Below are 72,089 nucleotides of genomic sequence, written 5' to 3' on the forward strand. Positions count from 1 at the left end.
AACCGTGTGCGACATTGCTTAAAACTTCCACGCTGTGAATACCATTAGCATATAGAGATAAATTATGCACTGTGGGTTCAATTACAGCATATTATCATGTTTAGAGTCCATTCTACAATCCGTTAAAATTTTAAAACAAGATTAAAAAATTCAGTCCTTCCTATCCGTTAGCAGCGTGCAAAGTTGCTTATTTTATATTGTTTATTCTATTTGCACTACGGATCAAATTATGCAATTAGAGAGTTTAAAATCCCATGAAATTACTTTTAAAATTCTCATTCCAGTCCTTGAAACAATTCAGAATCCCAAACACGTCTATCAAAACTGTTTCGAAATTCGTCAAAACAAGGGAAAACAAGGGAGCCTGCTCTCTAACCAACAGAACAGGCTCTAAGCACCATGGAGCCGGCTCCCTAGCCCTTGGAGCTGGTTCTATGAAGGGGGGAGCCGGCTCCCAACCTCCTAGAGCCGACTCTCTCCTTCTTTGAGAGCACTAAACCTCTTTCAGCTCCGTTTCTGATCAATTACTCCGACTCCGGCCTTTTCCTACCCTTCTGTTCTTCCCTAAAACTGCTCTTAACAGTCCAACATATATCCAGTATCACCCCCAGTCCTTAGCTTACAACAGTAAGAACTAATACAACGATTAAAACAATACCAATTTGTTATGCCTTAAGAACATACGACGAACCTCTAAACTTGCAAGAATTATTTCAGACAAACATTAAACATATACAGATGATCACTTTGACATATAATAAGCATGCACAAACTCAATTAATATTTAATTAAAATCCTAGAGACCATCTAGGTATGCATAGAACACTGGCCAAGGGGAGAGAGACATAATAGAACTTGCCTCTTGGTTTCGAATTGAAACCTTAACCATCTTCTTCCTAGGTTCTTCCGGCGATCGTGACTACCGTCAAGGAATCCTCTGCTTTGGTTCTAACCCTCGAACAGCCCTCAACTTTCGTCCTTGGTCCAGCCTAATTCTTTGGCCAAAACCCACTATCCCCTTCTCTCAGTTTCTCTCTTAACACTCTCTGTTTGTGCATAAGGTTTTATTGATTTATAACCCTAAGCCGACGTCTAATGTAATATTTATATAGGCTTAAGGAAAACCTAATTTTTAATTCTTAGGGAAGACGGAAAAGAAATATAAAATAAATCTACACTAAGTCGGCTAACCCGTGAGCATATACAAAACCCTAGAATTATATTACACCATATATAATGAATAAAAATATAATTCAGTTGTTAATAATTATTATTAATCCACATATACATATATACCCATATATACATGTATACACATCCATAGGTATTAACCGTACCCATTTACTCCATACCATCCAATCCCATCCTTAATAAATTAAACATCTTAATTGAAACAATTTATTTAACCATTCAATTCAAGTCACCTATTTTATAATTTCAATTAAACAGACAATGCCAATTAAACAAACAAATTAATTTAACCCATTAATGAACATCCACATAAGCATATAATTCAATAACCACAAAGAAATCAATTACCAATTTAAAAAATTAACAATTAAACAAATAACATGAACTCACATAAACACATATCTATATAAACACCTAAAATACAATAATTAAATTCCATTTTAAGTCATTTTTAAAATTAGGAGTATTACACGTTTCTCCTCTCTTCTGCCGTATGGTGAAGAGACTAGAGATGGTTTTCTTCTGCTTCTTGTTTCCACAGTATTATACTAGGAACATAACGCACAAGGTTTCGTAGTTTGGGATGGATTTGTGTGGCCTATTCTTGAACCATTCTAATGGAGCTCTCATTAAGCTAGTCGGGAAAACCTTACACATGAACACATCGTTGTGATTGTCTAGTGCCATCTTCTGTGAGTACTGATCCAGATGACGGGAAGGATCTCTCGTGCCATCAAACTGAGTGAAGGAAGGCATAATGAATTTCTTTGGTCTGTCAGTGTGGTATATATCATCGGTGAACGGAGTCCTCACCAGAGAGTTCTTATGCTCTCTGGCCATCTCAGCAGGCGTCTAAACCCTTAGGAGTCTCTTCTCATCAATGGCCTCCTGTATGCTCGCACCATCTAGAATACCATTAGTCCATACCGTAAACTTACAGTTGGATTCAGCCGGTTCGTCCTGTGTGCGACGAGGATGATTGTCCGCAACGACCACCTCGATCCTGGTCCTCCACTCTTGCTGAACTTCGTTAGGTCGTGCCTCATTGGCCTGAGGTTCGTTGATTGGAGGAGCGTTCTGGTTGGGAAGAGGTGCTGCTGCATCACCTGGTGGTGCCTGCGGTGCTAACTGAGACATCGTCGTTTGAAGGGCATCGTTTCACTGTTGAAGCAATGCAATCTGAGCGACGCTGGTCTCGTTCACTTGACGAAGTGTTTCGAATTGGTGCAAGAACTCTTCTCACATTTTTTGCATCAACTCCATCTACTGATCAGCTGCTACTACGGATCCTCCGATTGACATTCCAGATCGTAGTAGCATAAAAGAATTGAATCAATTGCGGAAGTATATTTCTATACGTTTCCCACAGACGGCGCCAAAGTATAGGTGCAAAATTTCAATCAACTACAAATAGTTAAAAGAAAAATACAACTCACTCGAAGAAAATAACAGATAGCAATAATCATTCAGAGAAAAACGTATATTGCTCGATGATCTTTATTGGAGATCTAGGCCTCTATTTATATACAAAAAGGTGGTGGAATTATGGTAGGACTCGCCTTGCTTGTCCTCCAATTCATTCTATAAACATCATTATTTACTAATAGAGCTCTTTTATTTTCATAATTATTTCAATGTCAAACTTTCCTTGCACGGAGTTTTCCTTCTATGATGAATCCTTTGATTAACAGGAGTCATTCACTCTCAAATAGTTTAGACCGGATACATCTTGGGCAAGCTGAGCTTTGAGTAATGGGCTGGAAGATTAGTGCCAGCAACCTTAGTCTAAAGGGGACTTGATTTGGGCTCGATCCGGATTGGGCTTCTGCAATTTGGGCTCGACCCGAATTAGGCTGTCACAATATATCAAAGAACTGAAAATATAAATTTGTAATGTGATAATGTGGACAACTCTTACTGGAGGGGGATTTTTCCCTCCACAGGAGGTGAACATTTGAACACCCTTATTTTTAAAGTTTGTGATGTGTACACCACTGTATTTTCTTAAAATGCTTTTGTCGACTTTCGATTAAGTTTGTCATGATAATGACACAAATTTTGAGTCTCATTTTTTAAAAAATAATGTATGTGGAATCTTACTATTTCACCCGGGAAGCATTTTTTTTATTAAACTAAAAGAAAAAAAAAAATGATACTATATATATACTTAATACTTATTATATATAGGGCAAAGTACAAAAAAAACCTCCTCAATTTATAATTTTTTCCAGTAACCGTATCTATTTTTTTTTTTTTTTTTTATCAAAGAACCCTCCTCGACTTGTAACTTTTTCCAATAAACCCCCCTTGTTTATTTTTTTACCAAATAACCCCCCTCGACTTGTAGTCTTTTCCCAATAAATCCTCATTGTTTAATTTTTTACCAAATAACCACCCTCAACTATCTGAAGGAGGGTAAAAGAGTTAATATTTGGACCAAAATGCCCTTTTATTTAAATCTTAATTCTCTCGAATTTCAAAAATTCATATCTCACAAACCTTACATTTAAAAATTGTAAATAATATATGCACGGAAAGCTTATGAAATAAGAATTCCAGAAACATAAGATTTGTATAACAAACCTTCATAATCAGAGAGAAATAGGCAATCTAAAAATCTTCTCCAACAATCTTATTTTATTTTTTTAAAATAAAATACTGGAGAGAAAATTTTTAAAATTATTCATTTACATATGGAGCTGAATATATAAAAAATTTAACCCCAACAGAGATCGATTTCATGAGATATCATAATTTGCGTCAAAGTATTTTTATTCTTTTATCGACTCACCATTTAAAAAAAATAAAAATGAATTTTCGGTCTCTATTGGGGTAAAATTCTCTTATATGTTATGCTCCATATGAAAATGAATAATTCTAAAAATTTTCTTACAAATAACCCGAGTATTTTATAAAAAATAAAATAAAATAAGATTGTTATAGTAGATTTTTAGATTGTCTATTTCTTTCTGGTTATGAAGTCTTATTAAACAAATCTTATATTTCTGGAATCCTTGTTTTATAATCTTTTCGTGCATATATTATTTGCAATATTTGGATGTACGGTTTGTGAGATATGAATTTTTTAAGTTCGAAAAAATTAAGATTTAAATAAAAAAGGACATTTTGGTCCAAATATCAACTCTTTTACCCCCCTTAGATAGTTGAGGGGGGTTCTTTGGTAAAAAATTAGACGAAGGGTTTTACTGGAAAAGATTACAAGTTGAGGGGGGTTTTCTGTATTTTGCCCTTATTATATATTATATTCAATCAGTTTCTTAATTAAGGAGGGGAGGGACAGCTTATTATTTGGCTGTTTTTTTTTTTTGTTTTTTTTAAGGGAGTGTTAGGTTTTGTTTTGATTCGAAGTGTTAAATGGATAACCAAACTATCCTTGATTGCGATTGAATCAACAAATCGGCCTCTAGATGGAATCAAGCGATTGTTGGAAGGTAAGGATGACCCCTTCCTTCAGGTTCTTCAGTGACTCAATAAAGAGGACTTTCAACAAAACAAAATAAAATAAGGGCTGGAATTAGATGAAGGGAGCAATACTAACTGCACAAGCGTTCATCAATCTCAAAGATACTTATAAAATAATAATGGAGGGAACACTTAGGTAGTAGCATCCATCTTATTTCACAAATGAAATTCTTACACAAGTGATACGAGTACAAGAAGTGAATTCTAATAACACTATTTCTGAAGAAAAAAAAGTTCAATGCAAGAAAAAGACTAAACGTAAATGCTACATTGTAAGAAAAAAAATGCAGAATTTGTATTGGTCGGGACCTTTGCACATCCCAAATCGGTTTTGAATCCCAGCAAACTTATACATGCTTATCCTCTTCATCAACTTATCACACGTGCACAATCCCTCTTATTATTTCCTTTATGAACATGTATACAATAAGCCATCGCCACATGTCCAAAATTGATGCGTAGTGTGAACATATGCTTGAATATCACTGCTTTTATAATTTTCTTAAGTTATAAAATTACCACATTATATTTCTAGTACACCAAACATCTTCCAACACTATGTCATAAGTCAAAATTATGACTTTGGGGCAAACAATCAGCCACATGGACACATCCCATGTGGCTGATTCTAAATTTTAATTTATGGTGCAAACACTTATACCATCTCGACCAATTTCTAGCGGTGATATTTTGAAATTTCATGACCATTGCTGCACGGTTGTTGGGATAACGCGTTGCAAAATTACATATACTAGAGAGATGAGAAAATTTTTAGAAATGAGAGACAAAAAGCATATTAATCTACTTAAGGGATTGATGCTATTCTAATTTTCCTATTCTGAGTAGACCTAATAATTCGAATTCTCTCTCTCTCCTCAATTAATATATTTTGCACGCAATGGGGTATGTGGTTGTCGTGACCTCTGACCTAATCCCTTTTGAATGGCAGCTAAGGGAATGGAACTTTTATACTTTATCAAGGAGTTGAACTGTGGTATAAAGAAAAGCTATCACACACACACACATATATATATATATAGATAACACTGATCATTCGTTAGTATCATTACCCTTTTGTATCCTATAATTGAGTACTAATATCTACATATAGAGTATAGAGATCGATCATAGATAACTGTAAAGTCACCTATGGAAATAAGAAGTCTTTTCCTCTTCTGCTGGCTGACTCTGATGACTCACTTTCAGCAGCTGGGTCGTGCCAAAGTTGTAAAGTGCAGTCCTCCTCATCACTCAGCTCAACTCAATCGGAGCAGTTTTCCAGATGGATTTGTATTCGGAGCAGCGTCGTCGTCGTACCAGGTATGCAAGATCATTGCATTGTGCCAGGCAACCACCGATATAGACCATCTTATATGCATACATATATATGTATAGTCATAATACATATATGGAAGAATTCTAATGCATACCATCCCCTTAAAGTCCCAAAGTGAAACCATCACGATTAATTTATGCATTTTGAATGTTAAAGAGGGTGTATAACTTCAATATTCAAAACCGTTGTGATGATCTTGTGGGCGGGTGCGAGACACTTTCAGACTACTAGACATCTATCTAAGCTTATTGACGAAGGGTTCATTATTACAAACACAGTTTAAAACATATATGCAAGAATTCTAATGCATACCTGTTGGGAAACGAGCAAGCTTTAAAACTTTTTAAGTGATTTTGATTCATACATCTTGATTCATCACATAGAGACAAGTTTTATACAAAAATAAAATATGATGTATCATTCAATTAACAGATTGAATACTTACATCAAAAGTCTGAGTAAACCTTTAAAACTTTCCTCTAAAGTGAATGTTCTCACTTATTGTAGATCCCTTAACAAGATATCTTCTCCTTGGATCTCCATCGTCTTGATAATTGTTTTGCCTTTAGGAATCACCCATAAGCCTCCATGAATGACCTTGGAAAACTAGGCTTGTGGGAACCTACATTAGATGAGAACATAAACCCTAATATTCCAGAGAGAGAAAATAGTTTCCTTTTTCCTTCTACCAAAAATCACTCAAAAAATATACATAGACCATGTATATTTATAGGCAACATAAAGATAAAGAAAAGGAAACAACAAATCATTCTCAATTTCTAATTTACATGTCTCAAATCTAATATGATTCCAATATCAAGTTGGGCTATGAGTGAAAATTCATTGGGCCTATTATTTTATTAGCTACAATGAATTAATAATTGGCCCGGTCCATGGACCCAATTCAATTAATTCATAAATTAATTTCTACTCTACTAAAAGAAATTAATTGAACTCCAATTAAATAATAAATAACCTCTAAGTCAATATTGCACTTTGACCTCTTTATGCATAATTAGTTATCGGATAAATAAAGCCATCAATCCGACTACTTAATTAATATATTTATTTTGGTACCTTTGATTATTTCTGACTCGATCACAATAAAACACTTGTTCGACAAAAATAATAATTTAAATAAATAAATATATAATAAATCATTTTGTCTAAAAACACACGAAGGCTTTCGAATTTACTTTGTGATCAACCATATCAATACAAAATAAATACAAGTAGTAATGATGCAAATATTGAAAATATAACTCTCTAATTATTAATTACATAACTACCCAAGGTGTCGGTCTAAGGATCCCAAAGAATCCGCCAAACAAATCAAAGTAATTATTAATTAATAAAAGAGTTTATACTTTTCTCATACTTAAGAGTCAAATGCCATGACGGTGATAGGGAGTAATTGCATACGACGGCTTTCGCAATATATCTCAACCTAATGCGGATCCAGTTCAAGTCTTAATTAATTATGATTCCATCCATAATTACCGACTATGAACAATTTATGATTACTATTTATAATCATGTATTGATCGCCATAACATATATATATAAATATCTCTAGTAATCAAGTTGACACTTTCAATTCTGTAATGAATCGAAACATAATACATTGAATTCACCAATTGTATAAAGCATAAATATTTCAGAAACGTCAGGAACATATGTCATTATAATCCAGATAGGAATTTGCTATGCCAGGGCATATAAATCCCAACAGCTCCCACTTGCCTTCATTGCCAATTCAAATTGCATCTAACTCCAATGTTATCCAGATGACGATCAAAATTATTGATTAATGACACCCTTGTTAATGGATCAACAAAGTTGTGTTCCAATGCAATGTTCTAGCCACGAGTACATTTTCTTGCCGGACAATATCATGTAGAATATGATACTTCCTCTCAGTGTATTTTGTTCCTCTATGGAACTTTAGGTCATTGGTTTGGACTATTTCTGCACTATTGTCGTAATATAGCTCAATAGGTAGGGTAGTATGCTCCACAACATCTAAATCAGTGAGATCAAACCAAAAAATGCTTCCATTGCCGCCTTTAAGGCTGCAATGTACTCCACCTGCAGATTTAAGTCAGCAGTTGAAATCTGCTTAACAACTGGTCTATTGTGAAAAATATCATTAAGTACCTAAGGAGAACCAATGATATCATACTCATTTATGGATGTGATGATATGGTCCTAGTCAGGTATAGACTATGGCATTTATAAGACTCCCATATGTCAAAGCATATAGTTCCAGTCTCATTTGCTCAATCTCCTCTGCTAGTCTTGGAAAACTACTTACTAGAGAGAGCAATACATATCAATAAAGTAAGAACTCATTCTTTGAGTTATGCATACCAAACCTGGTCAAAACTTTATCAATGTAGGATTATTAAGGTAAGCCTATTTTCCTTTTAACCTGATCTTGCAAAAGCTTGATCCTAAGAATATAGCTTACATCTTGAAAATCCTTTATTTAAAAGTAATTAAACAACTACCTCTTTATTGATGACAAAACTTTCACTTCATTCTAAATGAGTAGGATGTCATCAATATATATAGAATCAGAAAAATAGTGACATTCCCATGTACACTCATGATTTATTCACTAAGAAATCTTCTAGTATCTTTTTGTAGATTAACTTGCCTTCTGTAGGTATCACCCTACTAGAAAGTTCTACAAGATCCCAGAATTTATTAGAATACATAGATTCCAACTCTGATTTCATAGTAACTCGCCAAAACGAACTGTATCCATATCGGTTCACGCTTCCGTATAGCTTACTGGGTCCAACTCATGTTTAACAGGGATGTCCATAACGGTCTCACCTAAAAACATGATTCTGTCGGATTGGATGATAATCCTCCCATTACATCAATGTACCGATGAAGGAATCTGTGTACTCGATGATGCTTACGCATCAATAGGGAATTCATATATTATTCTCAATCTCTATAATAAGTGTGTTCACATGTGATAAATCTGGTACTCATACCATATTCTCTAACATTATGCTACTAGGTATGTGATTCATAATATGATTCTCCTATAGATAAACAGTGAGTGTAAACAATCAACTTTTATCTTTGAGATCATAAAATAATCCATCCTAGTGACTTTTAGAGTAGCTATCAAATCTATTATGCGTATGATCTGTTTCCAACTTACTTGTCCATATCAAGCGCACATGTGCAAGACTACCCCATATGTGCATGTGATTTAAACTAAAATTTAGTAAAAAAACACAGCTCAAAAGATATCTTTGAGACAGACTAAGATGGAATGCAGTTCATAATGCACATCGATATCATTAACGCTAAACTCTTAAATGAAAGAGATAATGTAGTATAATTGTTCATAGATTTAATCATGTTAAATAGAAATTCTGTTATTCCTATTTGACACCTCATCCATTGAGCGTCAATTGTAGAAAACTGGTACACAATACCTCATTGACTATATAGTTTTTGCACTATCCCAAGAAATACTCATATCCACGATCAGATCGAAGTGTTTTGATAAATTTACCTAATCTGTGCTCCACGTCAGTCTTGACACTTTCGGAATATACTAAAAATTTAAGACTTGTGTCTCATCAGATAAATTTATCCAAAACGTGAGAAATCTTGCTTGGATGTTCATAAGACCACACGTGTTTATGTGTACTGACTCCAATTGTCCTTTATGTCTATTTCATCTGGCTGATTAAGCCCTTAGAGTTATCTATCCTTCAAAACAGGATTCAAAAGTTTGGATTAGGCTCCTCTGCCTCACTAGATAATAAACCTTCTTTGACCAATCTTTGAATCTCATTTTGATTGATTACAACCCAAAAATAGACACTAAAAATACAATGAGTCCCGAATAACAAATTTTCTCTTAACATTCAATCTAGAAGATGCAACATTAGTTTCTACATCCTGCAAATCTTAAGAGATTATGATTATAGTATATTAACCATCTTTTAATGCACCAAAAGCAATCGCATATCTATTCAATTTTATAAAACCAGTTTTACAAAATAACAATACAGTTTTATAAACCACAAGTGAAACAAGAATTAGATAGCGTCCAACTTCTGTGCATAAAGATAATTCTTTAATACTAATATCCTCATACTCTCTAATTTTAGATGTAATACTCCCACTAACTTAGCTACAACCTTAGCATCAGGTCAAAAGATAAATATATATCCATATCATCAAGGCTTCTGGATTCCTGAAATCCTTACAATAAATTGCAAACATGTTTAGTGGCTCCAGAATCTATCCATCAGGAATTAATAGATACAACCACATAACATGGCTCAATGATTAAATATATATTTTCTTATGCCACGTTATTGCTTAGACAGTTTGTCCTTTAGTGTTTTTATTAGCGGCAAAAGAAACAGTCTCCTTCGCCCTCAACATACACTGCCTTATTCCCTTTAACCTTTTGGATACCTATGTTTTGTGCTAGCCTAGTCCTATTGTTATCCTTCTTCTTTGTTTTGCCCTTCCACTTAGGCCTAGAAGAAGATGGTATAGACTATGTTAGATTGATAAGAATGCCTATGCTATTGATTATCCCTTCATTTGTTACCAATTCTATAAGAATATCAGCGAGTGTGAACTCAAACTAATTCCTTATTTAGTTTACTCTAAAAGAACCGAACCAGTTTGGTAACAAGGCAATAATCATGTCAACTTGAAACTTACCACCCAAGTAAACCCTATTGATCTCCAGCTAATTTTTAAATAATAAACAATCATTTTAAAATAAAATTTCATACTGGAGTTCCTTAGGCTATCTTGATGATGTTCAAGTCTGATATAGTACGTAGGCATACGCCCTATCTAATCTCACTAAAACATCTCATTAAGTATCTTAAAGTAAATAAATTAGGTATAGGAGTATTAAATACATTTTGTACCCTTACGTTGTGAATAAAATATTTAAATTCCTTTTCAAGTCATTATAAATGAGGTCCAATATCATAAAATATGTAAGCAAGCAGATAAAATGGATTAGACATAATTCATCTGAATATAAATGCATTCATACAATATGCAAGGTGAATTATTAATACTATCATGCATATTTAAAATTAAAATGAGTTTGTTAACCACATAATATAATAAATCTAAAATAGAATAAGAGATCATTATCATTATTGGTAAACAATCCCTTTTAATTAATGCGGGTCCCTCAACTCTGTAGCATAATAAATCACACAATCAATACGTCAATAACTTATCCTGTTGGAGGAGTTCATTATTACTATTCTTGAGATTCATTTGCTATTAGGTGAGCACTTCCATTAAAATAATAATATATGGGTCCCTTAACCATTGCATGAAAAATCGGATAACCAATACGCCAATAACTTATTCGGTTGGCGAAGTTCATTATTGCTATTGGCGGGCAAATCCCATCATCTCCATATCTCTTAAGACAATGCCTTATCTATCTATATGAAATGATTCCCGATTATGTTTAGCCTTTCTAAAATCACCTAGTGTAGACCACTCCGTTGGGGAGCTAACACTATTGATTTTAAATTGAGTGTATAACGTTATTAAAGCTCTAATGAAAAATAAAACATTAAATATCTTGCCATTTATAATCTATACTCTTTAAATCATGCGTAGGGCCTTATTTTTAAAGATCTAATTATAATGAACATTTAATATTTTAATTTTCATGAGACAACCATTCTTGTAATATTAAGACTCTTCAAATCATACGTGGGGTCTTATTTTTGAAAATCTAATTACAATGGTTTTAATAACGAAGGCCATGGGGCAATGTATAAAAATCCCCGCTCCCACTCAATTTTTAATTATTAATAATTAGGGTTTTCATTTTATTTATTTACATGATATAATGCATGCAAAACGTCTTGATTTTAATCCAATTAAATTTAGAAAATATTTGGACTTTAAACGATTCACTAATATTTAATTTGAGGCACACTTTAAAAATAATTTACAAAAATGATTTTTCATTTCCCAATAAGTACCCTCTAATTAATTAGTAATCAAATCCAATTAATTTTCATAATTTAATTAATATAAATCAAGTCATTTAAATAAATATCATGGATCCAATGCATGAATAATAATTAATTAACAATTATCTAATTCCATGCATCACATAAATAAATAAACAACAAATTAAATGGCTAATGGAATCAGCTTATAACATTTATATGCTCTAAGTAATGCGCGATGGTCTATTAAAGGCTTGTATACACCTGCAGGAGGCTGTAACTCGATCCCACGCGCCACTGGACACAATTGGATGCCTCAAAACTCATCTGATGCACCTGCACGCGCTTCTGGAGGTTACCAGCGCGTGACACGCGCTCCCACACGCCTGCACGCGCTAGGAGGAGGTTGGAGAGTCTGTTATGCGCTCCCACGCTCCTTCACGCGCGTGGGAGCACTTCCACGCGCCTGCATGCGCGCGTGGAAGAAGTTGCCTTGTGCTAGCTCGTGCTTCTCATGCGCCAGCAATTTGTTGACCCTGGCGCGTGCTCCTCACGCGCCAGGTGTATCATTTTGGTGCTACACTTGATTACAGCCCTTGATCCAGCGGCTGTGGATCTGGTTGCATGGTCTCGTGTTGCACCAGATCTTACCTCTTACTCCGGCGCTACTGCTTGCCGCCGGTGAATCTCTGTTCGCCGGAAAATCGCCGAAAAATAATAAAAAATTCCGAAAAAATTAAATAAAGCTAAAAAAATTTCAGAAAAATTCCAGAAAATTCCTGAAGCCTAATTTAACCCTTTTGGACCTTCTTGAAGATTCATAGTATCATTTGATGAAGATTACATGGCTTTAATGATTTTTACAATTTGAAATACAATGAAAAAAAATTAAGTTACATCATTGAACTTTCAAACGGCTAAATCAAAGCCTTAATTACATTCATCCAAAGATAAAATTACAATCAATATACCTATAAGCTTCATCCATGGCCCAAACATACATCATCATCCATTCACAATTATATATGCATCATCATGTATCAATATATATCAATATATTAATTCATACATCAACATACATCAATAAATAAATATATGCATATCAAAATTAGATCCATGAATGATGAATTTTGATAAAAACATGATCTCTAGTAATGAAACAAACCATGCTCTGATACCACTATTGGGAAACGTGCAAGTTTTAAAACTTTTTAAGGGATTTTGATTCAGAGATCTTGATTTATCACATAGAGACAAGTTTTATGCAAAAATAAAATATGATGTATCATTCAATTAACAGATTGAATACTTCCATCAAAGGTCTGAGTAAACCTTTAAAACTTTCCTCTAAAGTGAATGTTCTCACTTATTGTAGATCCCTTAGCAAGATGCCTTCTCCTTGGATCTCCATCTTCTTGCTAATTGTTTTGCCTTTAGTAATCACTCATAAGCCTCCATGAATGACCTTGGAAAACTAGGCTTATGGGAGCCTACATTAGATGAGAACATAAACCCTAATATTCTAAAGAGAGAAAATAGGTTCTTTTTTCCTTCTACCAAAAATCACTCAAAAAATATACATAGACCATGTATATTTATAGGCAACATAAAGATAAAGAAAAGGAAATAACAAATCATTCTCAATCTCTAATTCACATGTCTCAAATCTAATATGATTCCAATATCAAGGGCTATGAGTGAGAATCCATTGGGCCTATTATTTTATTGGCTACAATGAATTAATAATTGGTCCGGTCCATGGACCCAATTCAATTAATTCATAAATTAATTTCTACTCCACTAAAAGAAATTAATTGAACTCCAATTAAATAATAAATAACTTCTAAGTTAATATGCACTTTGACCCTTCTATGCATAATTAGTTATCGGATAAATAAAGCCATCAATCCGACTACTTAATTAATATATTTATTTTGGTACCTTTGATTATTTCTGACTCGATCACAATAAAACACTTGTTTGACAAAAATAATAATTTAAATAAATAAATATATAATAAATCATTTTGTCTAAAAACACACGAAAGTTTTCGAATTTACTTTGTGATCAACCATAATCAATACAAAATAAAGACAAGTAGCAATGATGCAAATATTGAAAATATAACCCTCTAACTATTAATTACATAACTACCCAATGCTTCGGTCTAAGGATCCCGAAGAATCCACCGAACAAATCAAAGTAATTATTAATTAATAAAAGAGTCTATACTTTTCTCATGCTTAAGAGTCAAATGCTATGACGGTGATAGGGAGCAATTACATACGACGGCTCTCGCAATATATCTTAACCTAATGCGGATCCAGTTCAAGTGTTAATTAATTATTATTCCATCCATAATTACCGACTATGAACAATTTATGATTACTATTTATAATCATATATTGATCGCCATCACATACATATATAAATATCTCTTGTAATTAAGTTGACACTTTCAATTCTATAATGAATCGAAATATAATACATTGAATTCACCAATTGTATAAAGTATAAATATTTCAGAAACATCAGGAACATATGTCATTATAATCTAAAATTTGCTATGCCAAGGCATATAAATCCCGACAATACCATCCTCTTAAAGTCCCAAAGTGAAACCATCATGATTAATTTATGCATTTTGAATGTTAAAGAGGGTGTAAAACTTTAATATTTAAAACTGTCCTTTTATAGTCCTAATTATACATGTTAGTGTTTGAACTCATGACATTTTCGATCTGCTCATTAGAAATAATGTAATTAACTAAAATATTGAAAATATTCTTCAATAGTTTATTATTTCTGGAGAAAAAATATATATTATATATATACATATACATATAATTAAATGCACTCATATGGCTGTGTTAATTTTTTCCCTCAGTATGAAGGGGAAGCATCTGAGGATGGTAGAAAACCTAGTATGTGGGATATCTTCACTCACGAACATCCAGGTCTCTGTCTCACACACACATTTTTGGAGTGATCATGTGTTGGTGTATGTATGGTGATAAATATTTGTATATACATATATTTGACAAATCTTATTGTTGTCATAACAGAAAAAATTGAGGATCATAGTACGGGTGATGTGGCGGATGACTTTTATCATCGTTACAAGGTAATGGTTATTTTATTTTTATTTTTATTTTTGAAAGTTTACAAGTAATGGTTTTTGAATGGTATAAGTAATGGTTATTCCCAAAGAGGAAAATATAAAAAAGTTTCGAGCAACACTGTACAGAAGTTGAAAAAAGAGAGGTTGTACTGTGCTACAAAACAATCCTAGTTTTATTACTGTGGACCTGTGGTACAGGAGGACATAATTCAGATGAAAGAGATGGGATTGGATGCATTCAAATTCTCCATCTCATGGTCCAGAGTATTACCTAGTAAGATCATCCCTTGATTTAATCACAACCGTTCATATCTTAATGATAGTCCCAAGTGGGGTCTAGATATTAAATATATTAATTTATTACTATCATCCTTAATTTTTATTTTTATTAATTCAATGATAACAATCTCTTGATTTTTCATCAATCCAACTAAGGTTGGAGATAAATTTTATATCATCATTCTATTCTCAGGCGGAAAAATTAGTGGAGGAGTGAACCCACTAGGTGTCAAATTCTACAACGATTTCATTGACAATCTCCTATTTAAAGGTGATAACCTGATGTCACTTTCATTTTATATAATTTGTTATAATTGATAATTAAAAAAAAATTATTTCTGAAAACCTCGATTCAACCTACTAGACATAGCTTCTTTTTGTTAGGCCACGTGTCTAGTCGGCTGAGTCTAGTAAGTAAAATAGTAGAACTCTGAAAATATTTGATTTTTTCTTTTCCACAGGTTTGCAGCCATATGTGACTCTATTTCACTGGGATTTACCACAAGCCCTCATTGATGAATATGGTGGATTCTTAAGCCAAAATATTGTGTATGTTGATTAATTCACTTATATATATATATATATATATATATATATATATCAGTACATTGTCTACACACATGCAATAACGAATAGATATATGATGATGAACAGGGATGATTTTAACAACTATGTTAACTTTTGTTTCAAAACATTTGGCAATCGAGTGAAGCATTGGTTAACATTGAATGAACCATATGAATTTACTATATATGGATACGCCTATGGCACGTATGCACCTGGTCGATGTTCTAACTACATCGGAAATTGCACGTGTGGGAATTCAGCAACCGAACCCTACGTAGTTGGGCACCACCTGATTCTTTCCCATGCTGCAGCAGTGAAGTTGTATAGAGAGAGATACAAGGTTTGTGTTTTATAAAGATTAATAATAATTTTTGAATTTATTTTTTCTGTTGCATACGTCACCACACTTTTAATTTTAAAAAATAAAATTTATTGTTATGAGTGCAACTATATGTTATTTCTTTAGTATATATTGAACGCATTGTATAAAATAAATAAATATATATATATATATATACATATTATTCAAAACGTAATAAAGATATATATAATGTATATAACATTCGTAAAAATATAAGATTTGAATTTATATGTAGTTGCACTCGTAACTATAAATTTTATTTTATTTGTAAACATATAACCTGAACTCAACTTATATGTAGTTGCACTCATAACTATGAATTTTATTTTATTTTATTAATTTTATAAATTAAGTATAGTCTTGCATGTAACAGAAAATATTATTAAAAAAAAAGAAGACATATTTTAGCTAAATTTACAAAATTGGGCAAATTGTATAAAATTCCTTTAACTAGGTGGGGGTATTTTTGGCAATACATAAAAAAAAAAAAAAAAAAAAAAAAAAAATCCCTCTCAATTAGTTGAGTAGGGTTTTTTAGCATTTTTTTTTTAATAAAAAAAGTAATTTAATGCAAAGCACTAGAAGTCAAGAAGGATTAAATGCAATTTATCCAAAAATATATAACAGAGATTGGAACCAAATTATTTAACAAAATTTGGAGATGTGCAGGCTTCTCAAAAGGGCCAAATTGGGGTCACATTATCGTCCAAATGGTATGTGCCAATTTCTCAAAATGTCGCCAACCAAAAGGCTGCTTTAAGGGCTCTTGATTTTCAATTGGGATGGTAAGTGTCCTTAAACCATGACTAATATATGGGATCCCTGTAAGGCGCCTATCCTCCCCTCTCAACACACACAAGGATCGGGTAGGCGTGACCCCCAAAAAATGGTTTGCATATCCACTTTTCTGAACGACACGCAGTCATTTGAAACACAATAAGTAATGCTTCAAATGTGTAAACTTTGTAGGTTTTTACATCCAATGACATATGGTGAATATCCTAAAAACATGCTGTCCTTGGTGAAAGAAAGATTACCAAAATTCACTGAGACGCAATCCCATATGCTGAAAAATTCTTATGATTTCCTTGGCATAAATTACTACACTTCATTTTATGTTGCGAATGCCATGCTTTTACCGAGTATGAAGTTGAGCATGACAACAGATTCTCGTGCTATATTATCTTGTAAGCTTAGAGAAACATACCTTGATAAATATTTGTTATTTAATTGTTTTTTCCCCATTGTTTTGGTTAAATTTTTTCCATGCTTATAGAAAATTTTGCTTTTCCCGTTTTCATAGATCAGAAAAATGGAGTTCCTATTGGTCAACCGGTACTTCCTCTTTCTCCTTTCCCTCTCTCACACACACACATAAATATGCATACAATTCTAGAAAAACTTGGAAGATTTTTCATTTTATATCACATATGGCCAATTCTCCAAAAATTTATAAAACATTTGTCATTTCTCTAAGATACATATGCGCTACAACTACATATCAGTGTCTTAAAATTGGAATTAAAGAAAATTTAGTTCAAAATTTAAACTAAATTTTATCTAATTCTAATTTTATGGCATGAATTTGATACCTTCGGACACAACATCCATGTGAATTCGAAGTTATGTGTTATTTTACTAAGCCAATTTTAAAATGAATGGTTTTGTAGACTGCTTTGAGTTGGCTTCACGTGTGTCCACAAGGGATTCGAGAGCTTGTGCTATATATAAAAGATTACTATGGAAATCCACCTATTGTGATTACAGAAAATGGTAAATCATTCTAAATTCTTATTCTTTTGTGTAGTAAGTAATGTCCACAAAAACAATGCGTTGATTGGTAGGAATGAAGAAAATTGGATGGAATGAAGAGAAGAAGAAATAAATAAGACATTCACAGGAAAAAATTGTGTTATTATCTCTTTTTATTTGGTTAGATAAATAAGAAGAAAATGAGATAATACATTATTTTGTTTATTAGGAGAGAAGAGAAAAGAGAGTGTTACTTAAAGGAAAATTTTGTACGTTAAGAACTTTTACGAAAGCCTTGCCTTTTTTTTTTTTTTTTTTTTTTTCGTGTCTTCGGTCCATCTTTAGGAGGATTAAAATTTGTAACGGAGAAAGGATGATTTATCCATCCTCTTTTCTCTTCTTCTGAGTTCTCTCCCCGCCTCCTCTCTAACAAACGAAATAAATTTGTATTTTTCTTCCTATATTTCCTCCACTCCTTTCTTACTTCCTACCAAACAGAACATTAGTAAATGATACCATGCGAGCTCATCTTTTCCAAAGAGGTGAGTAGATAGTGGAGTGTGTGCCAATTGCTTAATGGTAATAAATAATAATAATACTAATGTTCACATAATTTTTTAGACAATTGAATCGATATACTGATTTGTTGCAGGGGTTGCAGATGCAAATAATAGCACTTTACCAGTTGAAGAAGCCTTACATGATAACTTGAGGATAATTTACCACCATGGACATCTAACATATCTTTCAAAAGCTATCAAGTGAGTATTCACAAATGGCCTACTAAGTTCCAAATCATCTTTTCATGCATCACATTTAAATAATTTTTCTTTTTTTTTTTTGGGGGAAATTCAAGCAAATATATTAATATGGGTAAACTGTACATTGTGGGCCGAAGCCAAGAGTAAAGGGCAAGTAAAGAAACAAGCAAGCCCAAGAAGGTCCAAGAGAAAGACCCAACGAGACCTACTAGAGAACCAGGCAAACAAAGCCCAAATCTAAAACCCAACACGACTCCCTATTTTATTTAGTTGAAAACCCTTTCTTTCTTTTTATTTTTTTATACGATATTTTCTTTTTTACAATCATAAGTTGATAAACCTTTTATAACAGTTGTTGAACGATCAAAAGGCTTGGTTTTTCTCTCGGAAAAAAATTCTTAGAAACTCTGAATTCAAATGCAGAAATCTTTCTCTAAAAACAAATCATTTTTAACTGAGTTTTTAGAAAATAATTCTAGAAATTGGTAACAAAGCAATTTTTTATACAGTTTTTGACTTTTAGTTCCCAAAAAATAGAAGACTTTTCTTAAAAATTTGAACCAAGCATACCTTGTTAGGAATTTACCACAAGATCTCACTTAATAATAGCAACAAAGACAGAAGAAAGCAAACGCACAAACAAACGATATTTACATAGTTCGGCAAATTGCTTATGTCTATAGACGAAAAAAGAATATCTTTATTCTAATATTAAAAATTACACACTCACTATCTCTCTAACAATTCTCTCTCTCTCACTCTTCACACATTTCTTCTCACACCTTATTCCCTCAACCTCTTCTCTATTTGTAGAATGTTCAATTACAATTCCTTGTTGGAGAATATCTCCACAACTTGTCTGCAAGGAGTTACCACCTTAATTATAAATCCTTCCCACATTTTCAGCCTTCCAAATTAGAATAGGAAACTCATTCCCACATATATTAGGCATGTTGGACCGGTCCAACTTTTTTAGAATCACACCTTAGTTTCCCAAGCATATTGGACCGATCCATAGAAGTCCAACTCTTCCACAATAACATCTCCAACAGAATTTGAGCCACATTCTAATAATCTCCACCTTGGCTCAAATTTCGTCTTAATGTGCTCCTCCATAGCTCTACCTTAAACAAAGTTTTCTCTACCTTGGACCAAATATCTTCATTCTTCCCATCGTTCTTCGTCATTCCATCACACTCACATCACCAAATCAAATTCTTCTTGTTTTTGGGATGAAGGTTGGTTCTTGTAATTGTAAAGACTTCTTCCTTCTTTTACAGTTCTTAATCGTCCATTCTAGTAAATCTTGAAATAGGCTTCCATGCATTCGGTCTTTCCAATTGCTCTACTTACATAGTATTTTCCAACAATACATAAAGGTTGTTGACCTTCCTGCACCATAGAATAACATGTGGCCCCTTTTTAATCTTCTTCAATCTATTGGTCACTTCACAACAACAATCATTGGAATCCAATGCTCCCATAGAGAACACATTTCTTCTAACACTTGGAATATAATGAAAATTCATTAGGGTTCATACCAAATCATTTGTTGTCATGATTTTGATTGTTCTAATTCCCATAACATCAGAAGAAGCATTATTCCTTATAAATACCTTACCTAGGTTTATAAGTAGCAAATCACTCTTTATAAGGACACACATGACGTTATGAATAATTGACAATGCTTCATCAACATAACCACATTCTTTCGTAGCCTCAGACATAACAACAATAGCGGATGTACTCTCATTTATTTCCAAACAATGCCACTGAATATGCCCATTTCTTCGACACTTGTATAATCTTTTCTCTGACAATGGCACAGAGTTTTTTGAAGCTTCAAACCTCTTCTTCTATTGAGCAATAAGAACTTAAGTCTAAACATCATGACTGTCTCTATCATTTAACTTTTCATTGGTGAACAAAGCACTCTTAACTTATTCCATTGAGATGGTATCTCCACAAAAAAGAAATTATTGAACAAATATTTATGGGTAGAGCGTACTGATGATAACAAAATAATTATTTTATCCTCATCACTCAACTTGACATCAACATTAAACAAATCACAAATAATTTTGTTGAACTACTAAGATGTTCTTGCAAGTTTACACCTTCTTTTCTCTTAAAGGAATACAACTCTTGGTTTAAGACTAACCGGTTGGTGAGATTCTTTTCCATATACAGATTCTCCAACTTCTTCCATATATCCACTCTTGAAGCTTCTTCTGTTACATCATACACAACATCACCTATTAACGCCAATCGAATTGTACTCATTGTCTTCGAGTTGATCTTCCCACACTCTATATCTTTCATCTTTTTCGATTTCTTTCCTAAAGCCTCTCCTAGACCATGCTGAATTAGTAAAACCTCCATCCGAACTTGCCAAAGACTGAAGTTCATTTTTCCGTCAAACTTCTCGACCACATGCTTTCCATCTGTAATAGTTGCCGACATAGCTATGATACCAGTTTTTAGGAACTACCCCAAGAACTCACTCAATAATAACAAAAAAACAGATGAAAGCAAACACACAAACAAACGAGATTTACGTGGTTCGAAAAATTGCATACGTAGACAAGCGAAGAATGACTATCTTTATTCCAGTATAAAAAATTACACACTCATAGTGTATTTGTCTTACAAATCTCTTTCTCACTCTTCACGTTTTTCTTCTCGCTCCCTATTCTCTCATATCTTCTCTATTTGTAAAATATTCAATTATAGTTCCTTATTGGACAATAACTCCACAACTTGCCTACAAAGAGTTACCATATCAATCACAAATAATTTCTCACATTTTCATCCTTCTAAATTGGAATAAGAAACTCATTCTTGCACGTATCAGGCACATTGGACAGGTCCAAGGAAAATTGGACTGGTTTAACTTTTTTATAATTTCCATTTTAGTTTCCCAGGCACGTTGGACCGGTCCACAGAAGTTGGACTGGTCCAACTCTTCTAAAATTACATCTCCTAGAGAATTTGAGCCACATTTTAACAACCCAAAATTTTTTGTGATGTTCAGATGTGTTATAAAATAAAAAAGTCTAGCACAAAGGGAATTCATAACCTTCATATTTATTATTTAATTTAGTCATGAATAATAATTATACAATTCAAATATTAATTTTTTAGGCTGGCAAAATTAATGTTTTGCTACATGCTTATCACATAAGTTCCTTGTGGCCTTATTTTACCTTACAACATCAAGGGTTGCACACGGGTCAGATTAGACCAGTTTAGGAATATTTTGAAACCAAAATGGTTCTAACGATGTTATAAAAATTAGAACCAAACCCAAATCATGAACCAACAGAATCAAACCGAAGTCAACTACGAGGAAACCGTTTGATTATACGATGTTGGACTTTTTATATTTCAATTTTAGACCCAGTCACTCCCTTTTTTTTTTTTTTTTTTGGAAAAAGTATTAAAATGTTACTGAAGTATAAAAATGTTACGAAAAATACCATTCAATCACCAAATTGAGAATTACAAAATAGAAAACGGTATAATCGAGTGGCTGAAATGAAATATATATTATATATATATATATATTATAATAGATAATTGAGTATATTATTTATATTTACATAACGGTTGGAATCGATTTGGTCCTGTAGCATTTCAAATCAGAACTGAACCATTTATAAATGGTTTCATATTTTTGGAAACGAGATTAAACCAAATTGTGAAAAAATCATACCAAACTTATTGGTTTGGTTCAGTTTACCGGCTCAAACGGTCTTTTGTGCACCACTAATTACATCATCAAATTTTTATGAACTGAAAAATTAATGTATTTCAATTTTGTGATTGATTAAGTGGTAAAATTAATTTAAAAATTGGTACGACTTGTAATTTGTTAATACTCCTTCTATTCCGCATAGTTTATGTGATAAGATGAAATAAAATGAAGCCATTGAAAAATCTTCTGTGATGTTTATTATTGAAATATTTTTATGATGAGTATTATTAAATATAATCACGAAAATTACTAATGGCAAAAATGGAATATTGACAGGGAAGGCGTTAATGTGAAAGGATACTTTGTATGGTCATTTCTTGACGACTTTGAATGGGCATATGGTTTCAGTGCTCGATTTGGCATGAATTATGTAGATTATAAGAATGGGTTGAAAAGATACCCCAAATGCTCTGCTTTGTGGTTTAAGAGGTTTCTTCAAAGGAAGAAGTTACTCTTTAGGCCGTCTATGTCGCACTGGCTTGTGAAGGGCAATAACACACAATTCATGAGTAAAGATTCTTATCTTGTATCTGTATGATCATTTCCTTGTTGAAACAATACAAAATTTCAAAATTTCCAATTAAGTAGATAAATTTAAAATGGACAGATTCTTTCTTATTCTCTCTGTACCTTCAACTACGTGGAAACATCAGTAGTGAATCAATCTAATTCTTTATTTTATTATTATTATTTTTTACAAGGTTAAGCAAATACACACTCATGCCTCTACTAAAGCTTGAACATCCGACCTCTCTTTTGTTGAGGAGGGCTTGTACCAACTAGGGTAGTTCTTTCTTTCTTACTTCGGCATCTTAGAATTGATTCACTACCATGGAATCGTCTATGTGGTTTGTTCTCCATGGCTCCATTGCAAGGGAGCCTTATTCTGTTCCAAGAATTGTCTCTTTCATCGAGATCTTAGCCTCCGCTACTCATATTAGTTTCAAACTGATTGAATGAATACTCTACAATACAATGTCAAATTAATTAGAACACAAAGACTAATGATCCTTTTATGATCCCAAAATCTTCATTACACAACATGTCTCTTCGGGGACATCCAATAAAATTGGAACGATATAAAGAAGATTAATATAACCCTTGTGCAAAGATGACACACACAAATCAACAAATGGTCCAATTTTTTATTTGGTTTAAATTTCTTCAAATGAAGAAGTTACTTTCTAGGCCATTTATGTGGCATTAGCTTGTGAAGGGCAATCACACACATTTAATGTCCAAAAATAAAAAAATAAAAAATGAAAAATAAATTGTAGGCCACAAATTCTACCGTCATTTAGAAATCGTAGTTATTAGCGATGAGTCTGTCGTATGCTTTTCACTTTTATTGAAATTGAAGGACTTGCTAAAAAATAATAGTAAATAAACTTATGTTAAAATGACATCGTTTTCATTTCAAGATGATGTCACCAAACTTTTTTATTGACGTGTACCATTACTCGCTTGAAATACCTACAAAATAATATTGAATAGAATGGAAATGAATTTGAAAAAAGACAAATCAAAATTTGATGCGACAGCAAATACTTAACCAATTTCTTCTTCATAAATTGATATTAACTGTGATACCTCCGAATTTTCACGTGTAAGTTGGCCAGGCTCATACTCAAAATCACGGAGATATCAGAAATAATATGACAATAATCGAACACAGAATACAAAAAGGATAAATAATAAATAAATAAAATGCTGAAAGGAATACTAAAATAATAATTAAATCTTCAAAGTAAATTTCATTAAATAATAAATTCTTTTGATACAATAATCCTCCATAAAAATACAACTCGAGAATCCATAACATGTGGACCCCTAAAAATCTCAAAATAAAATAAATAACTGTCTATATTTGAATACTGAAAATATAAACTAGAATCCTATATAAATGATTGGAAGAGTGATGGTAACTGGTCTCTGCTTTGCACGAACAATATCTACACCTAATAAACTTATGGACCTGAAAAATAAATAGTGGGTCGGCCCACAAACAAGTTCTTTCGACGACAACCCAAACAGAGACCTGACAAGTTACACATCTATAACTAACTCATGCAATAACTACATAGTCCATAAGTATATAACTATACACACTAAAGACTCTCACTGATTAAGGCAATCTTAACTGTGTAGTGGGTATCTTATGCAAATCGCACACAAAGGTGGTCACGAGTCCTCCTTCTACCAGGGCACACACATCCCTAATCCAGCTACTTATCTTAGTTGTCAATATACGTCTCCATCTTAACCACTAATCCTGAGATCTCAAGCTCATATCGTGGTATATATCTATATGTATATAAATCCATATGATATCTATAACAATAAAAATAAACTATCCGCCATAGTATTTCAATGGCATATCATCCACATGGTTCTGTGACTTAACACGAAGAAATGAGACTGAACTTATTAGTCAGTCCATCCACCTAATCCAAAATAAAGCCATATCATCACAATGGCATACATAGAACCAAATCTTGACATTGGTCCTCAAGCAAATCCCAACATATATATATATATATATATATATATATATATATATATATATATATGTTGGGATTTGCTTGAGGATATATATATATATATATATATATATATATATATCAAGATTATAAAATGCAAATATGCAATTGATTATAATCATAACATATCATAACAACATATAACAGAATATCATGTTATCAAATCATAGGAATGACATATAATTTATTTGAGCTTCCTATATCATGTACTTTACATAAACTGAATCTTAAGGATGCTGATGATTTATTTTACAGCCAAGTAAGCATTCTCCAAATACATCTCATGCTAAATATTTAATCTTAATTGTTAAAAAATTCATCAAATCTTTAAGTAATTCAAATTACATGCAACATGGTATTCATGCCTATTTAAATTCACATAAAATCATCCCTAAGTCCCTATTTAACATTTGGGACCTTCAATAATCCAATCGGGGTTAATTTAAACACTTTTATGAAAATTCCCTAGAGGGTGATCTATCATCCTAGGGTGCTCGATCACCCTAGGGATCTATCACCCTCTAGGGAATTTTCATAAAAGTGTTTAAATTGACCCCGATTGGATTATTGAAGGTCCCAAATGTTAAATAGGGACTTAGGGATGATTTTATGTGAATTTAAATAGGCATGAATACCATGTTGCATGTAATTTGAATTACTTAAAGATTTGATGAATTTTTTAACAATTAAGATTAAATATGTGCTCGATCACCCTAGGGATCTATCACCCTAAGGTGATCGATCACCCTTTTATGCTCAAGCACTGTTTTGTGAAACAGTTTGAAAACTCCATTTTAAGCCATGTTCTCCATTGTTAAGGTCCTAAAACATGTTACTAAGTCTCATCAACACATAAGAACAAAAATACATTATTATAACATGTAGAAATCCATTAAAAATCATATTTAAGCCATGAATTTATCAATTCATACAACAAGAACAACCATTAGCATAAACTCATAAAAACCTATGTTTTAGATCAATTTAAACATGGATTCCAATTTCAATAATCCTTTAAATATCCTTAAAGTTATATTAGAGACATATAGATCACAGATATAAGGGAAAAGTGTAGAACAAAGAACTTGTCTTAAACTTTCGGATCGAAAGTTAAACTCTTTCTTCCTTGTTCTTCATTTCTAATGGTTCTTCTTCTTCTCTCTCTTCCTCTTTCTCTCTCTAGATGTCTCTTTTCCCTTTTTCTAGATATACTCTCTATGTATATATATATATAGATAAAATATACTACCTATATTCTAAACCTAATATACGTTTGACAATTCACAAACTAGGTAACTAATTTAATAAAATATTATTTTTAATGAAAATAATATAGATATATATATATACATCTCATTATATATATATATATATATATATATATATATATATATATATATATATATATAGAATTAGTAATCCTCATGGATCACTATCCAACCCATTTAGGATCTCTCTCAAATAGTCCAAGACCCATCTAGTTGGTCAATGGGTTACAACCCAAATCCATCATCCTTTAAAATAAATTAAAATTAAAAATAAACAAATCATTTAACTAAACGAATAATCACTTAAAACAATTTAATTACACAAACGCATCACATGAAATCAAATAAAAATGCGCATATAATTAACTAATATAAATTAAATTAAATCAAATCAAATCAATTATCAATTAAATAAAACAAATAATCAAATAGCCACATAATTAAATAAAAATACAATTAAAATAATTAAATAAATCTCCAAAAATTAGAGGTATTGCATTCTTTCCCCCCTAACAAAGAAATTCTGTCCTCAGAATTTATGAAAATTCTAAATTATTTATTTAAATTCATTTTATGTTTCCAAGTAGACTCAGCCTCTGTGTAGGGGCTAGCTCCATTGAACACAAACGCATCAACCATTCATTTAACAATGTACTTGGTTCTTATTATCAAGCACCTTTAAACCATACTACACATAGATTGCATTTAATAGCAACTAGATTTACCCAATATGTATACATGGGTGACTACTCCTATTACTACAAGTTTTCATGGAATATAAGCACGAATAACTTCTATACACACAATGCTAATGATTTAGTAGTGCAAAACTTTAGGCTATTGCATCAAATGATAAACAAAAATCGTGAAGGGTTAGTGTAACAAGTAAAAACCACAATTCTCTTGAAATCGTAACTCTTCCTACATGGAAGGCATCCCAAATGAACTAATTTGCAATACGCAATTCTAATATATGAGTTCAACTATTTAAAAATTATTCCTCTGCCACCTCCGAACAGCGCACACATAATCACAAAGAATAATGATTTCTCCAACGTATCATTAATAAAGTCAAGATTTGATTATTCGGTTATTGCTCCAACTTCAAACCAACAAATGAGTGGTCTGCACAGTTTATTATACAAAACCTCAAATGTTGTCACACCAATAATCTTGTGCCAACATCTCCAGACACAATTCAACAAAGCGAAATGGTTAAATCCGATTATCCGTAATCCTCTAGAATATATATTTTGAGTATATCCTCCTATAACTTGATTAAACCTCTTGATTGTTTTCCTCTTTTAAGGATACAAAGCAGTGTGTAATATATTCTGCACCCAAGATCTTCGAGAAACCTTCTCAAAATAAAACTTCTCATCCATTATGATGCACAATGCCTTAGTATAACGCATTGTCATCTCCGTGATGTAAAGCTAATACGAAGCTCCAAACATTAATTAAATTAAATGTCAATAAGTGAACTTAATCCATGCTTCACTCATGACCCTTTATGGAATTATAACTCCAATTCAATATGGATAATCTCTCCACCTCATCCACGTATGCTTGTTCCCATATTCCCCATTGACACAGGAAATGACTCCAAGCTTTCAATAATCTCTGGTGATCAACCTTTCACTTTTCAAACTGGTGCTATGCTTAGAAACAGTTATAAGAATGCCCCTAACAGAACCGGTTCACCAAAATCTGCATTTGATGCCCAGTTGTATCTTGAAATCTTCTGGGTGTACCGAAAATCATGAATTGGACAACTCGATCAGTCACCCCAACCCCCATAATGCCATTTACAGGACCTACCCGTCGTTCCTGCTACTTTAAACTTTTATCTGTGTAAAGTATTACATTCCTTTAAGGTCAGATCCAAAAATTTAAAGTACCTCCTTAATTACCTCAATAATAGCAGGTGATCCTATTACACGCGTTATAAAAAATTCAACTGAAAACTCAACAACTAACCTGGAAAAAATATTGATTGTTGAGAGTATCTACTTCCACATTTGTTTTCCCCTAGTGATACTTGATGTAAAGCATGAGTCTGTCACCACTTCCTTCCATCTATGTTGCCACGTGATCAGGTCTTTTGTATGAACCGATACTAACAACTACGGTGGATGTTATTCAACTGCAAGCGTTTCTTATCACTATGTAGGATGATACCTTTATTGCAAGCTCTAAAATCGTGAGCCATTTTGTTAAGCTGATGAATCATAACTTATGAATATATAGACCGCGGTAAGCTTCCTGCCACGTAAAACTTTGTCAACTCTACTTCTAACTACTTTAGTCAATTTGTCAAGCATAACTCAAATAGAATTGTGACCTTTGTGCTAAGTCTACAATCTCTCATCAAAATTAATAGAAACTCTTTCTTATTTCCATATCAATATAGGAAAATATCTGCAAAGAATCTGACAGTCCCTGATGATTAATCTTAACCATCATGGTATATACTACACTTGGAGCCAGAAAAGGACTATGTCCCTCTTTGTACTTGCCTATCCATATTGTCTCTTCACATTTTGAGACATTGTATCTCCACTTGGATGGTTAGAGAAATAGGGAATTGTGACCATCAGTCCTCACATCCTCTCTCAAATCCTCTGTAGAAGGTACCACTAGTTATTTTCGGTACCTCAAGTTTTATCGATAATGAAAGTCAATTGATATGTTAACTAATAAAGAATCAACTATCTATGACCCATGGTGCACCTCTTCTTAATATATAAGTGATCGGTCTCAAAATCTTGTCTTTGACACATCCTATCTCTATAATACAAACAAGTGTCAATCAAACTCTTTAACTAACTTCAAAAGAATATGGAACCTCTCCATCCAGAAAATAAGTCAACAATTTCCCGACAACATCTGTTTGTTGCCAATCGTGACCTCTAATAGTTCTTTACAGTTTATGCAAATGAAGTAACTCAATTTACTCCTTTACGCATAACACCATCAATATCCTTCTAACGATATGCCCTTGTGAATAAATTCTTAATCAAGAATGGATTATTTACAATTTATTCAATCCCCCTTTTTCACTTGGCATCGTTCTAGTAGGTACCTGAGTAATAAATGGGATACCTAACTAAACTAATACGAAGTCTTCCTTCTGTCTTGATCAAAACTCTAAATTTTCTTTCCGAAAAGTTACGCTACAATTTTTGCTCCTCTGATAACCCATTGTGACGTTACAGTGGTATTTATTTAAACCACACCCTCATAAATGCAGAAACATCACCAATCATTATTATATCATGGCATTATGACCAAAATACGCATCTTGACCTAACGTAAAATATCAAACTGATCGTAACAGATTATTTAGCTCGTGACGATGGTTTAACTATTCCCACCCCAAACATATACTATACTGATGCATGTCTAGGTCCAATAAATTGGCTAGAAATATATATATCTACCAAGTCCTATGACCATATACTCACAACCCTTGCGTACAATAGTGCTAATTCCATGGGATGTAGAAAAAAAAAATCAGAGGGCTAATCACATACTTGTATCACCAACTAAACCCTATACCAAAACCCTAAACAACAATGAAAAAAAAGCACAAAACATACAAATAACATGTAATGTACTCATACTTAAGACATCGTTCCTTCTAGGAAATGTCTTCTTAAAAACCATCTTACAAAAATTGTTTCACATAATTTCCTTTCATAGTTTCGTAGGTAATCACCCAACCTCGAACCATAACCTTTAAATTAACTGTTCTTAATTTTGATTTAAAATAGTTATTTGATTTTAATGCAGTGTTTAAATTATTAATTATTTAATTGTCTTGTTTGTATGGCATTTATTATTATTTGATGATGTGGCATGTGATTTGAATGCAATTATTGGTTGAATGTATGACTATGCGGTGTGTATGCATATGTGGATTTATTTGTGAATTTTGTGTATTTAACCTTTTATTTTAATTGTTTATTTATTTAATTTTTATGGATTGGGCTTAAGGAAGGTTGGGCCAAAGGATGAGGTCTTAGGGTTGGAAGAAGCCTTGATGGGTTAAATAATAAGGGCCCATGGTTATGAATATATATATATATATATATATATATATATATATAAAATTGTTATTATGAAAGGATATATATGTATATGTATATGTATATTATTATTACGTATATAATTATATTAGGTAGTCAGACTAGGATTACGATTAGGGTATATATGTTTACATGTATATATATATATACATATATATATATATATATATACATATTATATTATTGTTAGAAAATAGCTTTCAAGTTTGAAAAGATAAGAGTGGCAACCAAAGAGAGATAGAGAGAAAAAGAAGAAGAAATGAGACAAAGAGAAGAAGGTTGAGCAAGGGGGGCAAGGCCAGATCAAAAAGGTGGACGGCGGTGACCGAGAGAGGGCTGCCAGAGAGGAAGAGGATGACTGAAAAGCTTGCGGTGCATCTGTTTCAATACGAAACCTTCAGGCAAGTTTTTTTCTACTTTTCCTCTTTGGACCCATAAATCTTATACCGTAGGTATCAAAATCATGTAGATAATTTGCATGTTAATTACATAGACATAGGGCTTAAATTAGTGAATTAATTGGATAATTAATTTCTATACACGAACTGGTTTAATGTTCATATGTGTTTATTTTTCCTTTTGATGGATTCTTTGATTTATTACATAAAACTTGTTTTAAATTGTTGGATCTTGTGTATTTTCGTTGGGTATATCATTGGTGATCATATGATTTAGAAACAATATTTCAGGACCCGGACAATGGATTTACAGGTCTAAAAGATATTTACAAATTCTATTCCATGACTTTGTGCTCGAGCACAACACTGTTCCAATGCACAGTGCTCGAGCACTAGGAGTTATGCTTGAGCATAAGGCTGTGCTCGAGCTCTGGGAACTTGTTTACTTCAAAAGTGATCTGAATGACACCCTAGTTGGAGTACTAATGATTCCGAACATGTTTATAAGTATTGGGAACACTGTCATGGGTTTAAAATATTTAAATTGTGTTAGACTTTTGTGTTATGATAATTAATGGGAATGATTATTATGGATTATCAAGTTTTAAATTAATATGTGATGATATTAATTGTGTAATTTAATGCATAATTTGATTTATGAATATAATCATATTTGCTGGTGTATTTATGATCTATAAACTTGATCTATGGCGGTATTTGCATGATGTACCATGGTTGTATATGGTAGTGATGAGTTGGTACGTTTGCGTGTTTAATGTGAGAATAAAGTTTTATTTATGCATATACAAAGCATGTGTTGTCTATTAGATGGATGTTGTGTATTTAATTATCATGTTTAAGGTGGTTCATTTGGAGGCATGGATGAGTTGTTGTGGCGTAAACAGACTGCCATTGAATTGTGTGAACAAAGCACATACATTAATAGCATAGAGAATTTGCTATTCTATAGTATGGACAAAAACGTACTTGTGGCGGCATAAATGAGTTGCTAAGGCATAAATGGATTGTCATTTGAGTTGTATAGACAAAAACATACTCATGAGGGCATGGTAGAGTTGCCAAAGATATTATAATTATAATTCGGAGAAATATATTCCAATATACAAGCAATTTATTAATAATGGTTCATTAACCATTATAATTAAGTTGTGACTTAGAAAATAAAATTCTAAAAGAGGTTGGTCTGTCCAATATTAGTTATATATATATATATTGTTATTTATGGTTTGGGACTTAGATGATTTATCTATTTATTATGTTTGATATTGTTTATTGTTTATTGTTAAGTATAACTCTATAGTAAGGGTTGAATCTTTATTAAGGTGGTTTTGGCTAGGGATGTTTTATTTACCGGTTTTTAGAGGCTTAGTAGAGAGAGTTTGCTTGTGGGTTTGACCCACTTTTTTTTTTTTTTTTTTTTTTTTTTTACATCTTTTAGGTTTATAGAGGTTCAAGTCTCAAGGTTGAGGATTCGCAACTTGGAGACTGAAACGACTATGGATTTTTCAACCCAGTGTGTCCTGTGATGACCCAAACCGGATCCAAGATGTGGAAACAGAAGAAGCAAAATGACCTCAAGAGATGTACACCATCCCTAGGCACCACGATGACTCTCTATGAAGCCACGGAATTCAAATGAATAAAGTGCGGAAGCAAAACAAAGACAAGTCCTTAGAGATGTACGTTATCCCTAGAGCACAAGAATGGACTCTCAAAGAGTTTTGAGACTCAACGGAAATAAAATGAAGAGAAGGGCATCAAAACACTACAAGAGAAGAGCCAGGGGGTAAAATGACCATTTTACCCTAAGAGGAAAGAATTTAACTTTCAACAAGTCAAATTAGATCTAAAACATCCTAAAACACCCTTTGGTAACTTCACATGAAGTCCCAAGGCCAAAGGAAGAGAAATCCTAGATGAACCCTATCCCGGTTCAAACCAAATCCGACACCCTCTTACTAAAACAAGGATATCTTGAGTTATGAGAAAATTCTAAAACTGAAACTAGTACCATTGGAAAGAAAACAAAAAATTAATGAATTTAGACTCATGAATCACCTGATTCGGAGTTCGGACGGAAAAGATATCATGTCCTGAAGTCAAAGGAAGGGAAACCCTATCCCGGTTCGAACCAAATTCTAACACTATCTTACTAAAACTTGAATATCTTGAGCTACAAGAGGAATATGAAGCTCTAATTGGTACCATTGGAAAGCTCATTCCAACGCGGTCAATTTAGACTTAAGAACGGACCAATTTAGAGTTTAAACGAGCGAGATATGGCCCATTGAAGAAAGATGTCTGGAGTAGGAACATTGCCCACGGGGGCCCGCCAAATGTGGCAGTAAGCCACGGGAGCCAGCCAAATGGCAGTGGGGGCCCACCAAATGGGGCAGTGGCATGGGCTGGAACCTCAAAAAATGCAGGAAGAGTGTTTTTAGCAGCAAATTGAACTTGGAGCGCGGTTTATGAGGTTAAGATGACATTTTTCGGAAAAACACGAAAAGGAAATTCCCTCTAAAATCACATTTTCTATGTGACGGAGTTGAGAACAGAATTTATTTCCCAAAGAAAATCCCCAAAATGCCCTTAGATCAGTATAGGCTTAAAACAGTGAAAATGCAACTTTGCACCAAGCATACAATTGACCCCAAATGCACTTCTAAGCTGAATCGAATATGCACGCACACATAATAAGTGATTTTAAGCGTGCAGGAATGGTCCGCGGCTCCCAAAAATGACCGAGTCAAAATCTGACTCCCCGACGGCCAAAAAGGCAAAAATGAACTTGGAATAAAAAAAATGAAAACCAAAATCATGAAATGGTTTCGAATTACCGTTTGGCCCTTGGCCACAGTTCATACATGACTAATGAGATCCTACGGAAGAATCAAAATGGAATTCCCACACCCGACGCAAACATGGTGAAACAATAACTTGACATTTTTCAATATTTTCACGAAATCTCATGAAGTCAAAAATTTCATAGGATACAAAATACATGTTATTGGCCTCCGGCCTCATCTCATACATGTCAAATACATTGCAAAGGGTGTACTTACGTACATATTACATATATTGAATAAAAAATACACATTTTGACAATTAAGGTTACAAATGGCATTTCAAGCCAACCTTTACAAGAACTAAAGCCTTCAAGTCAACTATCATCCAAGCAATGATGAACATCACGCACCAAGTCTTTATACCTGAAATAGCCCCCCAGTAACTTCGGTGTGAGTAAACAAGTTTACTCGTAGAGAATGAGCATGCATGACTCGATTTCTTTAGAGATTTTTACTTTGACTTGAAACAATTCAAAAGGGTCATGCCACCTAACGTCTATGTCAAAGGTTAGACTCCGGGAGCATGTAAAGCTACTCATACAATTGAAATAGACTACGGCATACAAGTATACATGCTCAAGTATACTAAGCAATGTTAAAACATGTTATACAATGTACAAGCATATATTTCCAAGTATATTAAACCATATTAAGACAAGTCATGTAACGTCTAAACATATTTACACAAGTATGCATTTTATATAAAAATCTCATAAATCAAGTATACTGACATAAGTATACTAAGCTAATAGTATTGCACATATGACAAGTATGCATAGCACAAGTATACTAAATGCAATTTAAACTCGTGGAGCAAGTATACAAGTTCAAGTATACTGAGTAGGATTCAAATATCCAAGTAAGCATTAATTCTCAAGCTACAAGTAATCCATGATTAACAACTTGAAATTAAATGCGAAATCAAATAGTGGAAAGACTAGGACATGCGGTCACTAGATCAAGTAAGTATTTTCAGGTAATTACGACCCACAAGGTACTACCTAGTGCGCACTTATGACTTACAAGACTCTTGTCTTCGTACTAGAGCCAAACCCTAGCCATCACATAATTTATGTCCTCACAAGCTTTTCAAAATCAACAAGTTCAAAACTTATACAAAATCAAATGCAAGTTACCACATTCCATGCACAAGTAAGGTTGAATCCACACAATTCATGTCCTAGAATTCAAGTCTAAGTAGCATATGACAAGTCGTGTCCTTAATATGCAATTTATACAATAAGCAAGAGTATTTTTACAACAATTGAGCCACATTACCATCCTAAGCCACAAGTACTAAATAAGCTTCAATTTAGTAACTAGCTTCCAAGGTAAACAATTGTAATATTCTAACAAGTTATATACCTACACAAGATATATGTAAACAAGCCATTCGAGTCAATGATATTCCATATCATGCTAAGTCCAATTACGTTGTTAAGGAGCCATACGTACTAATTCTACATCAAGTTAGTAGCATGCTCACAAGGTAATCAAAATGCCACATTTTAAGAGATTTTCAACCTAATCATGGAAAGTCTCTAGATTTCAAATCTATTCCAAATAATCTCAAATTAATATATATTAAGCAACATATCTTGGTCTTTACATATATCAAATCAAAACTGCAAGATGAGCAAGATATCATCAAATAGAACTTAATTAATTTAAATCAATTAAATCTCTAGATTTGAAAACTCATTTAAATCATTCCAAATTAATATATATCAAAGATCAACTCATGGCCATGCCATTTACCAAGTCTAAAATGAGTTATATGCAGGCTATGATAAATCTCTAATTTCTCAAATTAACAAAAGTCATGTATACAACTTATATTTCATACAAGAGCAAGAAAAACAACTTGGATAATAAATTATAACACTCCCTACCTCACTAGAGGAGAGTCTCTCTAGAATCCAAGGCAAATCAACACAAAATGGCAAACCCTTCAAGGGTTATGTAGAGGAGGATGAGGGGAACAAAAAGTGTTCCATGCTTCATGATCTAAGGTGAGTGGAAGGCCATCAAAAATCAAGATCAAAGCCAAAGGTTTCAAGCTCCATCCATGGAGGCTAGGGTTTTCTTTACAAGAGAGGGAAGAGATAGAAAATAAGTGAGAAAGAATATGAGTGGAGGAAATAGAAATCCTCCACTTACTATGTGGTTTTATACCAAGGTCAACACACACAAGTCTTGGTCAATTGCACAAAAACCCTCCTTGACAACATAATTCCAAAGTGGCCCAAAAATAATTGCAAGACAAAATTTGGTGCCTACACTTGTTACAAATCCAAGGCTCCATCCTAGGCTTAATCTCAAACCTACACTTGTCAACCATCCAAGCCAACAAGTGCACCAATCCTAGGCCAACAAGTGATGAATCGCCACCCTCCACATGTCATCATCCAAGGCATCAAAGTGTCCCCACATGAATTTCAACAAGTGGACCAATGAGAGTGTGACACTTGTCACACTTTTCAAAAATTGCAAAAAGGTCCTTTTTAAAATTATTTTCCAAATTAAATTATAAAATGGTCCCTAAGATGAAAAATAATTACTTTACAGTAATTACACAAAAATCTCAAAAGTTTAGAATATTACAAAAAGGTTATGCGTCTATACCCTTTACAAGAAAAGTAAACACGTAGCATGCTTTTCTACAAAAGTGAAAATGCACATAGTATGAAATTTAAATATCGTGGATGCATGTAAAACCGGAATCAAATCCGAACACGAAAAGTGAGGTTATGCCAACAAAGTGACAACCGAGAAAAAGACGAAAGGTGAATAGTGTCACAAAAGTGAAAATGTGAAAATGACTCGGTCCTCAAAGGAAGTCGTCAATCCACGGAAAAGAATCTCGGAAACCATCCCCGAGCACTCAAGATGACACTAAGTGACGAGAAACCAAACTCAGAAAGGAAAAGGTCAACGGAAAAAAAATATCCGTGAAAATCTGAGAAAAGGAAAGGAAAGAAAATGACCATTTCATTACAACCTTCCCACCTAAAAAGGGATTTCATCCCCGAAATCTAGCCCCAACAAAACAAAAAGCGGAACCAGGATAACTACGGAGTACATTTTCGAGTATCCCACTCAACATGCTACAAAAGTGATCCTAGAACTAAAAGACAAAGTACAAACCAATGTCATTCGCACCCACTTGCGCACGATAGGACAACCTCTCAAAAGAAAAGTGACCACTCGGCCACACAACAAGTCAAAACTCACACACAGAACTCAAGGACAAACAATGGAACAGAAGACCACAACCGTAAGCATCCCTCCTGACGAACTATCATACGGGTCTGAAAACAATCACCAAAAGAACTCCAAGATAACCACGTATCAAATCAAGGTACCGAACAAGGACGACATGGCAGTACGAATAGCGTCTAGGACCCGCCCACAACGTACTCAAATGTGTGGTAGCAATGACAGTACCTAGTGCCCGCCCACACTTACTCGTCAGTAAGGTAGCATCGACGGCAACTAGCACTCGCCCATAACACACAACTTTGTACGGTAGCATGGCAGTATAAAGCACTGGTTCATAACCTGCCCCACTAGGTCTACCCATGAAACCTCTCGAAACAAATGGCATCAATGCCAAAAATGATCAATACCAAAAGCACTACGAAGGCCAGACATTTTGTGAGAGTTGAGATATGGTCCAAAGACGTCCGGCCGGACCATCTTGGCCAATCCCAAACTCTGACAACAATGCCATAGGTACCGCTACGCTTGAAGCTTTAAATCCTCAATACAATAAAGCTAACAACTCTAATGTTTCAAAATACTTCCATAACAACATCAATAAAGAATCCCAAGCCTGAAAAATAAGTCAAAACATCCAGAAACCAAAATGAATCTCATTACAAGACATTTCATCGAAAGTCCAACATATCTCTTTGAAACAGATCAACTACAAGACTACACCGAAGTTAAACATCGGATTCACATCCCTATCATGGATAACTAAATCCTCGAAATACAAGTTCACCAAGTGGCGCACACATCGAATCCTGATAACTAAGATCACAAAATGAATCTCTCGAAACCGTTCTTGGCATCACCAAGCTAAATCAAAATTCCTCAATTTCAATCCATAAACAATCACTGGAACAACAATTCCTCAAAACCACGCCTAGTCATATTAGGACGATAAAACTCCATAAACAAGCCATATCCAACAATGATCTTTCAAAACTCTTCCTAAGAGTCAACCACATCAAGGTCTCCAAAACTAAAGCAAGTCTCCAAAAAGATGTTCTCAAAAGAGCATCAAGCTCGCTTCACAAATCAAACAAATCCTTAATGGTATGGGCATAAGTCCCTGAAAAATGATCTCACACTAATCCACTTACTCTGAGCACCACAACCAGTCAACAACCACGGCAAAAACTCCCCAAGGGAAGACACGAAAGAAAGGGAACCACCCGCCTTAAGAAGGACAACACCACGACTCTATCTCTGAAATGAAAGACACAAGGTCAAAGACTTCACCCCCTATATGGAAGTAAGTTGACTAAAATCAACAAATCCTCACCAAGGACTTAAGACAACAATGGTGATCCTCACGGACCAACCAAACCCAAAACCGTGCACAAGGCGACGAAGAGAAGAGACTCACTCCTTGTGAAGTCCCTTACTTGAACCAAAAAAGACAAGAAACCCTATTCTCCCACAAATGTCAACACGACAAACACGAAAAGGGAACAAAAGGGAGAACCAAATATGGAAGTCATGCATATAACAAGGAATGCAACTACCAAATAAATAAATCTACTCACATAGATAAAAATCAAGGGTACATGCAGCAAGTCTCCACATAAGCACAATATCATATCACTAAGGCACAATAACAACATGGCATCTCTAAGTATATAAATAAGGCATGCTAATGCTACACAACAGAAAGCAATGTGGACACACTTCCACCTACTCATGCATCACAATATCATAATTTATACTACTAATATGGTAGTAAACGAAACTGCAGAAGATAAAAATGATGCAATAATGAACCCTAGGGACATCGTGTCTTAGAATGTCTAGATAAATGGAAAGACCAGTCCTAACCATAAACTGTATCCAAAAACTAATGCGACCACAACTTGTCTCAAAACAAACGTGAGCCCTTACCACAATGGTAAGTCTCAAACAATCCATCCTCGAATCTAGAGGTGACACTACAAGTGACACTAACAGTGCAATGCTCTCACTACCCGAAACATCAATGTAATACCCCGTAATTTTAAAGAGTGTATTTAAATTAATTTTGTATTAGGTTAATTCTTTAATGTGTAGATTTATTCACCTTGTAATTATATATGTTAGATTAGTTAATTAATTTTATTTATTTGTGCATGTAATATTGATTTTATGTTCCATATAGTATAATGATTAGTTTTGAAATTTTTATTGGTTATGTTTTAGATTAATTATTATTATTTAATTAAAGTATTTAATTTGTATTGAATAATAATAATAATATAATAATAATATTTATAATTATAATAATTATAATAGTTTAATAATAATAATAATAATAATAATAATAATAATAATATTTATTATAAATAATAATAGTATTAAATCAATGTAATGATGAAGAAATTAAATCTTAGGATAGGATTTCATTCCCATAGTTGAACCTTAGGACATCTTGCTTGACTTGGCTTGCTTGCCTTAAAGCCATATGGTTGGGAATGTGGTTAATTAAATGCAAAAATAGATATTTGTAATATTTATATTATATAAATTGTATATAAATTAGATAGCCTACCTTAAAAGGAAGGAAAGGGAGTTAGAATCAAATTATAACTTTTAGTGAGCCATTGTAAAAGTGTGGAAAGGAAGAGAGAGAAAGAAAGGAGCTTGGACCGGTGTAGGAAAAATTTACCCGACTACGCGCAACCGGCGGATTTATTTTAAATCCAAAAAGGCAAGTTATTATCTATTTTTCCCCTTTGAGTCCATAAATTATTCATTACATTTATTCAGCTATTTTTTTTGGTTAGAAACCATGCTAGGACAATGAGAAATTAATTATTTAATTTATTAAAATAATGTGATATTAATTATTTAAGGGTTAAATAATTTATTATTGGCCTAGGTAATTAATTGAAACTTAGGAAATTGTTATTTAAGGCTTTAGAAATTTTTCTAGAATTTTTGGGCAATTTTCGGAATTTTTCTGTATTTTCCGGCGACCCTCCGGCGAGTTTTCCGATCGCCGGCAATGGGGGAGATGACCGGAGTGATCCGGTGTGATGCGGCGCACCATAGGAGGGTGTGCGCGCGCATCCTGGGCCTTAGATGAAGCTGATTGATCCGGTGCATCGCGGTCCATGTTACCGCGGTACACCCGGATCATTGACCCTTGGATTAGGTGAGATGAGATGAAGTGATCCTGTGTAGCACACCCACAGCAAGCCAATACAGCCAACCAACCAGGAGGTGCCACGTCTGCAGGAGACTTAAACACGCGCGTGGGAGCGCGTGTACGCACGTGGGAGAGTGAGGAAGGTTGGGCTGCGCGTGGGGAAGCTTAGGGCGGCGCGTGGGGGCGCGTGAAGGGCCATGTCAGCTGCTGGAAATTACCAGAATACCCCTAGGGCCTGTTTTGTAAATTCCAGAACCTTAAACTTGGATTTTTAGGTACTGTGTTGGTATTTACGGGTTTAACGGACCACGAAATTATTATTTTACTACCCGTTACTTATTCTTATGGCCGATTAATATTTCTAAACCTTAAATGGCACGTTTACTGTATGGATATGAAGGTGATTCATTTATCAACATTATTATAGATGCTGTTATTGTTTTATTAAATGGTATTCAGTAGTACTGTTAATAATGTCACGGTTATCGTCATATAAATTAGCCATTAGATATTATGGGATATTTATACTGTTAATCATATATCAACCATGAGTATTATGCTGTGTGCATTTCAGAGAATAAATGGACTGTTTAAATTATGTCGCATTTATATTACATGGATGTGTTGCCATATAGAACCATGTGAGCTGGCTAATAAGTTTAGACTCATTTATACCTTATGCATTCGTTGATATAGACAGATGTGTGGCTGTCGGGGTATGTGGTTTAATATTATTGGCATGTGTTGCCTAATTGACATGCTCAGTATGTTTAGTAATATTATTGGCATGTGTTGCCTAATTTATATGCTCAGTATATTCATCAGTACTTTGAGAGGTGTTATCACTGTGTAGTTCGTTATAGTCGGTGTTGTCAGTACCGTTCACCATGTATAATAGCTGGTTTCCCGGGTAGGGAAAGGCGACACTTAACCACCTAGTGTGAGTCTAAGTGATCACTGTCTATTCTGGTTGAGGTTATGTTATACATTGGATAGTTCCCTTAGGAGGTATACAGATATAGTACTCATTCGATTCATAATGATTAATTTATTTGATTCTCTGATTTGGGTCATAGTAGAGAGGACTTGCTCGTGGGGTTGACCCACCATTATTGTTATTTCAGGATACGGTTAGTACCCGTTCCAAGGTTGAGGTTAGCAGTAAGGGACCACCATCCGAACTCATCTACTCTTACGATCCAGTTCAGGGTAGAAGTTTTATGTATTACTCCAGTTTCAGTTTTTATTTACTTTTGACGTTGAACTCTCAGGGTTATATTTAGGGATCCTTGACATAGGATTTCCAAGTTGTAATGGAGTACTGTATTAAATAAAGGATGGATGGATGTTGTATTATTTAGTGTTCCTTTCCTGTCTAAATTCTTTTATTATCATCATTTCGTATTCCATGTTTGTATTGTTTTTGATATCCCTCGTTTTTCGTGTATAAGCCTGATCAACTTATGCGTGGAAAATGTGGGGGTGTTACAGTTGGTATCAGAGCATTCCAGGTTCGAGTGTCTTAGGGATCTGTGATTACTATACTTCCGCGTTGTGTATTCTGATAATTAGAGCCTAAGTATTAGGGTTCTTTGTATTCTTTTAGTCGGTCCATGATAATGTACTGACGTTAGATTTTTCTGAGTTCAAAAAGAAGGATGTCTCGGCGTGGGACAAGGAATGTGAACCAGCATCGTAGTATTTCCCCAACTCAAAATGAGAATCAGGAATTTTCCCCTCAAGTTACTGATATCATTGCACGAGCTGTAGCAGCAGGAGTAGCATCTGCTCTACGAAACCAGCAACCTCCTCCGATAGTACCTGTTCCTGAACCAGTGGCACAGCCAATGTCATGGGACAAAGTTCGTCACTCGTTCATCCGGGGAAATCCACCAACATTTGCAGGGTCCACAGATGTCCTGTTAGCATATCAGTGGAAACAGGAGAGCGAGCGTCATCTTCGGATGGTAATCTATACCGAAGTGCAGAAACAGATACTAGCTACGTTTATGCTGATAGGCAATGCATTGCAGTGGTGGGAGTCTATTACTACTGTCGAAGAGAGGACCAGATTGACTTATGCTGAATTTCAGACTCGCTTTGATGACAAGTATTTTCCTATGTCAGTAAGATCAACGATGAAGACTGAATTTCTGGATCTGCAACAGGAGGATATGACTGTGGCTGAGTATGCACAGAAGTTCATTAATTTGTCATTATTTGCACCAGAAGAGGTCAATACGGAAGAAAAGAAGAGAGATCGCTTTATGAAGGGTTTGATATGGCCGATTAAAGTGGTGATTATAGGTAGTCCTGCATATGCTACTTATATCCAGGTGGTTAATGCCGCTTTACAGCACTGCCAGATGAGGAGTGATTATCGGAAGTCCAAGGGAGATAAGCGGGCTAACCGAGACTACCAGACAGTGGAGAAAGGAAGCAGCAGTGGTACCAAGTCCAATGATCGGGGCAGATCTCAAGGACATCAACCTTGGAAGAAAAACAAAGGAAACCTAGATGTGCAGAGGGATGGAGTCCCTAATCAGGGTAGACAAGGTGGGGTACCTCAGACCGGACAGGAACAGTGGTCGGGAAATCAACAGAGAAGGCAGGCAGGTCCTTTTACTGGACGTTGTTATCACTGTAGAGAGATTGGGCATCCGGCCAAGATGTGTCCCAAAGCTAAGCAGGGACAGTATGGGCAGCCGAGACCTAATCAGCCGTTACCTCTACCGGCCCCACCGATGCCACGTGGGCAAGTTCAGAATTTTTCGGCACTTCCAGCACCACCATTTCCTCCGGGACAACCTCCACAGCAGTTGTATCATGGCAGAGTTTATAACTTCATGCCACATAATGCGCAGGCTCCTCAGGCTATTGAGGGTATGTTTTCTATACATGGTAGAACTGCTCGTATACTGTTTGACACGGGTGCATCACATTCTTTTGTGTCTAGATCTTTTATTATCTTATCTGGTATGACGACTCAGTTATGTGACCAACCTCTTAATATTTATACACCATTGGGAGTTGGCGCAACTTTACGAGAGTGTAGCGGTGATATCCTTATAGATATGGGCCGGCTTCGATTTCTTGCAAATTTTTTAGTGTTAGATATGCATTCGTATGATGTTATACTTGGGATGGACTGGTTATCTCAGTACCATGCTCAGGTTAACTGTTACAAAAAGTCTATTGTATTTGCTATACCAGGACAGGAGATGTATCTTCTTGTTGTACCACAACCTGATAGAGGGCCTAGCACTTATTTATTCGTTCTTGAGGAGGACTCACAGGAAGCGACTGCGGTATCTCTTGACAGTATTCCGGTAGTACAGGAATTCCAGGATGTATTCCAGGAAATTCCAGGCTTGCCACCGAGTCGAGAGATAGACTTTGTCATTGATTTAGCTCCAGGCACTACGCCTATTGCTAAGGCGCCGTACAGAATGGCACCAGTGGAGATGCGAGAGTTGAAAGATCAAATTCAGCAGTTGCTCAGCCAGGGATTTATTCGCAGGAGTACTTCACCATGGGGAGCACCAGTACTGTTTGTTAAGAAGAATGATGGATCTCTTCGTCTTTGTATTGATTACAGAGAACTGAACAAGGTCACTATTCGCAACAAGTACCCGTTGCCCAGAATTGATGACCTGTTTGATCAGTTGAAGGGAGCTACTTACTTCTCAAAGATCGATTTGAGGTCTGGTTATCACCAGCTACGAGTCAGAGAACAAGATGTTCCAAAGACAGCATTTCTCACAAGGTACGGATCTTATGAGTTTCGTGTTATGCTTTTCGGTTTAACGAACGCTCCAGCTGTCTTTATAGACTTGATGAATAGAGTATTCAGAGAATACTTAGATCAGTTTGTCATTGTTTTCATTGATGATATTCTGGTTTACTCTAAGTCGGAGAAGGACCATGCCAGATATTTACGCACAGTATTGCAGACACTTCGAGAACATCAGTTGTTTGCGAAGTTTGAGAAGTGTGAATTTTGGCATAAAGAGGTCAAATTTCTGGGTCATGTAGTGTCAGAAGAAGGGTTAGCAGTAGATCCCGCCAAGGTTGCGGCAGTTATGGAGTGGGGACAGCCTACCTCACCGACAGAGATTCGCAGTTTTCTGGGATTGGCGGGGTATTATCGCAGGTTCATCCAGGGATTTTCCAAAATTGCGGGTCCACTTACTCATCTGACTAAAAAGAATGTACCATTTGTATGGGATGATTCTTGTCAGACTGCTTTTGCTGAATTGAAGAGTAAGTTAACTTCTGCACCTGTCTTAGCCACACCTCAGAGTGGAATCGAGTATTTAGTATTTACCGACGCTTCTCTGAAGGGTTTGGGTTGTGTATTGATGCAAGAAGAGCGACCAGTTTCTTATGGGTCTAGGAAGCTTAAGCCGCATGAGCTTAATTACCCGACTCACGATCTAGAGCTCGCAGCAGTGGTTTTTGCCTTACGTATTTGGAGGCATTATCTTTTGGGGGAGACTTTTCGATTGTTTAGCGATCATAAAAGTCTACAGTATTTGTTCACACAGAGGGAACTGAATATGAGACAGCGCAGATGGTTGGAGTTCGTGAAAGACTATCACTTCTCCATTCAGTATCATCCAGGGAAAGCGAATATTGTAGCAGACGCACTGAGCCGCCGACCCTATGTCAGCCTTTCAGCTTTGTTTGCAACAGAGTGGGATGCTTTGAAGACTGTTGATGAGTTAGCAGACGCTTTTATGGCATGTGTGGTAGTAACTCCTTCTATCATTCATCAGGTCATTCAAGCGCAACTCTCAGATCAACAGTGTATTGATCGGGTTTCGGAGTTAGCCTCCGGAGATGTTCCTTTTTATTCTATACGGACTGATGGAGGATTGAGGTACAAGGGACGTTTAATTGTGCCTTTAGCTGACAATTTAAGAAATGTTGTAATGAGAGAGACACACACTTCTCAGTTCTCTGTACATCCAGGGGGGGACAAGATGTATTAGGACATGAAACGCCAGTTTTGGTGGGCCGGCATGAAAAGAGATATAGCTATCTTTGTCTCTAAATGTAGCACCTGTCAAATGATTAAGATTGATCATCAGAGACCGCCAGGATCATTACAGCCACTTCCTATACCAGAGTGGAAATGGGAGAGTATTTCTATGGATTTTATAGAGGGATTACCTACTTCACATCATAATCATAACTCTATTTGGGTCATTGTTGATAGATTGACCAAGTCCGCTCATTTTCTGCCTGTTCGTTCAAACTTTACATCAGAACAGTATGCTAAGCTGTATATTGCAGAAATGGTGAAACTTCATGGCGTACCATTGTCCATCATATCAGATAGAGATCCGAAGTTTGTATCAGGATTTTGGAGGAGCTTTCAGCAGGCTTTGGGTACAGAACTTTATCTTAGCACTGCCTATCATCCTCAAACAGATGGACAGACTGAGCGAGTTAATCAGATTTTAGAAGACATGTTGCGGGCATGTGTTCTTGATTTTAAGGGCAATTGGGAGGAATATTTGCCGCTTTCAGAGTTTGCTTATAACAATAGTTATCAGAAAACTATTGGTATGGCACCATTTGAGGCTTTGTACGGTAGACCGTGTAGGTCTCCTGTCTGTTGGCTTGGAGTTGGTGAGAATAGCTTTTTGGGTCCTGAATTTATTAAGGACACGTCAGAAAAGATCGCTATCATTAGGGATCGGATGCATACAGCCCAAAGCAGACAGAAAAGTTATGCTGACCGTCGAACTCGTGTCTTGGAGTTTAAGGTTGGTGATCAGGTTTTGCTTAAGGTTTCTCCCCTGAAGGGAGTAATGCGGTTTGGGTCAAAGGGTAAGTTATCGCCTCGTTTTGTGGGTCTTTTTATGATTACAGATCGGATTGGGGCAGTAGCTTATCGTCTGGCTCTACCTGATAATCTTCATAGGGTACATAATGTTTTTCATGTATCTATGCTGCGAAAATTTCTACGGGACGAAGATCGATATCAACACATTGATGTGGGTGAAATTGAGTTGCAACCCGATGCAACCTATTTGGAACAACCTTACTGTATTCTCGATCGTAGGAATTAGATACTGCGCACGAAGACTATTCCATTAGTACGTGTACAGTGGAGTCATCATAGTGCTACAGAGTCTACTTGGGAACGGGAAGATATTATCCATGCCAAGTATCCAGAGCTTTTTAATACAGGTATGTAGTGAATTTCGGGGACGAAATTCCTTTATTAGGGGGGGAGAATGTAATACCCCGTAATTTTAAAGAGTGTATTTAAATTAATTTTGTGTTAGGTTAGTTCTTTAATGTGTAGATTTATTCACCTTGTAATTATATATCTTAGATTAGTTAATTAATTTTATTTATTTGTGCATTTAATATTGATTTTATGTTCTATATAGTATAATGATTAGTTTTGAAATTTTTATTGGTTATGTTTTAGATTAATTATTATTATTTAATTAAAGTATTTAATTTGTATTGAATAATAATAATAATATAATAATAATAATATTTATAATAATAATAATTATAATAGTTTATTAATAATAATAATAATAATAATATTTATTATAAATAATAATAGTATTAAATCAATGTAATGATGAAGAAATTAAATCTTAGGATAGGATTTCATTCCCATAGTTGAACCTTAGGACATCTTGCTTGACTTGGCTTGCTTGCCTTAAAGCCATATGGTTGGGAATGTGGTTAATTAAATGCAAAAATAGATATTTGTAATATTTATATTATATAAATTGTATATAAATTAGCTAGCCTACCTTAGAAGGAAGGAAAGGGAGTTAGAATCAAATTATAACTTTTAGTGAGCCATTGTGAAAGTGTGGAAAGGAAGAGAGAGAAAGAAAGGAGCTTGGACCGGTGTAGGAAAAATTTACCCGACTACGCGCAACCGGCGGATTTATTTTAAATCCAAAAAGGCAAGTTATTATCTACTTTTCCCCTTTGAGTCCATAAATTATTCATTACATTTATTCGGCTATTTTTTTTTGTTAGAAACCATGCTAGGACAATGAGCAATTAATTATTTAATTTATTAAAATAATGTGATATTAATTATTTAAGGGTTAAATAATTTATTATTGGCCTAGGTAATTAATTGAAACTTAGGAAATTGTTATTTAAGGCTTTAGAAATTTTTCTAGAATTTTTGGGCAATTTTCGAAATTTTTCTGTATTTTCCGGCGACCCTCCGGCGAGTTTTCCGGTCGCCGGCAATGGGGGAGATGACCGGAGTGATCCGGTGTGATGCGGCGCACCATAGGAGGGTGTGCGAGCGCATCCTGGGCCTTAGATGAAGCTGATTGATCCGGTGCATCGCGGTCCATGTTACCGCGGTACACCCGGATCATTGACCCTTGGATTAGGTGAGATGAGATGAAATGATCCTGTGTAGCACACCCACAGCAAGCCAATACAGCCAACCAACCAGGAGGTGCCATGTCTGCAGAAGACTTAAACACGCGCGTGGGAGCGCGTGTACGCGCGTGGCTGATGCCAGACGCGCGTGGAGGCGCGTGGGAGAGTGGGGAAGGTTGGGCTGCGCGTGGGGAAGCTTAGGGCGGAGCGTGGGGGCGCGTGAAGGGCCCTGTCAGCTGCTAGAAATTACCAGAATACCCCTAAGGCCTGTTTTGTAAATTCCAGAACCTTAAACTTGGATTTTTAGGTACTGTGTTGGTATTTACGGGTTTAACGGGCCACGAAATTATTATTTTACTACCCGTTACTTATTCTTATGGCCGATTAATATTTCTAAACCTTAAATGGCACGTTTACTGTACGGATATGAAGGTGATTCATTTATCAACATTATTATAGATGCTGTTATTGTTTTATTAAATGGTATTCAGTAGTACTGTTAATAATGTCACGGTTATCGTCATATAAATTAGCCATTAGATATTATAGGATATTTATACTGTTAATCATATATCAACCATGAGTATTATGCTGTGTGCATTTCAGAGAATAAATGGACTGTTTAAATTATGTCGCATTTATATTATATGGATGTGTTGCCATATAGAACCATGTGAGCTGGCTAATAAGTTTAGACTCATTTATACCTTATGCATTCGTTACTATAGACAGATGTGTGGCTGTCGGGGTATGTGGTTTAATATTATTGGCATGTGTTGCCTAATTGACATGCTCAGTATGTTTAGTAATATTATTGGCATGTGTTGCCTAATTTATATGCTCAGTATATTCATCAGTACTTTGAGAGGTGTTATCACTGTGTAGTTCGTTATAGTCGGTGTTGTCAGTACCGTGCACCATGTACAATAGCTGGTTTCCTAGGTAGGGAAAGGCGACACTTAACCACCTAATGTGAGTCTAAGTGATCACCGTCTATTCTGGTTGAGGTCATGTTATACATTGGATAGTTCCCTTAGGAGGTATACAGATATAGTACTCATCTGATTCATAATGATTAATTTATTTGATTCTCTGATTTGGGTCATAGTAGAGAGGACTTGCTCGTGGGGTTGACCCACCATTGTTGTTATTTCAGGATACGGTCAGTACCCGTTCCAAGGTTGAGGTTAGCAGTAAGGGACCACCATCCGAACTCATCTACTCTTACGATCCAGTTCAGGGTAGAAGTTTTATGTATTACTTCAGTTTCAGTTTTTATTTACTTTTGACGTTGAACTCTCAGGGTTATATTTAGGGATCCTTGACATAGGATTTCTAAGTTGTAATGGAGTACTGTATTAAATAAAGGATGGATGGATGTTGTATTATTTAGTGTTCCTTTCCTGTCTAAATTCTTTTATTATCATCATTTCGTATTCCATGCTTGTATATTGCCAATTGTTTTTGATATCCCTCGTTTTTCGTGTATAAGCCTGATCAACTTATGCGTGGAAAATGTGGGGGTGTTATAATCAATCAATCGACTTGATCCCAAAAGCATCATCACACAAAGAGAACTCAAAGAAAAGGACAACTATAGCCATACGAACAATAACCAAATCAATCATTACGACTGATCTCCAAAATAAACATCATCATCATCGTTCAAAAGGACAACGCCTATCACAACAAAACCAACACTGATTCCATCCGAACTGCACTTGTAGCTAGCCAGTATGGTAGCATGACAGTGCCAAGCACCCGCCCACAAACGTACCTACCCACGAAAATTACAATCCCAGAGAATCATCCCGATCAATCAAGGATCCTAAGAGGCCCATAACCTCATCATGGCCCAAAATCAACAAATCCAGTACTACGGTAATGCTAAATGACTCACCTCACGAGAGCCTAAATAAAAGGTGTCTCATCACCTACCTCAAAGTCAATCCTAGGTCAACAACAACCTATATTACCACGAGACTATGACTTCAATCACCATCAACCTCAACTCGTGCCTTAATGACCAATCCCGTGTCATGCCGAATATGCAACACAGTTATGCATATACAAATCTAATCTTCCATACATCATATGTCATGCCATTTACATTAGAATAAAATCATGCTTAAACAAACGGCATACTACATATACCACATAAGCACATAAACATGTTATCAAACCAAAACATGTTATCATGAAGCATATAAGCACATAGAACATGGCAACATAAGCATGATATACACCCAAAACCCGTCGTCCAAGGTATTCAAACCTAGGAGCTCTGATACCACCTGTAACTACCCTGGATTTTTCAACCCAGTGTGTCCTGTGATGACCCGAACCGGATCCAAGATGTGGAAGCAAAAGAAGCAAAATGGCCTCAAGAGATGTACGCCATCCCTAGGCACCACGCTGACTCTCTATGAAGCTACGGAATTCAAATGAATAAAGTGCGGAAGCAAAACAAAGACAAGTCCTTAGAGATGTACGTTATCCCTAGAGCACAAGAATGGACTCTCAAAGAGTTTCGAGACTCAACGGAAACAAAATGAAGAGAAGAGCATCAAAACCCTACAAGAGAATAGCTAAGGGTAAAATGGTCATTTTACCCTAAGAGGAAGGAATTTAACTTTCAACAAGTCAAATTAGATCTAAAACATCCTAAAACACCATTTGGTAACTTCACATGAAGTCCCAAGGCCAAAGGAAGAGAAATCCCAGATGAACCCTATCCCGGTTCAAACCAAATCTGACGCCCTCTTACTAAAACAAGGATATCTTGAGCTATCAGAAAATTCTGAAACTAAAACTGGTACCATTGGAAAGAAAACAAAAAATTAATAAAGTTAGACTCAAGAATCACCTGATTCGGAGTTCGGACGGAAAAGATATCAAGTCCTGAAGTCGAAGGAAGGGAAACACTATCCCGGTTTGAACCAAATTATGACACTACCTTACTAAAACTTGAATATCTTGAGCTAAAAGAGGAATCTGAAGCTCTAATTAGAACCATTGGAAAGCTCATTTCGACGCGGTCAATTTAGACTCAAGAACGGACCAATTCGGAGTTAAAACGAGCGAGATATGGCTCGTTGAAGAAATATGTCTGAAATAGGAATAGTGCCCGCGGGGGCCTGCCCAAAACCTTCAAGGGACCCGTCAAATGTGGTAGTAAGCCACGGACGCCCGCCAAATGGGGCAGTGGCATGGCTGGAACCTCAAAAAATGCAGGAACAGTGTTTTTAGCAGCAAATTGAACTTAGAGCGCGGTTTATGAGGTTAAGATGACATTTTTCGGAAAAACACGAATAGGAAACCCCCCTAAAATCACATTTGCTATGTGACGGAGTTGAGAACATAATTTATTTACCAAAGAAAATCCCCAAAATGCCCTTAGATCAGTTTAGGCTCAAAATGGCGAAAATGCAACTTTGCACCAAGCATACATTTGACCCCAAATGCATTTCTAAGCTAAAATGAATATGCACGCACACGTAATAAGTGATTTTAAGCGTGCAGGAATGGTCCGCGGCTCCCGAAAATGGCCGAGTCAAAATCTGACCCCCCGACGGCCAAAAAGGCAAAAATGAACTTGGAATAAAAAAAATGAAAACCAAAATCATGAAATGGTTTCGAATTACCGTTTGGCCCTTGACCACAGTTCATACATGACTAATGAGATCCTACGAAAGAATCAAAATGGAATTCCCACACCCGACGCAAACATGGTGAAACAATAACTTGACATTTTTCAATATTTTCACGAAATCTCATGAAGTCAAAAATTTCATAGGATACAAAATACATGTTATTGGCCTCCAGCCTTATCTCATACATGTCAAATACATTACAAAGAGTGTACTTATATACACATTACATATATCGAATCAAAAATACACATTTTGACAATTAAGGCTACAAATGGCATTTCAAGCCAACCTTTACAAGAACTAAAGCCTTCAAGTCAACTATCATCCAAAAAATGATGAACATCACGCACCAACTTTTCATACCTAAAACAGCCCCCCAGTAACTTCGGGGTGAGTAAACAAGTTTACTCGTAGAGAATGAGCATGCATGACTCGATTTCTTTAGAGATTTTTACTTTGACTTGAAACAATTCAAAAGAGTCATGCCATCTAACGTCTATGTTAAATGTTAGACTCAGGGAGCATCCAAAGCTACTCATGCAATTGAAATAGACTACGGGATATAAATATACATGCTCAAGTATACTAAGCAATGTTAAAACATGTTATATAATGTACAAGCATACATTTCCAAGTATACTAAATCATATTAAGACAAGTTATACAACGTCTAAACATATTTACACAAGTATGCATTTTATATGAAAATCTCATAAATCAAGTATACTGACATAAGTATACTAAGCTAATAGGACTGCACATATGACAAGTATACATAGCACAAGTATACTAAATGCAATTTAAACTCGTGGAGCAAGTATACAAGTTCAAGTATACTGAATAGGATTCAAATATCCAAGTAAGCATTAATTCTCAAGTTACAAGTAATCCATGATTAACAACTTGAAATTAAATGCGAAATCAAATAGTGGAAAGACTAGGACATGCGATCGCTAGACTAAGCAAGTATTTTCGGATAATTACGACCCACAAGGTACTACCTAGTGCGCACCTATGACTTAGAAGATTCTTGTCTCCGTACTAGAACCAAACCCTAGCCATCACATAATTTATGTCCTCACAAGCTTTCCAAAATCAACAAGTCCAAAACTTATACAAAATCAAATGCAAGTTACCACATTCCATGCACAAGTAAGGTTGAATCCACACAATTCATGTCCTAGAATTCAAGTCTAAGTAGCATATGACAAGTCGTGTCCGCAATATGCAATTTATACACTAATCAAGAATATTTTTACAACAATTGAGCCACATTACTATCTTAAGCCACAAGTACTAAATAAGCTTCAATTTAGTAACTAGCTTTCAAGGTAAACAATTATAATATTCTAACAAGTTATATACCTACACAAGATATATGTAAACAAGCCATTCGAGTCAATGATATTCCATATCATGCTAAGTCCAATTACGTTGTTAAGGAGCCATAAGTACTAATTCTACATCAAGTTAGTAGCATGCTCACAAGGTAATCAAAATGCCACATTTTAAGAAATTTTCAACCTAATCATAGAAAGTTTCTAGATTTCAAATCTATTCCAAATAATCTCAAATTATTATATGTTAAGCAACATATCATGGTTTTTACATATATCAAATCAAAAATGCAAAATGAGCAAGATATCATTAAATAGAACTTAATTAATTTAAATCAATTAAATCTCTAGATTTGAAAAACTCATCTAAATCATTCCAAATTAATATATATCAAAGATCAACTCATGGCCATGCCATTTACCAAGTCTAAAATGAGTTATATGCAGGCTATGATAAATCTCTAATTTCTCAAATTAACAAAAGTCATGCATACAACTTATATTTCATACAAGAGCAAGAAAAACAACTTGGATAATAAATTATAACACTCCCTACCTCATTAGAGAAGAGTCTCTCTAGAATCCAAGGCAAATCAACACAAAATGGCAAACCCTTCAAGGGTTATGTAGAGGAGTATGAGGGGAACAAAAAGTGTTCCATGCTTCATGATCTAAGGTGAGTGGAAGGCCATCAAAAATCAAGATCAAGGCCAAAGGTTTCAAGCTCCATCCATGGAGGCTAGGGTTTTCTTTACAAGAGAGGGAAGAGATAGAAAATAAGTGAGAAAAGAATGAGAGTGGAGGAAATGGAAATCCTCCACTCACTATGTGGTCTTATAACAAGGTCAACACACACAAGTTTTGATCAATTGTACAAAAACCCTCCTTAACAACATAATTCCAAAGTGGCCCAAAAATAATTGCAAGACAAAATTTGGTACCTACACTTGTCACAAATCCAAGACTCCATCCTAGGCTTAATTTCAAACCTACACTTGTCAACCATCCAAGTCAACAAGTGCACCAATCCTAGGCCAACAAGTGGGTGAATCTCCGCCCTCCATATGTCATCATCTAAGGCATCAAAGTATCCCCACATAAATGTCAACAAGTGGACCAATGAGAGTGTGACACTTGTCACACTTTTCAAAAATTACAAAAAGGTCCTTTTTGAAAATATCTTTCAAATTAAATTACAAAATGGTTCCTAAGACGAAAAATAATTACTTTACAGTAATTACACAAAAATCCCAAAAGTTTAGAATATTACAAAAATGTTATGCGTCTATACCCTTTACAAGAAAAGTAAATACGTAGCATGCTTTTCTACAAAAGTGAAAATACACATAGTATGGAATTTAAATATCATGAATGTATGCAAAACCGGAATCAAATCTGAACACGAAAAGTGAGGTTATGTCAACAAAGTGACAACCGAGAAAAAGACGAAAGGTGAATAGTGTCACAAAAGTGAAAATATGAAAATGACTCGGTCCTCAAAGGAAGTCGTCAATTTACGGAAAAGAGTCTCGGAAACCATTCCCGAGCACTCAAGATGACACTAAGTGACGAGAAACCAAATTCAGAAAGAAAAAGATTAACGGAAAAAAAATATCTGTGAAAATCTAATAAAAGGAAAGGAAAGAAAATGACCGGGTCATTACAGAGACCTATTTACTCTTTCTATTTATTTCAAAGTAAAATATTTATCCATTATTAGATGTTAGACTATTTTTATTTATGGATGATTGAATTATGGTTTTGGGGTCGTTGACTTAAGGGATTCCCGAGTTGTAATTTTAGAGTTTTATTAGTAATGGAATTATTATTTAATAGAATTTCCTTCAGCGTATTATTTATTTATTTTATTTTATTTTGTAATTTGTGCTTGTTAAATCTTAATTATTTTGATATCTCTTAGTTTTTTAGTGTGAACTTGATCAACTCATGTCTTTGAAATTAGGGAATATCACCTTTTAATCCTACACACCAAACGTAGTCACAAATTGAATGTCATGTGTTTGGTGTTGGACCCCTTGAACAAACAACTACGGGTCTTATTTTATAGACGAAACTAAGAAAGATTTGCCCTTAGATCAAACTTGATTTAGACGGCTTCTATGATTTGAGGATGAGCGGCTTGGATGAACCGAGGACAGGCATAGGGACTGACACCTAACAATGCGCATGCCATCTTTTATTAAATGGTCTATAATATTCGCTCAGGTCATTTAATGCCACAGATTGGACAAGTGGGTTCACGTAAATTCCTTCTGAGTGAAGACTTCATCTGGTCGAATTCTGCTGGTGCTTTGGACTAGAATTCTTTGGTCGAAGACTTGCAATCATGAATTCTGGTTGAAGGAGAAAATCGATCAGTTCGACCAAATGTGATGTTGGCTTCTATTGGAACTAATCTGGCTAATAGGCTTTGATGATTCAAGGCTGGTCCGGCCTAATCTGTACAATTGAGTAAAGCTTTGGTCCTTGGAAGAAACGTGGCATTATTGACTATATGTGGGTCCCTTTGTGTGGCCGAGAGCTCAAAATATATTTTAAGTGCAAATAATAGCCCTCATCTCCTCTACTTTCATTTCTTATCATCCATTCTGTATGTACCTATATAATGCCTATATAAGCTCTCCAAAACCACTTTCTCTCTCTAAAAATTCTCTCTCTAGAAAGAAAACCCTCTCGATCAACCCACTCTCTCTACCCAGGTAGGAAGGAACCTATATAGCCAAACACACCTGAATCCTTCATCCACTTGAAGCAAATTTACAACTCTAGAATTTTCAGACCAACAGTCACTCAAAAGACCATATCTCTATTTACAAAACTCTGACCGACCTTAAATTAGTGGCTAGACAAAGCTAAAATCCAGGCCACATCATCGTAAAATTATCAAATTCAAATCGGTAATGAATTATGTCATATTGAATTGGCTATAATGTTGGAATATGTGAATGAAACTTGTCAGCAACCTATTCATTACGTTAGAACTGTAACGTGAATATGGCTTTGGGTGTCCATGTATATTATGTTAGGCAATAACATGAATGTCACTTGTTGTACAAGAATTGATATACTGGTGTATATGCATACTCTGTATGTTGTTGCAACATGATTATTTTGGTGTGAAAGGGTCGTATGCTGTTGGTTGCAACGTGAATATTCTGATATGAAATGGTTGTATGTTGTTGCATGCAGAGCGGTTGTATATCATTCACATTTGTCGGTGTACAAAGATTATCCTTCGATGTACAAAGAAAAACGGTATAAACCAAGAGGTATGACAAACAACACATTTCAGTTGTTGGAATGTGTAACGGTGCGTGTATGAATGGGTGTGTCCCAATCCCAAAAGACACCAACACTTCTATAAATATCCCAGGCTGCTTTAATACATTATTCATTCTATATAGAGAATTCGCGTATAAATCTCTATATTCTTCTTTCCTTATCTCATGAACCCAAGTGGGTTCAAGCCATAAAGGTCAAGTGATCCAAACCACTAGACCGAGCATCTATAGCAATGAGCCATATTGCAATTGGTCAGAGCCAAATAGTTCAGATTGAACTCAATTCATATTTCTTATTGTATATATGTATTTTTGAGTCCGAGAGAGTATTATACGGATAAGGTTCGTCGTATCCACAAGTTTGTAGTGTTACTACTAGTGGATATAAACCGTTGTACCCTGAGAGAGAAGCGCGCGCCATAGAGTCCGTCAGCACCATGCGTGGCGTAAATTGTTTTAAGAACATAGTATCAAATACTAGCATCGGTCCAAGTTCTTTATTTATTTTATTATTTTATTGCTTTAATTTGCATGTTTAATTAAATATAGAGTTTCATATTTAATTAATTATTTTTAGCATATTAGTATAAGTCTGTTATATCTTAAATACCATAATATGAAGCATATATTTTCGAACATTCTTAAGACAATTTAATCCTTGCGTAGATTTTATTATCTACTTCTATATAATAAATAAACAAGTAAATATTATATAATAATTGAGGTATAATAAAATGTGACAATATGCTAAATATTGATGTGTTCAACATCATGTGAAGCATGTTATATATTTAAATTATTGATTTACTTATATAATTCAATATTGGTTCAATTATTTTTATAATATGATATTGTGATGCATATTATGTTACATATGCTATATAGTGTTTTATGAGTTTATTGTTTAAATTAATCTTGTGATATAATGTTAGATATATTGTATTATAAGGAGTGAGAGGAGCTATTCATGGAGAGTTGTACATATTCATAAATAGTCACATTTATTCCTAAAATGCATATATGTTCAGTGGTGACTAAGGATGGCAATTTCCTCTGACCCGGCAGGCTTTTGCCCCGTCCTGCCCCTAATGGGGTGGATTTGGTAGCCTTCTATGGTAAAATAATTGAAAACCCGAAGCGGGTTTGGGGCGGGGGCGGTTGTAGTTATGAACCCACCCTGCCCTCGCCACGATTATATATGTATCTTTAAAAAAATTATATATATATATATATAGATATAATATTTAAAATTTTTAAAACATTATTACTTTGTTGGAAGTGTTGATTAATATATTAATAATATTCACTATTTAGTAATTTAAAAGTTAGACCGGCTTATTTATCAGTCCAATTTTAGCACATTGGGCTAGTTTATTTATTTATTTATTTATTAAATAATAAAAGGGGCATAATTCGCTCCACCCTGCAATTAAACGGAGTAGTGGGCCGGAGTTAGTACTTTGTCTACCAGAGTAGGGGAAGGAATGGTATATAAATTATAAACCCGTTCCGGAGTAGGGGCGAAGTTAGTATGACAAATTTTCTAATGAGGCAGAGTAGGGTTTAGCCAACTCCGCCCCGTTCCCATCCCTAGTGGTGACTTTTGGATTCAAATTGGCAAGCATTCATACTCTATAAATAAGGTGGTTGGTTACAATGTTATTCTCTCTCTCTCTCTCTCTTTCAGAGTCACTTTCTTAGTCAATATTATAAACCATTTCATAGAGTTTTAAAGGAATCTTCAGTATTACTAACTGCAGATTCTAACTTTATTTTATCGAGTGTGGGTAAATAATACCTCAAGGAAAGTGACTACATGCCTCAAAGCCACAAATCATTTTTCCTTTTTCACTATACCGATCGATAGAGAAAATGATAGAAGCGTACAATGGAGACGTTTATCCATATTAATATGAAGCAAAGTTTCAAACAGTTTCAATGTTGATACGAGGTTTGAACAGAGATATTTTATAGTCAAATTATGGTATACTATTTAAACTTAGTAAAGGCAGTTAAACGTTGAGAAGAATATTCCATACTTCTTAGTAATTGTTTTCAGACCAAGTTATTATATATATGCATATCAATTGAGTACGTATCAATTGAGTGACGATGAAAGAGATTCAACATTTCTTTAATTAGAGGATGGTTAGGTTTCAAACAATATGTTCATATTTTTGGTATGTCTCTGATCGAATTTATGTGCTATGAAACTATATTGTTGTGGTACTTTATTTGAATTAAATATAGTTTATTTGATGTGTATAGTTATCAATTATTTATAAGTTGATTGGTCTGTGTATTTAATATAACAGGCAAATATTTACTAGTTCAACTATGTCAATACCCCTAATAGTCATGGCAAAAAGATTTATGCTAGTGTCTAAGACACGTATAGCAGTGAATGGGCTGAATAAGAGAAGATTTTTTGACAACTCTAAGAAGCTTAATAGAAAATGTTATGAATACACTAAACTAGTACATCGAGTTAAAAATGATAAACTAATTAAAGCTAGCTAGTTATAAAGTACAATTTAGCTAAAAGCTAAAATGTTACTTAAGTGCAAGCTAGCTAGTTAGCTATATAGTAAAAATTATCTAGTTATAAGCTAAAACAATTACTGAGGTGCACAACACCGAAGAGGCAGATGAAAATATGTTAGCTGATTTTAGCTCTCAAATTGGTAGATAAACAAGAGGGTGATGAGTAGCCATTTTAGTTATAAGCTACTTGAGTTATACATCATATTTACTCTTTTAAGAGGGAAGAATACTACTTATAAAGTAGTTGTTTTTGGACAATATTCTTCAAAATAAATTCCTCTACTACTAAGGTAGACTACTTAGATAAGTGTGTAATAAAGCTAAAAGCTACTAGAAATGATAGTTGAGCAAACTTAACTTTAAGCTAGTGGTAATAGTAGAGAAGTGGGTGCTCATCATGAGTTAGTAGTGATTGATGAGAAGAGTGAGCTTACTATAAGCTGGTAGTGATAGCTGAAAAATATGTATGCACTATAAGGTAATTGCATCCAATGCTTAAATAATAAGTGAATTATTCGGTTAAATGATTGAGTTGTGTGATGTGTGACACATGGAAGGTTAGGACATGCTAATTTGAGTTGACTTAACATGAACCTAAATAAAAATAATTCAAGTCGTAAATATGAGAGATGTAGAAACAAGTATTAACTATTGCCCATTGTAATTAAATCTCTATCATTAATTCACAATGATGTCTATAACTTATTATAAAAATAAGTTAGAGATAAATGATAAAATGAGTACATATACACTAGAGATTGTTATACATGCTTGTTGAGAAACAAAGATGAAACATTGGAAAGGTAAATAAGATGAAATATTTAATATATGGTATTTCAAGAGTTGGAAAACCATAAGAAATATATCATAGATAAAATTTCAAGATTGTCCAAACGTTGTAGGGAGATATTATCCATAGATGAAATTTGCTATGAGTCACTCTATTTAAAGAGAAATACTTATAAATGTAGGGGCTTGAGTCCTAAAAGATTTAGCATAGAACCAAAAATTATTTATAGTATTATAACAGTAGTGTACGTTGTTTCTTATGAGGAAAAATATTTAATGGGACAATTAGAGGAGTTCATTGTTCCAACTGAAAAGTTAAGTGTGCAACCTTATAAGTCCTTAAGTGGATTAAAATAAGAACTGTGACAATGACATAAATGTGATAGACAAGTTATTGTATACCTTAAAACATTAATGATATACTAACTAGTGTATTTGACATGAAAGATTTAATATTAGATAACATAGTATATTCTCAATAAAATAAGGTTGAGATAATACTAGTTAAGATAACAAAATCCTAGATAACGTTTGTAGATGTGAATCTCAAACATAAATACTAGACAAAGTATATTACAGGTTGAGAATATAAGGCAGCTTAATAAATGTCTTTATTTGCACACAATCAATCCAAGATAAGATCATTGAAAAAGGATAAATAGGGTAGTTGTGCAACACCCCGAGTTTGCATTGATCGAGGTATCCAGCTATACTAGAGCTATAACAATGATGCAATCTGGATATTGTATATTAAAGACTTCAAATTCAAGAGTGAATGTGTCTTTAATATTAGAGGTGTATTCATTTAGAGAATCAAAGCTAGAAACTTTGAATAAATAACAGAAAAGTCAATAGATTTAACTTAGAGGACATTTCAAAGTAAGTTTATACTTGTGCCACTAAAGAAAATGATATTGCTAACAATAAACAATTTTAGGGCACAAAGTATACAATTGCACTCAATTAGGAAAATCTCTCGAGAGTGTAATATTTTGAATATAACTTTGTGGCCACATATAAAATTGAGGGTTGTACTAGAGAACAATTGTACATATTTTTTAGGGAAATGGGGTTAAGGTCAAAAGCTAACGAGTTATCTTCATGGAAACCTATCCTAACTGACTGGAGATCCCAAGATCTAGGTTTAAAGGGACAACATAAATTCTGAATAACTCACAAGAAGCACTGGGAATATATAAATCTTTTACCAATTTCTATGATGAGACAGTGCAATGTACATACAACGAGGATTAGGATATGCTACACTTTTAATGACTCGTATATATATCTTGAAAATTCAAGTAGGGTATGGTATGACACTCTTAAGAAGAAGTCACCTATATAAGTGTGGAGTGGGGTCTTTTCTATTAGAACTATAAATGCTAAGTTTTCTAGAGCACTCATGAATACCAGGAGTTGTTCAGGGCTAAAACGAATTAACACAACAATGAGAACTAACTCTGTGAGGAAGGGTACTGCGTGTTGGTTATTGTCTTGGTTTACACAAACGACTGAATAGTTCAAGACATCGCGTTCACTGGTTAGCCAGTAAATCATATAGCAATACATTAGGGAAGGTTTAAGGCCAAAAGTTACCTAGTTATCCTGATGCAGTAACTTTCCGACTATATTCTCTCTTGTGTCTACATAATCATCTTTTACATTTAAGCAACCAATTTCAATTCTTGTGGGGGATTGTTGGAATATATGAATGAAACTTGCATGCAACCTATTCATCATGTTAGAACTGTAATGTGAATATGGCTTTGGGTGTCCATGTGTATTACGTTAGACAATAACGTGAATGTCACTTGTTGTACAAGAATTGATATATTGGTGTACATGCATACTCTGTATGTTGTTGCAACACGAATATTCTGGTGTGAAAGGGTTGTATGATGTTGGTTGCAACGTAAATATTTTGGTGTGAAAGGGTTGTATGTTGTTGGAGCCGGTGTATCTCATTAATTCAAATTTGTCGATCTACAAAGATTGTTAATCTTTGTACATAGAAGAATAGAATGAACCACAAGTGTAGGCTAAACCAATGTAACGATTTGAGCCATTGTGTCTGGTGATCTGTGTCGCGTCTGATAAACAAACAACATATTTCAGTTGTTGGAATGTGTAAGGGTGCGTGTATGACTGGGGGTGTAAGGGTGCGTATATGAATGGGTGTGTCCCAATCCCAAAAGACACTAACACTTTTATAAATAACCCAGGCTGCTTTAATTCATTATTCATTCCACATAGAGAATTCACGTATGAATCTCTGCATTCTTCTTTCCCTATCTCATAAACCTAAGTGGGTTCAAGCCATAAAGGTCAAGTGGTTCGAACCACTAGACCAAACATCTATAGCAATGAACCATATATATTGCAATTAGTTAGAGTTAAATATATAGTTCAGATTGAACCTAATTCATATTTCTTATAGTATAGATGCATTTTTAAGTCAGAGAGAGTATTACACGGAGAAGGTTTGCCGTATTCACAATTTTGTAGTGCTAGTACTGGTGGATGTAGACCATTGTATCATGGGAGACAAACGCTATAGAGTGTTAAGGATAGTGATATAGACTTGGAAAGTCACTCCTCAGGAATTTCTTATCAATTCTCTATGCGAGGCGTAAATTGTCTTAAGGACATAATATTAAATACTAGCATCGGTTCATGTTCTTTATTTATTTATTATTATTTTATTGCTTTAATTTACATGTTTAATTAAATATAGAGTTGCATATTTAATTAATTATTTTTAGCATATTATTATCCCATATCATATTAGTATAAGTTTGTTATATCTTAAATACCATAATATGAAGTATATATTTTCCAACATGTAGTTCATATCTAATTTGTTTAGTTAATGGATTATCAAATTCGAATCGGTAAAAAAAAATTCGAATAAAGTTTTCAATCCACATTCGAGTTATTGAATCAGATTCCAGTCAAAATTGGATCAATTGACATGCCTATGGCTATTACATCAAAATCAATGATATTCTTTAAATACAGAGAAAGGGCAAATCCTTTTGCAAAGTTCAGAGAAGGTGGATAATAGCCAAGGCTTTCATTTTGAATTGAATTCTGTTAGAAAAAAACTAGGGCAAATCACAGAAGAACTATGAACTTCTTTTGATTCCCTGTTCTTTTGCTTTTTAATCTTTTTCCAATGAATTCAGGATGTATTTTTAATTAAATAAAACAAATATTAGGAGGAAAATTTGGTATTTTAAATTGCTAGGCATTGTCGGCCGCGTGGAGAATATGTTACAAAATTACATATAATAAGAACATGTGGAGAGACAAACTTATGGGATCGATGAAATTCTAATTTATTTACTCCATTTTTTTTAAAGAGTATAGATCTGTCTCTCTCGTCAATCAATATATAATGCATTAGGTGAGGAATGATCATGAAATTTGAGCTAATCTCTTTGGAATGACAGTTAAGGGAATGAAATTATATATTTTATCAAGGAGTTGGACGCATGTGAAGAAAAGCAACATATATATGTATGTAGTACATAGAGTGATCATATAGAGATTGTAAAAGCCAATCTATGGAAATTAGAAGCCCCCTCCTCTTCTGCTTGCTGGCCCTGATCATGACTCACTTTCTGGGCGGTGCTAGAGGTGTAAAATGCAGTCCTCACCACTCGGATCAATTCAGTCGGTGCAATTTTCCAGATGGATTTGTATTCGGAGCATCATCATCAGCCTACCAGGTATGTAACTTTCATCCATTTCAAGAATGTGGTCATTTTTAATTTCATCATTTGCAAGTGTCTTGTTGCCGTGGTTATGTTGCTTCTCGTGTAAACCTTTCGGGTCGGATTCGAATCGGATCATGGTCAATCCGATCTGAATCCGATAAGCAAAATAACTGATCCGGTCCGATCCGATAATCCGACGGATCCTTTACTAATCAATCCATATCCGATATTACGGGTATTGAATGCAGTTTGAAGAAATACAAATAAAACAAAATGATCCAAATATACCAAATATCAGCATGTATTTGATCTATGAAATTCATCTGTGAAGATCATTCCACTGCTGAAAATATGTTTAATTTGGTAAAAAAAATGGAATCAAAGTTAGGGTATTATAAGAGAGGGAAGCAGCTTTTGTAATACATACCAAAAATCACCAAAAAGAGATAAAAATGAAAGAACGATTGAGTGGGAAGAAGAAATTGAAAAGTGAAAGATATATTCTGAAAAAACATAAAAAGAAGGAAAATTAGGGCTGGATAGGAGAAAAGGAAGAATACAAGAAAAGTGAGAAAAAAGTAACAAACAAAAAAAATTACTTCGCAAGCATTCCAACCATGGTTTCGGCAATCCATTGCTGGCTCGCCCTTCCTCTTCCACTTCCGGCAGTCCATCTGAGGCCTCCCCATTTCCCCTTCACTTTTCGCCTCTTTCAGTTTTCATCGTGCCCTAAATTAGGTGATATACAACATATATATATATTGGGAGAGTTCTATTATGTGGGTAAGAACATCATTATAAGTTACAACTTACAACTTAACAAATCCAACGGTCATATCTGATTTATATATATATATATACATAATATAAGTATAATTATATATAATTTTAATCGGATCGGATCGCCCTAATCCATATCCGATTTGTTAAGTTAACAGGTTATCGGATTCGGATCATTATCGGGTTATTGGATTTTTTATTCAATTCATATCCGGTTAATCGGATCGGATTCGGATCAGAATCCAATCCATTGACAGGTCTATTCTCGTGTCTAGAAGTCCATATTCGAATCTTGCATCATACCCCTCCCCTCCCCTCCCCTCTAACAACTAACCTCTAATATTCTTGTCATAAAAATAATGAATAAATAAATAACAGAAAGAAAGCAAAAGATAATTTAATCTATTACCAATACGCCAGTCGCCTAGTGGTATCAGACTCTTACTTTCTAAAGAATAGTCAGGAGTTCGAACCTCGGTAGAGACATGTGTGTGAGAGTACTAGCTAAGAAAGAAAAAAAAAAAAAAAAAAAAAAAGAAAAAAAAATTAATCCATTACATAAACCCTAAAAAAAATTAAATAAATAAAAGGTCTGGACTTGGGTATGTTTGGCAACGTTGTGGTTTTTATTTTTTCTATTATTATTATTATTATTGGTATGGAGACAGATGGATGAGAATGAGAGAGCTAAGGATTTATCCTGTGTAAGAAATTGGTCATTCCAATGTGAAAGATGAGGATTTGTCATTTTATGTCTTTTCGAAGACAATGTAAATGTGTCTTGTGTGTATCATTTGCAGAGACAATTTTTATTTAGTCCATGATCTTTCCTTATCAAACGAGAGGTTGTGTATTCAGGCCAATATAGTAAGCGTGAGCCTGTTTGCTTAAGCTTTCAAATATATATCTATATATATATATATATATATATATATATGATTCAATGCATTCGTTGTGTTGATCTTCTCCCAGTATGAAGGAGAAGCATCTGAAGATGGTAGGAAACCCAGTATGTGGGATAACTTCAGTCACAAACATCCAGGTCTGTCTCTCCCCCCTCTCACACGCGCACACAAGCGGATTTTTGAAGTGATTATGTGATGATTCTTTTGACAAATCTTGTGGGTGCATTGATGACAGAAAAAATTGAGGACCACAGTTCGGGTGATGTAGCCAATGATTTTTATCATAGTTATAAGGTATGGTTATTCCCATAGAGGAAAGAAAAAAAAAAAAAAAGAAGTTTTAGTCAACACTACAAAAGGAGAAAAGAAAGATGTGGTAATGTGCAAATAAAACAATGCTTTATTACATGTATATTTTGTAAATACTGACACATGGTACAGGAGGACATAATTTTGATGAAAGAAATGGGATTGGATGCATTCAGATTCTCCATCTCATGGTCTAGAGTAATACCTAGTAAGCTCATCCCTTTATTTGATCACAACCATTCATATGTGAACGATGGTCCCACTTGAGATAATTCGCATCTTAATTGCCTGATTGCAAAAAGCTTTGGTATATTCAGGATGGAGGAGTTGGTATATACATAGATTTAATAAATTTTTTTTTTTTTTATGTCTAAACGATTAGCCAAGCCAAGCTCGATCTCATTCGAGCACTGCCGAGCCAAGCTCGATCCGGGCAGCCAAAACTCGATTGAGCTCGAGCTGAGCTAGAGCATCTATTAACTGCGACGAATTGAGCCCGAACACCCCAAGAGGTTTACATCATCATCATCATCAGAGATACTAAATTTTACATCATCATCATTCTTATCTTTTAGGTGGTAAGATCAGTGGAGGAGTAAACCCACTAGGTGTCAAATTCTACAACGATTTGATCAACAACCTCTTATCCAACGGTGATAATCTAATCTCACTCCCACTTTAGATAGTTTGCTATAATTGGTAATATTTGACTCTTTTTTTTCTTTTTCTTTTTCTTTTTTTTTTTTTTTTCTCTCATTAATTTTTCCCTATAGGCTTGCAGCCTTATGTGACTCTATTTCACTGGGATCTTCCACAAGCTCTTATTGATGAGTATGGTGGATTCTTAAGCCCAAATATTGTGTAGGTTGAATTCACTAATAAATAAGTTATAAACATCCACCTACCACATTGTGTACACACATGCAATAACTATTATATATATATAATGATGAACAGGGATGATTTTTGGGAGTATGCTAACTTTTGCTTCAGAACATTTGGCGATCGAATTAAGCAGTGGCTGACCATGAATGAACCATATGAATTTAGTACATATGGATATGGCTATGGTTATTATGCACCAGGTCGATGTTCTAACTACATTGGAAATTGTACGTCTGGGAACTCGGCAACCGAACCCTACATAGTTGGCCACCACCTGATCCTTTCCCATGGAGCAGCTGTGAAGTTGTATAGAGAGAAATACAAGGTTTGTGTTTAGATTAAGGTTTTAGAATAATGAATATTTGACTTGTGAGAAAAGTTGAGAATCCAAGGCACTTGGATATCTTGGAGTGGGACTTTTGGATCGGATGACAGGCATATGATTTGTTACAAAGTGATATTAGAGTTGATTCAATCTTTTATGCTAAACAACCACTCAGAAGTGTTTGGGTTACAAAGTGATATTAGAGTTGGCCCAATCTTTTACGCTAAACACCCATTCGGAAGTGTCTGGGTCCAAGTCATTAGCGGTTCCTCCCCATTATGGTGAACGGATAGGCAAGGTGGCCCAATCACAATAAGTGTGCTACGGGTTTGGATGAGACAAAATGTCGTAAGATTCGTTACAAAGTGGTATTGTAGCTGACCTAATCTTTTATTAAGTGTTACGCTAAACACCCACTCAAAAGTGTCTGAGTCCAGGTCACTAGTGGTGGGTCTAGGTCATTAGCGGTGGGTCCTTCATTATGGTAGATGAGTAGGTAAGGTGACTCAATCACAACGAGAGTGTTACAGATTTGGATGGGACAAATGTCATAGGATTCTTGTCCCATGTTGGATATGGATAGGAATAGGAAGGGTCTTTACTTATAAGAACGGACATACACTATTACCCAATAATTTAAATTTTCGGTATAAAATTTGAGTCCCACTCCAACATATACAAGGCATATGATCAGCCCATTACAAGATGTGGCTTCCACTCCAAGGCATTGGATTTGCTGGACTCACTAAATCAGCCTCCGTTCTTTGAAACTCATAAATTTAAACCCAAATCATTTTCTCTTTCGATGCAATTTAGTGGATTGAAAGCTCCATAGTTGAGGGTTTTACCAACTTTTACCAGCTTCCATGTAGTGGAGTTCTTTCAATCCAATTATTATTATTTTTCCAATCCATATTAATAAGATGAAGTCAAGTACAAACAAGGCCCATCCGACCCAACTACCTTATAATGTAGTGTCACGATTTTGTTGAGTACCAAATTTTGCTACAGAGAAGGTTTTTCATAACAAACTTTGGATATGTGCAGGCTTTTCAAAAGGGCCAAATTGGGATCACATTATCGTCAAATTGGTTTGTGCCTATTTCTCAAAATGTCGCCAATCGAAAGGCTGCTTTAAGGGCTATTGATTTCATGTTGGGATGGTAGGTGTACCCTTCTCTTTTATCACGTGACTAGCCCTACATAGGGCACATTCACTTTGATACTAACTTCCTTTGTCAATCTCTGTTTTCAATGGACTGTCGTTTGCCCTTTTAATGCTTCAAATGTGTAATTTTGTAGGTTCTTACATCCAATGACATATGGTGAATATCCTGAGATCATGCGGTCTTTGGTGAAAAATAGATTACCAAAATTCACCACGACACAGTCTAAGATGCTGAGAAATTCTTATGATTTTCTCGGCATGAATTACTACACTTCATATTATGCTGCCAATGCTATGCTTTTAACCAGTATGAACTTGAGCATGACAACAGATAATCGTGTTATATTTTCCAGTAAGCTCACAGACATTTACTTTGATGAATTTGGTCCTTTTCTTTTTTCATTCATTTGGTTATTTATTTTTAAAACTTAAAAAAAAATGTATCTTTTCCGTTTTCCACAGGCCAGAAAGATGGAGTCCCCATTGGTCAGCCGGTACTGTCTCTCTCTCTCATACACAGACACATACAATTCTCTTTCAAACTGACTAAATGCCGCGTCTCAATGTTTGTGCATTACTACAAAAAGTCAGAAAACTATCGACAGATCAACCTCGTGATAACATTACTTTTATATCACTTATTGGCACGAAATAGTAATTTACATATATTACTGAGCCATTTTTAATGTGAATATTGATTTTGTAGACCGATTTGAGCTGGCTTCACATGTATCCAAAAGGGATTCGAGCGCTTATTCTATATATAAAAGATTACTATGGAAATCCACCAATTGTCATTACAGAAAATGGTAAATTATTCTGAATTCTCACTCTTATGCATAGAATGGAATGTGTACATAATCGTTGGCCAATTGACTTAGCTTGTAGGAGTTCTCCTTTTTCGAAGGGGAGGCAAGCGATTTGAGCCTCACATAACATAGTGTAGCGTGTGTGTGTGAGCGCCTATTGAAATTTGATTACTACCCAAAATTAGAATAATAATACTAATAATAATTATTATTATTATTATTATGATGTCCTCATAAATTTTTTGACAATTTAAACTATATCCTATTTTCTTGCAGGGGTTGGAGATGCAGATAATAGCACTTTACCAATTAAAGAAGCCTTGGAGGATAACTTGAGGATATTGTACCACCATGGACATCTAACATATCTCTCAAAAGCTATCAAGTGAGTATTTGCAAATGGCCTACTAAATTCCAAGCCATCTTTTCATGCATCACATTTTATACTAAAACTTGTAATAACTTGTAATATCAACAGTTGAGGGTGATTGGTTTATTGATTAAAAGAACAACAACACCCCCCCCCCCCCCCCCCCCCCCCCCCCCCCCCCCCCTCTCTTTCCCAAAACAAAAAAAAAAAAAAAAAAAAAAAAAAAAGGGGGAAATAGCTAACTTTGTTTCATAATTAAAATCAACTTTGGGTCTTTTCACAAATATAGCAGGCCTTTCTCCTAGATCCGTGTAAATTACTAATTAGATTCGATTTAGGTTGGGTTGGATTAGAATTTTTAACCAGGCTCATGCTTGAGTGGTCAAAATACTTTATAATAATAATAAATTTGTAAGACTTGTAATTTGTTTCATTCTCCTCCCAGTCCATATGGTTTATGTGATAATGAAACAAAATGAAGCCATTGATAATTATTTTCTGATGTTTATCATTAAAATATATTCACGAGGAGTATCTTAATATCATTTAAATGGGGTTACAACTCTAATCATGAAAATTACTAACAAAAAGGTGGAATATTGACAGGGAAGGTGCTAATGTGAAAGGATACTTCGTATGGTCCTTTCTTGACAACTGGGAATGGTCCTATGGCTTCACTGTTCGATTTGGCATGAATTACGTAGATTATAAGAATGAGTTAAAAAGATACCCCAAATGCTCAGCTTTTTGGTTCAAGAAGTTCCTTCAAAGGAAGAAGTTATTGTCTAGGCCATCTATGTCGCAATGGCTTTTGAAGGGCAATAACACACATTTCATTAGTAACTATTCTTATCTTTCATCTGTATGATCACTTCCTTATTGAGGATTCGGATCCCCACGGGGCCTATTATGTGTCTTAAAATGATGATGTTTAGAGGCATATTTGGCGGTCACTTAAAACTAATTAAAGCATTATTTGTCTATTCCTTTAAATAACCTGTTGTATTTTTAGAATATTAATCAGCCCTCAAAATAAATTAACGTGATAAAAAAAACTAATTGAAAAAAATTAAAAAAAATTCAACATAGAAGAACAACGTGTGATTATATATATATATATATATATATATATATATATATATATATAGTGAAATTGGCGTACTCAATTTGAGAGCCTTACTATATTATATACAAGAGGAAAAATACAAATATAAAAAGAAAATAAAAATCAAATCCTTAAACAATATCCTAAACATACGCCTATAATGAAAACCCAATAAATCTGTCACAATCATCGAGTCAATAAATTTGGAGCAAATATGTTGACCAAGCCTAGTTTGACTATGGAAGATTTAAAAAGAGAAGGCCCAGCAGACTTTGTGAAAACATTTGCAGTCTGTTCTGAAGAGGGAACAAAAATAGGATTAATGATACATAGCCGAACCTTCTCTCGAATAAAGTAAATTTCTACCTCAATATGTTTGGAACTTTCATATAACATAGAGTCAGAAACAAGCGTAATGGCTGATTTATTGTCACAAAACAGCCTTGAAGAACCCTTCTCTACAAGACCTAACTCTCCCAAAATTGATTGAAGCCAAAAGAGAGGATCTGGAGATAATAGCTTGCTTCTTACTCATCCATGATATGAGATGATTACCATAGAAAGTACAAAAGCCAGAGGTAGACCGTCTATCTGTCTTACATCCAGTATAGTCTACATCAGTAAAGTATGAGGGTCCGGGCTGATTTTCTGAGGCATAGAACAGACCAAGGCTAGGGCACAACTTAAGATACATCAAAATATGGTAGACTACATCCATATGAGCTGAACGAGGGGCGTGCATGAATTGACTAACCACACTAACAACAAAAGTTAAATTGGGCCTTGTGTTAGTCAAGTAGATAAGATAACCTACCAAGCGTTGATATATAGACGAATCTGGAAGTAATTCTCCTAAATCAACAGAAAGTTTAAGATTGGGGTCCATAAGAGTAGAAGTGAGTTGACACCGAAGCATGCTAGTATCTTGAAGAAGATCTAAAACATATTTCCTTTGAGTTAAGGAAATTCCATGACAAGATATAATTCCAAGAAAATATCAAAGGGGCCCTAAGTCCTCCACATCAAAGGACTTTTGAAGATGAAGTTTTGCCTGAGCAATCCTTGAAGCATCATCACATGTGATAATGATATCATCCACATATATTAATAACATAATACAGCGACCATCATAGCCACGTCGAATAGAGCAAGTATTGTCTGAGTGGCAGCACACAAAGCCCATAGATAGAACAATATCACTAAAATGACTAAACCATGCTTTAAGAGATTGCTTCAGACCATAAAGAGACTTCCGTAGCAAACAGACTTTCTCAGTATACTCCCCTTCAGCTCGAAATCTAAGGGGTGGATCCATATATATAGTATCAAGTAAGTCTCCATTAAGAAATGCATTCTTAACATCTAACTGATGTAGAGGCCAAGAATGGGTAGCAGCTAAGGAGATAAGTAGTCTCACTGACATCAGCTTTGCTACAGGAACAAAGGTAGCACCAAAGTCTTTTCCCGGAATCTGAATAAAATCTTTCGCCACCTACCGAGCCTTATACCGATCAATCAGACTATCGGCTAAGCATTTCACACTAAAGACCTATTTGCAGCCAATTGTTTTCTCCCCAGCAGGTAAAGAACCAAGTTCCCATGTATTATAATGTTGTAAAACATCCATTTCTGTTATCATAGTAGACACCAAATTAGGATCCTAAAGGGCCTCTAACACTGATTAAAGAATAGAAACGGATCCAATCTTGCCCAAGAAGGATTTATATGCACCTAAAAGACCATTATATGAGACATACTAGGAAATAGGGTGGTTAGTGCTACTAGAAAAACCATACCAATTAGGAGGGTGACAAACACATGTAGGGTAACGGGATGTATGCTCAGGAATGGTAGGAGCCACATGAGAAGGAGAGTTACCTGGACCCGGTTTTGAAAATGATTCTGGCAAGAGAGGTTAAGTGCAATGGCGACAAAAGTAAACCTACAAAGGCAGAGGGGAACCCTGCATGGGTGGAGAAGGAAATTTAAGGACAACGTGATCTTCAAAGATAGGAATAGAACGGGCAATAGAAAAGATCTCCTTCTCCAAACCACAAGAGAGAGAATCCCATACCACTTAATTAGTACTATAAAAAGAAACAGTTTCATGAAATGTTATATCAAGATAATGGTATATATGTTTGGCCAAAGGATCAAAACAACGATAACTCTTTGACATAGTAAAATACCCCAAGAAAATACACCTAATAGATTTATTATTAAGTTTTTTTATGAGAATGACTATGGTTATGAACAAAACAAGTACAGCCAAAAACATAAGGCAAAAGGTGAAACAATGTACAATCAGGCTGGAGAATATGAAGTGAGGCCTTATCACCCAAAACTCGACTAGGAGAACGATTAATCAGAAAAATAGCTATAAGAACATCCATATGCATGCCAATAGAATTTAGGCACATGCATACCACTCAAAAGACATCGGACCACATACATAAGATGACCATTTTTGCATTCAGCCACACCATTTTGTTCAGGAGTGTAGGGGCAAGTGAGTTGATGTAAAATTTCCTTTGTATTAAGTTCAGTTCGGAA

General features: G+C 34.7%; 3 protein-coding genes and 1 non-coding gene across 5 annotated transcripts in view; 3 read left to right on the forward strand and 1 right to left on the reverse strand.

The window, feature by feature from the left end:
• Positions 1 to 2,031, reverse strand: part of LOC132296250 (uncharacterized) — a 4,612-nt gene extending 2,581 nt beyond the window's left edge. The window contains exon 1 of the mRNA XM_059794462.1: positions 1,845 to 2,031. Within this exon, the coding sequence (XP_059650445.1) occupies positions 1,845 to 2,031 (187 nt within the window). The remainder of the gene's footprint in view (positions 1 to 1,844) is intronic.
• A 3,617-nt stretch (positions 2,032 to 5,648) lies between these two features.
• On the forward strand, positions 5,649 to 23,279 carry LOC132295008 (beta-glucosidase 13-like). 2 transcript variants are annotated; one of them, XM_059793079.1, is made up of 13 exons: positions 5,649 to 5,994; positions 14,885 to 14,954; positions 15,063 to 15,121; positions 15,317 to 15,392; positions 15,591 to 15,668; positions 15,859 to 15,946; positions 16,052 to 16,304; positions 16,995 to 17,110; positions 17,295 to 17,512; positions 17,629 to 17,660; positions 17,996 to 18,098; positions 18,730 to 18,838; positions 22,872 to 23,279. In XM_059793079.1, exons 1-13 carry the CDS (start codon positions 5,824 to 5,826, stop codon positions 23,131 to 23,133), a joined length of 1,635 nt encoding a protein of 544 aa, XP_059649062.1. In that variant the 5' UTR covers positions 5,649 to 5,823; the 3' UTR covers positions 23,134 to 23,279. The 2 variants fall into 2 exon arrangements, with proteins under 2 accessions (XP_059649062.1, XP_059649063.1); XM_059793080.1 differs by lacking the exon at positions 14,885 to 14,954 and having other exon boundaries at positions 5,803 to 5,994.
• Positions 23,280 to 23,639: 360 nt separating this feature from the next.
• On the forward strand, positions 23,640 to 23,742 carry LOC132297722 (U6 spliceosomal RNA). The gene has a single exon (XR_009479386.1). It is a non-coding gene; the product is annotated as a U6 spliceosomal RNA (small nuclear RNA).
• Positions 23,743 to 64,656: 40,914 nt separating this feature from the next.
• On the forward strand, positions 64,657 to 68,542 carry LOC132295010 (beta-glucosidase 12-like). The gene is made up of 11 exons (XM_059793081.1): positions 64,657 to 64,702; positions 64,801 to 64,859; positions 65,007 to 65,082; positions 65,450 to 65,527; positions 65,648 to 65,735; positions 65,832 to 66,084; positions 67,132 to 67,247; positions 67,387 to 67,604; positions 67,715 to 67,746; positions 67,959 to 68,061; positions 68,338 to 68,542. The coding sequence occupies exons 1-11, from the start codon at positions 64,672 to 64,674 to the stop codon at positions 68,448 to 68,450; spliced, it is 1,167 nt and encodes a 388-aa protein (XP_059649064.1). The 5' UTR covers positions 64,657 to 64,671; the 3' UTR covers positions 68,451 to 68,542.
• Positions 68,543 to 72,089: the final 3,547 nt, after the last annotated feature.

The sequence above is a fragment of the Cornus florida genome, unplaced genomic scaffold (genome assembly GCF_030987335.1).
Source record: "Cornus florida cultivar Cherokee Brave unplaced genomic scaffold, ASM3098733v1 CherokeeBrave_3.0.0_Hap2_Chr02, whole genome shotgun sequence".
NCBI lineage: Eukaryota > Viridiplantae > Streptophyta > Magnoliopsida > Cornales > Cornaceae > Cornus > Cornus florida.

Excerpts from the sequence above, each read along its gene's own strand:
- LOC132295008 (XM_059793079.1), top strand. The coding sequence starts at position 5,824 with ATGGAAATAAGAAGTCTTTTCCTCTTCTGCTGGCTGACTCTGATGACT. Across the intron at positions 17,513-17,628 it reads TTCTCGTGCTATATTATCTT|ATCAGAAAAATGGAGTTCCT; the intron begins GTAAGCTTAGAG and ends CCGTTTTCATAG. Across the intron at positions 18,099-18,729 it reads TATTGTGATTACAGAAAATG|GGGTTGCAGATGCAAATAAT; the intron begins GTAAATCATTCT and ends GATTTGTTGCAG.
- LOC132295010 (XM_059793081.1), top strand. The coding sequence starts at position 64,672 with ATGTGGGATAACTTCAGTCACAAACATCCAG. Across the intron at positions 67,248-67,386 it reads ATTGATTTCATGTTGGGATG|GTTCTTACATCCAATGACAT; the intron begins GTAGGTGTACCC and ends GTAATTTTGTAG. Across the intron at positions 67,747-67,958 it reads GAGTCCCCATTGGTCAGCCG|ACCGATTTGAGCTGGCTTCA; the intron begins GTACTGTCTCTC and ends TTGATTTTGTAG.